The sequence below is a fragment of the Nannobrachium achirus genome (genome assembly GCF_963921795.1).
Source record: "Nannobrachium achirus genome assembly, chromosome: 20".
In the NCBI taxonomy this organism is placed as follows: Eukaryota; Metazoa; Chordata; class Actinopteri; order Myctophiformes; family Myctophidae; genus Nannobrachium; species Nannobrachium achirus.
In genome coordinates, this window is record NC_137827.1 from 18456985 (window position 1) to 18529073 (window position 72089).

Consider the following 72089-nt stretch of genomic DNA (forward strand, 5'->3'; position numbering starts at 1 on the left):
GAATGACATGTCTCACAATGATACGGTAGCCGTGATCGCCTCAGCAATCATGTTCACCTTATTTGTCAAATTGTAACACCATTTACCATTTTTGTCTACTTTTAGTTTTACTCTTGTAGCCTAAGCAGGATATAAACAAACATGTAGTGTCTGGTGTAACAATTTGACAATGCTAGCTCTTGAAACAAAGTCCAGGAATTTTAACTTGATCTAACCATGATCACTACACATAATCATCCATTACATGCACACTCAGATACAGCTACTGTATTATTAATACAGTATAATCCACAACAGTCCCATGAAATAAAAAGTGCAGACCACCATCATCACCAGCAAGTGAATGAGACACCAGAACTCTGACTTGAGCCCAGCCTCCCATGCAAGCCAATATAAAACAGTATAACAATAAAACACTACATTGTATTTTTAGTAGCAGCTTAAATATGTGCAGGTGTTGTGCAGAATATACAATCACTAATCAATAGCAGCAGTGCTCAAGCAAATGCACATGAGGAGTGAAGCATATAGGCTATACATAGGAAGTAGAATAGGAGAAAAAATAAGCAGTATAGGACTATTCAGATTGGGTGAAGTATGAACATGATTAGCCTACATGCAAAAATGAGTCTGCATGCAATCAGAACTTTGGCTAGTTAGCTAAACTATGGAAAACAAGGGTTGGATATAATGATCTGAGAATACATCTACTGTATAACAGGCTAGATCATATAAGGCTATATGAGAATGGCATAACAGGACATTCTTGTGTGTAGGCCTACTGTGTCTGTGTGTATGCACATACATTGTTTTAACAGCAAAGTCAGTCAGTGTGTTTAATCTACAGCAAGATCCTGTGAACATTTTGGGAGTTCACAAAACAATAATAGCCTACTGTGACTGACTGAAACAAAAATATTGTGATGCCTAGATTGTTATTTTTGTATGACATAATCATATGACTACTAGATAGATGATGGGATATTATACAATTATTGTTATTACTAGGGACATCCAGCAGTTTGTCTTGTTTCTCCAGCAGAGTTTCTAGTGTCTCCATCTATCTCTCTGGAAGAGGTTGCACATGAACTCTGCAGCGGCCGCACTGAGGCGCTCAAACACAAACACTCTGACATTAATCCTCACACTACTTGACACTATTACCATACTTTAGATAACTAGTCATTGTTGCAACAAACCAAACCATTTTTCACTTTGATTTGGGAACCTACATACATTCATAACATGATGCGATTGTGATCAACTGATCATGTCACTAGTTTGGGAGTGCTTCCTTCCAGAACTTAACAAACAGGTGTTTCGTTCGAAACACTTGCGTTTGTGCTTAAAACGTTATCCATGCTTATTGCTTAATGGTGTTGGATAAAGAAGGAAGACGGAAGAGGGGAGAAGATTTTCTGTTGCATGCTTACCCACAGACATCAGCTGCTTCCTTGAGTGTAAACAGTCAAGCTCTCCTCTCAGTTTACAGTAATGAAACATGCTGCTCTATGTCACATTACGTCTTTTTTTCTCTCTCTCCCTGTCTCTGTTCAATGCGTGTTGTGTGTGGAAGAAGCCGGGGGAGGGTGGAGCGAACAGAACCTGAAAGTTGATCTTATGTTTGCAGTCTTTTTTTCTTTCTTTTCTTTTCCCTCTCCCTGTCTCTGTTCAATGCATGCTGTTGTGTGCTGAAGAAGCTGCTTTACAGTCAGGACCGGGGGAGGGTGGGGCGAACAGAACGTGAGAGTTGATCTTATGTTTGCAGGGCCAATGAAAAGACTTTTCCATTTACTTCAGATGATCATAATTATCCTGTAGAGCACTCCTAAGTTTCACAACCATAACATGATGCAAGCGGACGCACAAACCGCAAAGCTACTATAGGTCTCAAAACAAGTGAAAGCAGGAGAAACCATTTTAGCTTTGTAAGGGGTGAGTATATAATATAGGGACCCTCAATTATTTAAATTGTATCGCTCATTGGTTTTATTCCAGCAGTAATTTTAAGTTTTTAGACACAAATGATAAACATCATAATAATAATTATTATTATAGGGGGAAAAAGAGTTTTAATCCAGACTTTTCGAGGGCCTCTGGCACCTTGGGCCCCCTTACCTCAGTCTAACTTTCCTACCCCTAGCTACGCCACTGCTGATAGTACTAGTTACTGTTTGTTTGGTCCATATTTGTACTTAAGCCTTATCTCCTGTGAGGAGAAAAAAGCAGTTTCAGTTTTGGACCAAAACTGTTGGGTGACAACTTTTCCTCCAATCAGGATAGAGTGGGGCCTTCCTCCAATCATGGTCGAGTGGGGGCGGGCCTTACGCCCACCACGGCCTGCCCCCACTTGATCATGATTGGAGGAAGGCCCCTGCCTGTCACCTACATGAAAACTAAAACTGAAACTTAAATGAAATCACTTACCCTACCTTTAAACCGCTGTCAACTGAAAGAGCAGTGCATCACTGACTTCTGCTGCGCAAGGTTAAGCATGCAACGCATGCAACTGTAATCCATGCACTCCGGTTTCTATTTTTAGTCGCAATTTAAGCGTGCAATGCATGCCACTGTAATTGCACGCGCTTCTGCTTCTATTTTTAGTTGCAATTGAAGACCATGTACATGCTTACTAATTGGCCGGTTATTGTTAGAAGTGCCTCTTCCACAAAAAGGCACTTTTGGAAATAGAGATATTAAAAGGCCCGTTTCCCGTGTGTGACATTTACCTTGGATTGAGGAACAACATTGTGTGACTCACAGCTGTCACAAGTGTAGCATTGGGAGCTGATGTGGAGGGAGAGCGGCAGGGGCGTCAATTGGGTATGGCAGGGGTATGCAGCTGCCATACCCTGGGTCCAGGGGGGAAAATAAAAGTTACCTTTAAATATAAATCCATGAATGTCTCTTTGTTTATCTGTATTATGTTGTTAAATTACAGTAAAATAACTACAACATTTTACAAAATGGTCACTTTAACAAGGTATTGTGGCACGTTTACTAACATGCCAAGTTTAGCTGCACTTGAACAACCATTCCAGGCTGCCATATCCAGACCAAGAAACCATAAACGGGGGGAAATAGAATGTACTTATTTTTTCTTTTTTCAAATTTTTATCCCACAATTTTGTAACCCATTTTTCACCCAGTGCCAATTGCCTATGTAATCCTAGGCTCTGCTCTCCCTCTGCCGTGCCTGGGGAGACAACGTACTGACCTCATGCTTCCTTCTATGCATGAGGAGTCCAAGTTGCTTCTTTTCACCTGACAGTGGGGATTTCCCTGGTTTGGACGTATAGCGTGTGGAAGGAACACGTTATTCCAACCAGTTCCTTTCCCCTCCATCAGGCCCCCCGGCTGGCCAGGGGGAGGCATTATTGAGACCATGAAGGATTACTGCATGTTTTTGTGAGGGTATCAACCCTAGGAGACACAGGGAGAACATGCAAACTCCACACAGAAAGGACCTATTGCCAACCCCACCTAGGGTGTGGATAGAATGTACTTCTTAAGGTATGGCAACATGACTGGTGTCTTGCACACGCGCGAAGACACCAGTCATGTTGCCATACCTTAGCTTTTTCTGAACTGACGCCACTGGAGAGCAGATGTTGCCTTCCTGCCATGGGGAATAAACTCCCTATCACTCACACTCCAGGTGGTGGGGGTGGGGGGAGAACAAGAGAAGAGAATGAGAGATTGAGGAACAACAGGAAGCAGAGACCTTACTACACAATGCACACAGAATTTCCTGCAGGCTCAGACAGATAAGGAATATCGCCTTGTTTAAAGGCTGCGAGCTCCCACACCCGCAAATATTTTGAAAAAACAATTTTCCAGTTGTCCGACGACATCACATCTTCTCGGCCTTGTACAGTTGGACGCGGCGTAGGTGGAAAAGTACATCACCTTTTGTGCTTTTAGTTGTTATTTATGCCAGCAAAGTTTTGAATTAGCTCATTAACATGGCCATTGTAAAGCAACAATTCACAAAGGGTTTCTTGACTGTTCCATACCCAACACCATTATACTGGGTGGTTTTACAGATTTGAGCTCACTTTAGGCCTGAAAAGTGGAACTTACTAGTGAAATCATCTCATGACGGGACAGTAGAGGTTGGCTGGAATGAAGAATTGCATTCACTTGGCCCTCCATAGCCTATACTTGGACACCAATGACCTGTAATATCATATACATCCTCTATTAGTCTATATACATACTTGTATGAACCTAGTCACCCTGGAAAAGCCTGAAATGGAACTTGGCTCATGCGACAGTGGTGCTTCTGCTTCTTTCTGCTGCACCTGCAGCTGACATCTGAGCACAGAAAAACTCTCCAGCTGTTGACAGAGTAACAATGGCTGCTCAACAGTGTAACTGACGTGGGAGAGGAAGCCATATAGGAAGGTCTGAATGGACCGTTTGTCAATGGAATTGACAGAGGCATTTTGAGACACGATTTTGGTGCAACACCTCCCCCTATAGACCAAACTCGGTGCAACACCACCCTGAATTAGTTCATTCAGTGTGTTTACTTTAGTAGGCTAAACATAAGGTATGACAATTTTGAAAAGGAGCTCATACTATGGAAGGATAACACGTGTATCGGGTGTCTGTAGACTACTCTACATGAAACCTCCATTTCAGAATGAAAATTATTTTAAGTAAATTAAAGTAAAGTTCATGATTAGAACATGCTTAAACATTCGACAATAACAATTAATATTAAAAATATGTCTTGTCTTGTCTTGTCTTGTCTTGTCTTGTATTGTCTTGTCTTGTCATGTCATACATAGTGACATAGTGATGCCTACACAGATGCATTGATTAAATGTGCTATAATACAATTGAAGCTTTTTGTCATGTACAGTGGTGGAAAATAATAATAATAAAAAAATACTCACATTCGTTAAAAGTATCAATACTGCAACATAGAAATACTTTGTTATAAGGAAAAGACTGGAATTCAAAATGTACTTGAGTAAAAGTATTGTTGGCATCAGAATGTACTTCAAGTAACTAAAGTAATTTTTAAAATAGCAGATCTACAAGCTCACAAAGTGTTGCATGGCAGCACGCTGTGAGCTTGTAGATCCATTTTATGTGTCACCAAAAAGCAGCACTACAATAGACAGGTTTCTTGTTTACAAACATTGAGACTAAATGCACAGGTGACTGTATCATGTAATCAGTCCGTCCAATCCCCAAACCTGTTGTTTTGGGGAGCGCTGGTTAAGCCTGGTTTCATTGGCTAATTTTGGTACCGAATCAAACCTGACGTGGACCAGAAACCCGTCTATGCCTTCACCCGATGACAACTCCAAAAGAACTACATGGCCAAAATCCACATCCACTTCCTCCTCTAGTGGAACTGCCCACTTCCCACAAAGCATTGTGGGAAATGGATTATTTTTTGGAAGAGACTTTGATCCAACTTTGAAAGAGCACAGATCATGCACAGAGCAAATGTTCTTAATTATGTGAGTGCTGCCTCAGACAGCGGCCGGGGGTCACAGGAATAAAGCAAGGGTTAGAACGAAAGATTGCATTGTGTCTGATCACAACAAGTAGCATGTGAGGGCCTGAGGGGTCAAACTAGGGGTTCTTCATGATTCTGAATTCATTGCAAGCTTGTTTTACATGAAGAATTCCATGGGCTAAAACGGCCCCAGAAAACTGTGAAAAGTGATGAGTCCACACTTTTTTTTGATGAGTCATCAACTAAGTGGCCCTTTTGCTCCTGCTATATGGAAGCACTGAGTACTGAAGACACAATTATTGAAATCCTAAACATATTTACTTGGACCATGATGCCACATTAATGCCTGTCTCAGGACTATCCCCTAGCTGCCAGTATACAGAGGAGAGGATGGCTTCACAGTCTCCGGGTTTTCTAAAGTATACACTTTAACCCTGACATCCCAATTGTGGGCATTAGTATTAGAGGCTAAAATGAAAAGAGATTTGCTGCTACAAGCTGATGTGTTGTCAGCTTGTAGATATTCTTTTCTACCAAAATAATTTAGATTTGTAAAATAACAGTTATTTTTACACATATTTTGTTGTGACCACTGCAGGTCACAAAGTGTCTCGTTTTAAAAAGGGTAGCGCAGTGGAATAGTAGGCCTACACTATGGCACACCAAGAGTCCATTAGTACTGTATACATTTGGGGCTTGGCTTGTGTATTTCTGGTCATATTATTATCACTTGTTAGACCTATACATGTCCGTGCTCCGTGGCAAAAATAAAATGTTTAAATCACAAGCGATGTAGCCTGGCTGGCCATGCAGCCTCTTCCACACACCGCCAGGGGGTGGTGTTGTGCGGTCCGGTTTTTACCAGGCAAAAAAAAACATAGGCTTCTACATTTAGTTAGCCTCGCATCACCAGGCTTTCCGCTGGGGGAAAAACATTTAGTAGAGTGTTTCCACTCAAGTAAATAATTTCAGTACTTTTTTCCACCACTGGTATACCGGTATCTCCAAAATCTAGTCTCGAGAGCAGACTTCTATGCTCTCAACTCAGCATGACACCGTGCACGGCAGTCCCCAAGTCTAAAGAACTACAAATCCCATGACTACAAAACTAACTTCCTCCTGCCCTCCCCTGACCCTGTGACTGAAAACAATCTGATCAGCTGATCTGACTGGCAACCAAAATAACGTAGCTTAGCTTTGGAGAGAGAGAACGAGAGGGAGGGAGCTACTGAACAAAACAATGACACGGCTCGGACCGACATTGATGCAATAACACTTTTTAAAGACCCCTCCAAACTCAATCTGTGCCAATTTCCCTTCCGTTTACCACCTTCTATTGAAGAAGAACCCGCGGATACGCGAGCGTTTTGTCAAGCGTTGTTGTTGTTGTTCTTGTTGATGTTCGTTAGCTGGGTAGCTCTTGTCTGGAACTGTTGTTGGTGCTTAAATTGTCGGCCTGCTAATAATATTTAAAATGTGGATTCGTGTGTCCATTGATACTTCATGTGAGTAGCTACTTTATCAAGGGTGCCTAAAAGGTCCATCAAGCTGGATATGTACCGAGAATAAGCTTGTTATTGCCGGCTGTAGCTGTTTTAGCAGAACGTTTTGCACATTCATCTTTCTTCAGGGACAGTTCATTGTTTTGATGGTGGTGTAACTGACAGGGTTGCACACGTATTTGTGCATTGGTTTTTTTTAATAACACATTTTTACACGATCACTTTGTAATTGTATGGTTATATCTGTTTTTTTTTAAACATTTCTAGCGTTGTGTGGCAGCTGCTGAGGGCATTAATGGTGTTTTTGTTTTGTTTGACGAAAGTACGTGACGATCTACCTTGCCGAACGATTAGGTTGGCTTTGGGTTAGCAGCCTAATTATTTGTATTCGCATAATAGTACAGCGAAGATACGTTTTTAATTTAAGCTGCTGAGATAAATTGCAACTAGCTCAATTGCTATCACTTGCTGTACCTTTATAGGTCAAAGGGAGCGCTGTAACCATGCCAAGGTTATGTTATTTCTGGCCAAATCAGTTTTCTTATTGATTACAGTATTTATTTTGTAGAGCACAAAGTTTGACAGCATTTGTGTGTGGTTGGTTAGCATGTTAATGAATTGCTATTGGACATTATTGACGTTGTAGTCAAAAAAAGCTGTTCCACTTGGCATTGCACTGTGTGTGTGTTAAAAACTTTGCCTGTAAGAAAGAAACGATGAGTGGACATGGCTCGTCCTCAGAAAAAGGAGTCAACACGAATCTAACATGTCAAGAGAGCTATGTGTGCGGTGGCTCCGAGGAGGCTGCGTTTGAATGCGACGAGTGCAAGACCCTGCAGTGCGTCCGCTGCGAGGTCGAGCTCCACAACCAGGAGCGCCTGAAGGGCCACCAGAGGGTCCAGGTGGGGCCCGGCCATGTCCCCTACTGCGACCACTGCAGAGGAGGCAACGGAGGTGCGGACAATGGCAACAAGAGGCAAAGATCTGTGGTCCGCTGCCACAACTGTAAGGTGAACATGTGCCAAGACTGTCAGAAACGCACCCACAGCGGAGGTAAACAAAAGAAACACCAGCTCACCCCTTACCCTCCTCTGCCGCTGGCGCCGGCGCCGAAACCGGCTGCCGAGGTGAACCCGGTCCGGCCATCTTCCGCCCGAGCAGCCAACGAGACCAAAGCTCAGGAAGACAAACTGTTTGAGAACGTGTCCAGTTTTCTCCTGGTCAACGAGAAGGAGGAAATGCAGGTGAGCCGGGCAAGAAATGTCATTCATGACTTGGGTGGCAACAAGATTGTTCTCTTGAAATGGAATATTTGATAATGTATTACTTCACAGTCAAACGCATTTATTGACACAAGGCCTAGGCTTCCCAGTTTACTGTGAGAATCAATATTATGTTTGGTTACATAGCATCAGTGTACAACTGGAATAACTAGCACCTTTTGTTTTTAACTTGCAAACATTCACTCTTTCACAGATTAAGGACGAAGCAGCGTTCATGAAGAAACTGAACTGCGAACCCGACCGCTTATTGAAGGTGGTGTCCATCTTCGGCAACACGGGAGAGGGCAAGTCCCACACCCTGAACCACACGTTCTTCATGGGCAGGGAGGTGTTCAAGACGTCCCCGACACAGGAGTCCTGCACCGTGGGGGTCTGGGCAGCCTTCGACCCGGCCCACAAAGTGGTGGTCATCGACACGGAGGGCCTGCTGGGGAACAGCTCCAAACATTGCCAGAGGACCCGGCTCTTACTCAAGGTACTCGCCATCTCCGATCTCATCATCTACCGCACCCACACCGACCGCCTCCACGACGACCTCTTCAAGTTCCTGGGCGACGCGTCGGACGCCTACCTGAAGCACTTCACCAAGGAGCTGAAAGCCACCACGGCCCGATGTGGCCTCGACGTGCCCCTGTCCACCCTGGGACCCGCCGTGGTCATCTTCCATGAGACCGTCCACACCAAGCTGCTTGGATCAGGTGTGTGAAGGAGGAACGCGATACTAACGTGTCTGATTGTTCTGGAGTAGAGTTGTTCCGATACCAATACCAGTATCGTAAAAGCTTGCCGATACTGCCTAAAATTTTTGGTATATCGTTATCGGCGAGTATGTCACTCATGTAATTATCACTTGATGATGATTATGTCATTTACATTAATCAATTACTAACAAAACATTACAAACATTAATGGCATTTTTATTTATTCCTAGATCAGTGATTCTCAAACATTTTAATTTCAAGGAAAGGAAATAAAAAATAATATTGTTTTGGGTCCACACCACAACGATAAAGCATAATTGATGTGAACGCCGACATATGGTTATTGTTATCTTTATCGCGTCCGGTGGGAATTAGCCATAACTCGTGAGTGTTCCATTTGTTCCATACAGAGGTTTCCATTTGCACACTCTCAGAGTTACATACCTGCAAGGGTCCATTTGGAACCCCCTCCTCAAGGAACCCTGAGGGTCCCTGGACCCCACTTTGAGAACCACTGTCCTGGAATTATCTTTTAATTACACAGTGGTATCGGATCGGTAATCGGACCGATATGCAAGTTGAAGCTTTAATCCTATGTGTGGCAGAGTATAACACAAAATAACAACCACAATAGTGGTAGTTGTAAGTCGTCTCCCTGATCTTCTCTTGAGAAATTTAGACTGGTCTTTTACTGTAGTCGAGTAGGACCACTGCTGTTTGACAATTGTAGCGTGGAACTGCCCCGTCTGGCCAAAATTCAATTTCTCCTCTAAGCAAGCATGTAGATTAGCATGGTGGTAGTGGACGTGAAAGTTACAGATTTAAGCTTTAAAGATATCATTATACATAAAATGGAAAATGGAAAAGTGGTTTGGAATAGCATTGAAATCACAATACCTTAGTTACAGACAAGGCACATTAAATGAATAATGTGGTATGCATAAAATGATGACATTTCTGTTATTCCCTCCATCTACAGCTTGCAGGTTTCCGTGTTGAGTTGAAATGCCTCAGGCGCACCAATAAGACCTCTGCAAAAGAATATACCGCATTCTATATGTACGCTCTCTCTCTCTCTCTCTCTCTCTCTCTCTCTCTCTCTGTGTGTGCTGCCATTCAAGCTGTTCATCTCTCTCTCCCCTTCAGATAAGCCATCTGAGTCGGTGGAGCGGCTACTGCTGGAGCGCTTTAAGAAGCTGGACCGTTTCCCAGAGGCCTTTAGCTCTGTCCAGTACCGGGGCACGCAAACCCTCAACCCTCCCACTGACTTCCGTGGCCTGCAGAACAACCTGGAGCAGCTTCTGGACAACAACGCAACCCGCTCCCCTCGAACCCCTGTTGTCATCTTCAAAGCCCTGCAGGTACAGTAGGGCTGTATGTATGGAGCTTTAAATAAAAACATATGGCTATGAACCTGTTCCAAAGAGACTAGATGTTGCGCAAAGCCAGCACTGTGGCTGTCTTGGATGGTTTCACCCCATTAATCCTGGTGTCCCTCCCTGTTTAGGCATTTTCTTTTGTTGTCAATTTTTGTATTGTGGAAAATTGCAGACCTACAAAAGCTCGCATTGTGAGCGTGTTTGTCATACAAGTATATAGGGCTTAAGAACCTTATTTACAGTTTTGTGTATCATTTAAACATTTTCTGGGATTGAGTATAGGTGGATTATGACAGGTTTCAAGTTTATTTATGAAAAGCAAGTGCAATTCATCCTTTGTCAAGTCCCGCCCGTTGTCCCACTCCTCTTCACACCCATTGGTTGCTGTGTCTGTCTTGGTGGGACGAAAGTCCTTTCTCTCCATCCACTACCATTGAAATTCAGTTGCTTCTTATTGTTATTTTGTGCATTCAATTCTCATTTTAAACTTGGTTTCAGTAAAAAAGGAGCCTCTCAGGTGCATTATAGTGACTGGGCATGTTTTTATTTCTCCAAAAGTTATGTTTTAACTAATTCAACATAAAAAAGACGGAACCAGGGCGGGACAAGGCAGAAATAGCCTGCTGGTTGGTCAGTCAGGGACCGATCAGAAGGCTGACAAAGGGTGATTTGTTTTGTAAATGATTAATTCGTCTTCTATTGTGATTGATTGTGATTTTGAAAGTCCATTAATGTGACTCTTATGTCTACTCATTTTGCTCCCCCCCCCCCCCCCCCCCCCTTATTCTTTCAGGCCCTGAGTGAGCGCTTCAACGGGGAGATCGCAGACGACCTCGTAGCCCACAGTTGCTTTTTCCCCGATGAGTATTTCACCTGTTCGAGCACCTGCCTCAGCTGTGGGTCGGTACAGCCCGCTTCTAAACTCTTGACTCTTAAGCATAGTTTCTCATCGTCTTCATCGTGTCATCTCCTGCGGGGTTCAGCTGAGTTTAACACATCTTATTGTCTTCCAGCTCTGGCTGCAAGAACAGCATGAACCACTTAGGGGAAGGAATGTGCCACGACGCCAAGCAGCGCTGTCGCTACACTGCACAGTATGACAATCGCATTTACACTTGCAAGGTAAACATGGTGGTGGCTCAGCCCCCTTTTAAACAGAGCGTGAGCCTACAGCAGACCATCCTGCTCCTGAGGTTGCTCCAGAGCAGCTGTTTCCCAAACAGTGGGTCGGAACCCGTGTTTGGGTCGCGGACCAATTTTTCTTTTCTTTTTTTTTTCCTACATAAAAAAAAACATACATTATTTCAGAAGATTAAAAAAAAACAAAAAACGTTTAAACAAAAAAAGTCACAACTTTTCATTAATTAAAAACAATTCAACATCTTTTCAAAATATTTAATATATAAAATAAAATAATTTCCATAAATAAATAAATACAAACACGTTCAAGAAGTTGTGAAAATAGCAGATCCACAAGCTTGCAACGCGACGCAAAGCAACGCTTTGTGACCTTGTAGATCTGCTATTTTCACTCGTTTTGGTCCCGGTCGAACGTCTAATTTCTCTTTTGGCTCTTGAGCTAAAAGGTTTGGGAAACACTGCTCCAGAGTGTACGCTGCCTGAGACATTTGGAATTGTGCAATTGTACAACCAACTATGCTCACATGGGAAAATAAGCATGATATTGATTGAACATTAGGCACTGTTCAGTTTCTGTTTTATTTCCTTTTACTATCCAGGATTCTTATAATATCATACAGATCATACAACCGCCCCCTGATATCTGATACTACACTATATCACTCGCTGGATCTCCTTGAGCCAATAGTAATAATAGTATGGTTGTACACTTTGTACACTACCCTGGCTCAATGGATTTGTATTCTGTTTGGCATCCACGCGTACATGTCCTGGTGTGATGTCAACTATTGTCGATTGAGTGATTGTTGCATCGCTGACCCCAGCATTTCTGTAATCATTCACTACATGACTGATATCCTCTCAATCTTTGTGTCTTCTCTTCTCTTCTGCCTCTTTAGGCTTGCTATGAAGGAGGGAAAGAAGTGATGGTGGTTCCCAAGACCTCTGCCTCCTCAGACTCTCCATGGTTGGGCCTCGCCAAGTACGCCTGGTCTGGGTGAGTACTGTAGTTGGTGGGCACGGGTGTTCAACGCATTCAGGCCAAGGACCCCTTAGCTTAGCTGAGAGAGATGGAGCAGGGACCCCCACAACCTGTTCATAGATTCCATATAGTTTTATTGTTTGACAGCACGATTGTCAGTGTATTTTGGATTCATGTCAATTTGTGTTTTCAGATACGTATTTAACCACTTGAACAGTCAATACTTAAAACCAAAAAAAAAAGGACATTTCACTCTGTACTTAGTCTGCTCTTTTTCCCCTCTACGAAAATAGCCGATCTACAAGCTCACAACGCCTCACAGCGAGCTTGTAGATCTGCTATTTTGGGCTTAAGTTCTCAGGATATGGACGCTAGGATTCAAGTGGTTAATATAAAAAAGGAGAAAAAAAAATCTATCACACAAAGATTTAGAGCACCCCCTGTAGAAACTCTGAGGACCACCTAGGGGTCCCGGGCCCCCTGTTGAAGACCCTTGTAGTAGGGGAAGGACTCCTAACGTTTGTGAAAAGCGGGGCAAAGTTCAGTGTTGTGTTGCCTTTTACTCAGTCTAATTTTAGCATTAGTGTTCAACACCCTGACCTAAAATCAACTTTTACACATCCACTATGTTACAGTTACGTCCTTAAGCTGTATAAATATACATGTTTTTACAATATTAACATTGCCTCTGTGCATGCAGGTATGTGATTGAATGTCCAAACTGTGGAGTGATCTATCGAAGCCGCCAGTTCTGGTACGGAAACCAAGACCCTGTGGACACAGTGGTCCGAACTGAGATCCAGCACATATGGCCAGGGGTGAGAACGAATCATTCTTTCTAATCTAGGTTATGTTTGCTGCATTGCCATCAGTTATGTTGCGGATTCAAATTAATAGTGGCCAAGAGATGAAGGTGAACTAAGATAATAAAGTACAAAACAATGGCAATAGTCAACAACAAGTTATCGGACCCCAAACAAACTTGAGATTGCATAGTAATGTACAGTATCTTAATCGCATACATTTTCTATTGTTCTCTTAACCCCTTTAAGAGTCTGTGTCATTTTAGATTTTAGCGTTGGCTATACATAAATAGCTTTTTAAGTTCTGGTGGTCCCTGGAACAAAATATTTTGAGATGGGCATTGTCGGCCAAATATGTTTTTTTAGGGGTCCTTGAGATGAAAAGGTTTGAGCACCACTGATATATAGCAACATAAATCTTTCAGAAAACGGTTAGGATTCAGAAGACAATATTGTAGAATCGGCCTCAGGACTTAATAGGTTAATTGTTTATTCATTTAATCGTGTCATCGCGCCTAAATCCAGTCTCCTCTTCCCCCTGCAGTCCAACGGCTTCCTGAAGGACAACAGCAACGCAGCGCAGCGTCTCTTGGACGGAGTCAACCTGGTGGCCCAGTCTGTGTCAGAGCTCAGCGTGAAGCCAGCCAGGGCCGTCACCTCCTGGCTGACGGATCAGATCGCCCCGGCCTACTGGAAACCCAACTCCCTCATCCTGGTGAGTGACACGCGCAGCCCTCTAACCCGCCAGCACACCAACAAGCCAAGTCGACACTATCCTGTCCAGGAACATCCAGTCTACTGTTTACTGTTTGTCCCCTGAGCTTATCCAGCAGCTATTACACAATCTGTGTTTGCAGGTCACGAGATAAAGTCTGGATAGTCTAACAGAGTGTTCGTGCTCCCTTCCAGAAATCCAGTCAATAACAACTTTCCTCTTGTTGTTGTTGTTATTTCCCACTCTTTTTTTACACAAGGCGTGTCACCAGTGTCACGCGGTCTTCCAAGACAACGACACCAAGCATCATTGCCGCGCGTGCGGCGAGGGCTTCTGTGACGGCTGCTCTTCCAAGACCATGCCCGTCCCCGAGAAAGGATGGGGCCTGGCTCCCGTTAGGATCTGCGACGTCTGCTTTGAGCAGAGAGCGTCGCAAGCAGGTACATCATGAATACACTGCCTTCTGCAGCCCACCCTTCATCTACCGTATCCATGTTCTGTTCTATTTGATAATAACCCTTTTTAAAGGAGTAGTACAGCTAAAACAATATTTATTTTCTATCAGTTACACATCACATGATTTCTTTAGTTTTTGTCACAATCCTGAACCAATAATTTGATAACTGGGTCATTGGTCAGTAGGAGACTCCAGGGGTCATCAAATCATTGGTTTAGGAATGTTACAAAAACAAAAGAAATCTCTGTGAATTCATGGCTTCATGGGGTGTGTAATTGTTAGAAAATAAGTAATTATTTGCGTGAACTACTCCTATGCCGATTCTATAAATGGCTTCTAAATCAGTCGTTCTCAAACTACTCAAACGCTTTCAAGATTTAAAACAAAATGTTCAAAGATAGCAGATGTACAAGCTCGCAGCATGGCATGAAGTGACGTGCTGTGAGCTTGTACATCTGCTATTTTAGAATAGCCAACACATAAAATCTCAGATACAGAGGCTTTCTCGGTTTTAACGGCTTAACCGGATGTTTCACTATGTTCTTTTGTTGTTTGTCTTTGTGAAGAACTGACCGAGGCGGAGCTAGATGAAGAGGAGGGTGGAACGCTGGCGAGGAAGGTTGGGGAAGCGGTGACCAACACGTTGGGGGCGGTGGCCACTGCTATTGACATCCCACTTGGTAAGTGCCCCAAACAAGACATGAAGTGAAGTGTTTATCAGGAGTCAATGGCAGAGAGAATAGAATGGCATGGGCATATTGCCCTCTGGTGGCAAAGCAAGATTATACTTGTTTAGAGCAGTGGTTCTCAAACCTTTGTCTCAGGTCACCCATGTAAATAACTTTTTAATTCAAGGTACCCCTGAATTAAGCACCATTCCCACTGGGCACAATAACTATAAAGATAACTATAACTATATCTATCACCATTGTATTTTTTTTATAGTTTGTGTGAACACTGCCATCCACTTGGCTTAGAATGATTATAAAACTATATTTACTTATAATTAGTTATAGTGCACAGTGTGAATTGCCCTTACACTGTTACATTATAGAACCTTACATTTATGTCATAATGTTACGTAAAGATGTCATTCTTACACGCCAAGATACATAGGCTATTTTTGGAAAGGAGGTTTATACATTTATTTAAGTGTTTAAACTGAAGTGATATATTTATATTTTGGACTTACGCCACGGCACCCACTTTAGGAAACCCTTATTTAGAGCAAAAGAAGTATCCATACAATGTGAATGCTGAAGGGAGGAATCGTATTTCTAGCTTGAAACCTAAAGACGTCATTGAGTCCTCATTGGAAGACGCTTAACAATCAAGTAAAGTCCTTTATGAAATGGATACAATTGATTGTAATTAGGGATTGGTCAGAATAATTGATTATTCGAATAATCGATTTTGAGGATAAAACTCAAATATTAATATATTTTACTTTTTATAGTCTTTTAATCATTTATTTCTGTTGCAAAGTCTGGCTATATTGTCATCCAAACCCTGCCCATAGTAACTACATTTTACAGGATACCTAGTATGGATGTAATATTTATTCTCTTCTGCATTAGCGTTGTCATTGTCAGGAGGACCATAGGCATAAAGGAACTATTGGTCAGGAGTGGACTCAGTAGGACTATTTAAAATGAGGGGCCGGCCGAGTCCGTCAGTCTAACTAGTCCCCCCGGGCCCTGTGAAGCTAAGTCCTATGAGGTGGCCTCACCATGTACATATAGTACATGATGTAATATAGTAGTAATAACTGATATAATGTCATGTATTTCCTGCTGCGCCACTCTGCCGCCGGCACTCGTGACTGGATTCCTGGGGTGACTAACTAAACGTTCACTATTTTAAACACATCTAGGTCGTATTCACTCTAAGACAAATTTTCAAACATTGGTATACAATTTACATTCAAGCACATAAGGTTGATTTCACTCTGCTTAGTGACCCAGTTTGTTGATCGTTTTTAGAAGCCAAAATGATAATCGAAGCATTTGCTCAATTCACGAAGTAGGTGCTCCAATCCAATGTTCACACATTAGCTGTATAATATTGATTTGTTTGGCCAGTACAATTGTTTATATAAAATACAACTGTAATCCTTCCCAGGTATGCTAAGATTAAGTGTCAATGTGTTACACACAGGTATTTTGTTATCCACCTGTCTGTAGAGTATCGTTATCTCTTGCTTAGTGCAAGTGTGAGATCGGAGTGCAGACCAGGGTGATTTGAGCCTTCATTTATACTCTGTCACACCGCCGTGAAGTACAACCTCCTCCTCTTAAAGTTAACCCATTAAAACCTGAGGTTGATTCCACAAATGTCTTCTAAATCCTAACTGTTTTCTGAAAAATGTTTCTATATCAAGGACCCCCAAAATGATATATGTATTTGTCCGCCGACCCCCCCATCGCAAACTATTTTCTTCGAGTAAACCTTAGAAGCGAACATTTGAGTTATAAATGTTAATTTAAAATATATATATATATTCAAAGAGCTTGTAGCGGGACATGAAGTGATGCACTATGAGCTTTTATATCTGCTGTTTCTGAATATCTAAAATGTAAAATGACACGGATGCTTAACCGGTTTTTGATGGGTGTTTTTTGGCAAGGAGGTTTATACTTCTTTTTTTTTCAGAGCTTGTACAGTGCAATGTACAAGCAATGGAATCCAGTCACTTCCAAAATGAAAGTGTCTGCTAATTGTGCTGTGTGGCTGTGATTATCTGTGTCTTATGTACAATTTAGGCGTTTAGCAGACCTCTTATCCAGGACGGCTTGCCTTACAATAAGCAAGGTAAACACATACATCATTATATGTGTGCAAGGTCCGACTGACTCCCTCCCTACCCGCTTCCCTCAGGCCTGGTGAAGGATGCTGCCCGTCCCGCTTACTGGGTGCCTGACCAGGACATGCAGTGCTGCCACAACTGCCAGCGCGACTTCACTGCCAAGCTGTCCAAGCACCACTGTCGCGCCTGCGGGCAGGGCGTGTGCGACGACTGCTCCCCGGAACGCCGAGCGGTCCCCTCGCGGGGCTGGGACCACCCCGTACGGGTGTGCGCTAGCTGCAACCAGAAACCTGGAGACCTTTAACAGGGACAGCCTTCCTTCCTCAGAGCGCACCAGAAAGAACCACTCATTCACTCTCTCACTCACTCATTCAGCCCACGATCTGTTATAGTCGTTATAGTCGTTATAGTCGAGCTGAAATGGCATTTCGCAAGTGTCTAACTTCCGTATCGTGACGTTTTGCGAAGTGAGACAGGATCGGGAGGCCGGGACACACAGTATAGCCGGAGAGTTGCAACGCCAATCGTAGCGATGTGGGTGTGTTTTCTAGCTCAACTGGCTTGAAAAACAAATGTTTTCAGGAACACATTTTGGTCTATTGTTTTGCTGTAAAATGTGACTTTTTGTTGGATATGGTAGATAACTGCCATAACTGCATACAGCACCACCAACTGTTCTCTGTAGCATAATGAATATTGGCTCTGTGTGGAAGATTGATTGACGGGTGGATGTCATGATATTATCTTTATATTATTATTAATTGGAATTAGTTGGTAGGTGCTTTACAGCACTGGTTCTCAACCTGTGGGTCGGGACCCCCAGGGGGGTTGCCAACTTATTTTGGGGGGTCCCCAGATGATAAGCTTAATGTGCAACGTTATTTTCTCACTCAATGGTAAACAAACCAGCATTAAGTTTAAGTGTATATAGAGGGTATGTACACATTTCTAAAGTGACAATTTAAGGCCTTTTTAAAACCTCTAAAATGTCAAATTAAACATTGGTCAAATTGTCAAATATTAGAGTCAGAAATTGTGAAAATAGACTATCTACATGCTCACAACGCCTCGTGTTGCGAGGCGTTGTGAGCATGTTGATCTGCTATTTTCACAATAGAACCGTGTTATACAAAATGTAATGCCTCAACTCTTAGTGCTCATCAGGATGTGGGGGTCCCCAGTTAAAATATGATTATGTTGGGCGTTGCGGCCTGAAAAGGTTGAGAACCACTGCTTTACAGGAATAATTCATGAAGAGATGGCTTTTTGTTACAAATTACAGAGAATGTGATCTAAAAGGGTAACAAAAAACAAATTTGTTTAATTTCAGCTCGACTTTATAACTGCGATACCTCTGCTTCTCAAATGGTTCTGTCCTGTTTCTGCGGTGAGGAAGTTTTAGTAAATATGAGACATTAGCAGATTTAGGATTTCAGAGTTCCTGAGGCCTTGTTGAAGAGCAGGAACATTATACGTTACTTGACCGAGTGTGAAAACTGTATTTCCGCTCCGATTGTTGTTGTTGACAGAGTGAATATTTTGATTCTCACTGACACGAATCACTACTTTTATGTTGAAATATTTTTCTACTATGGGGGAGAAAAAGAGAGAGGAGAAAGAAAAAAAAAGTATCATTTAAACAATATTAGTTTAGTTACAAACCCTGTGGGGTTGATTAGTTCTAATTAAGTAATTCCTATTACCAAGTATTATGTCACTGATGTCATATGATGTGTAATGGTAAGAGGATATTTTGTATCCGTGCAGATGCGGCTGCAGGTTCCATTGCATGCTCTATTTGCAACCTTTTAGTTATTGCACTAAGCTTTTTTCAGCTGTAAAAAAGCTGTTGCTTACCATGGCCAAAACCAGATATCCGACTAATAAGTTGAGTCTGTTTGTCATCATGAATAGATTTGAATAGAATGCTGGATATCTGGTACGTACGCCACAAATCATTCAGGTCACTGTGTCTGTGCTGATATAACTTTCATATTTTTACCATGCGATTGTTGTATGAAAACATAGAACTATGTTAGTGTGTACATTTTAGATGTGGGAAAATTATTTATGTATTGATGAGAATGGAGAAGAAAAGAAAAAGTAGTGCAAAAAAAAAAAGTAGCGCTTGGGCATGCATGACAGTCTTGAGAGATCCATGGCCTTTCGTTGTTCAGAGCGTGTTCTCTGAAAAACAAATACTGAACCTCACTAGCTCTCGTGCTGGGTTGCATATTTGTTGTGTACATTTTTTACGTTTTCTATTTTTTTTAATGTTTGGTTGCTTGTTCTGTACTCCAAACTGCTTCCTTGTCACGCCATGAATTGCAATGTTTTTTTCCCCCTGTCAGGGGTGTCACACCAAATTCTGGGCCCTGGGTACAAGGATTCACTGCGGGCCCCCCATGAATGTTAACTATTGAAAAATAGCAGATATACAAGCTCACAAGCTCGCAGCGCGGCACTCGGTGCCGCGTTGTGAGCTTGTAGATCTGCTATTTTTCAATAGCTAAAGTTACTAGGGCCCCTCCTCCACCTTGGGCCCTGGTAACTCAGTCCCACTTTCCTACCCCTTGTTGTGACGCCCCTGCCCCCTGTACTGATGTGTGTCATCTGCTTCGGGCTATGGGAATTCTTTTGCGTGCCGTTGTTACTCCGAAGTATCCAAATTCGTCTCCAAACCAGTTTTACATATCGCGTGCACGCCTCTGGGTCTCTCTGTGAACACAAGATGACATGATAAGGAACAGGGACGTGCTGGGCCCCTGATTCAGCCCGGGAAAAAGAGTTTAGAGTAGAGGCCCTCGTTGCGTGCTATAGAGAGAGATCTCTCTATAGCGCTGCTGCTACTCAAAGATTTGCCATTTCAGATCATGACAAGTGACAAGCCAGTGGGCCGATTACATGAGTTAGGCCTATATTTCGTTGTTGTCAGGTGGAAACCTTGTTTTGTATTTATCATTTAAAAAATGAGCACACAACGCCTCGCGGTGCGAGACCGCGAGGCGTTGTGTGCTTGTAGATCGGCTGTTTTCACTACTTTTGTGCAAACAGTTTAATTTTTACTTTTGTGCGAACTGTTTAATTTTGTCCTAATGGCCCGGCCTGGACCGGCCGAGAATTAACCGGCCGTTCGGGAGTTGTCCCGCTTTTCCCAATGGCCAGCACGTCCCTGACGATAAGGAATTTTGAATAAGCTGAACACGTTTATGTTCCGTTGGCAGCCGTTTCGTTATGATGTTTTTTCGCGTTTTTCCTCATTCACTAATTGTAATCTACTTTTGTCGAGTTATGTTCTGCTGGTTCTCAAATTATTTGAGCCTGAGCTTATTTTTTTTTGTAGTTATTGTATGGGTATTTATATAGCTCATGTAGCAACCTCCAAATGAGTTTGTTTTGTCATTCATATCCTGTTGAAAGCCAACATCATTGCTAACCCCTGAATGATGAGGTATTGAACTGTTTGGTAAAATCAAAGCTTTATCCAACCTCTTTGACAACATTGCTGAGAAATGTCTTTTATTTTATCTGAATAAAGGAAGCATTACATTTATATATAATACAAAGCTCATGGAGATGCCTTTTCAATGTTGCTTGTTTAACAAAACGAAGGGAAATGTTTTTGATTAATTCATTTTTAAATTGTGTCTCTTTTGCTTCTCACCTGTGATGTTTGGAAAGATGGTGTATCTGCCTTGCCTCAAAATAGGTCGGTCTGTCTGTCTGATTGTTGCATCGCACAAACCCTTCTTTGAGATGCTAATATTGCACAGAATAGAATCTGAAATTGACGTGCTGAAGTTCATTCCCCTGTAGGTGTGTGAAGTATTGTTTGAAAAATATTTGTACTTGCTTAAGAGGTACACTTTGTGACTGATTTGCCCAGTATGATAAATTGGGTTTGGGTGCTATCGTGCTAATACTCCTATTGATTAAAGATCAAGATGAAATTGATACATTTAAAATAGTTGCCAATTAACTAACTGATAACTAACTAATGTCTGCAAACTGTCTGAACCGATGAAAGAACTACTTGAGATTAAAGTAATATCAGCTCTTGTCTGTCAAAAAAAAGAAAAAAGTCTGGATTCATCTTTCTATATGCGTATGAAGTGAATTCTATGTGCAATCTTCATGAGGAGATTATTGGCTTGTGTGTGTATATACTCCTCTCCAACAAAACTGCAGCCTCAGATAAAATTATAGAAACTGATTTGCTTGGTGCTTGATGATGCTGAATCATTTATAATAATTGTAATAAATAATGAAACACATTCCTCCTTGTTGATGGTTCATCATGACATTTTTACTCTGCCTGATCTCAGTACCAGAGAGAGGGGGGGGGGATGCACTGACTGAAGTCTCACACCGGCTGCCCCTTCAGGTCTCTTTAAAAGTCGTGGAATTCAGTTGTGTACAATATAAATACAAGGGAAAACCCTTTAAAATATTTTTGACAGTTTACCCCACAGGCCACGCCCTATGCGCGTATGCCGCAATGGCATTGGCCCACAATCTCAACCCGGCCTCCGATTGGCTGCTTTTCCCTAGGTTTCCCTCAGAACTGCAAGACGCTGATATTGCGTTACATTGTAGCAAAATGGCGGCTGTCATTCAGAATCCACTAAAAGCGTAAGTAATTTGGCACATTACAGAAATTCTGAACAATTACTTTGTTGCCAACTCGTAGATTAAAGCGTGCGCTACGTGCACGTCCGCGCGGACCACATGCATGCGGCGGAATTAACTGTCCTGGATGCATCTCGGGGATTTCTGGCGTTGCAAAGTAGCCTATAGCCTCAGTGTGCACTTCTTTTTAATTTCACGAGAGATTTTTTTTTGCATTTAAAGTGTCAAAACGAGTGCTCGAAGCGGCGTGACACCTCGCAACGCGGCGGAGGGGCCGTTTCTCCGTGCGCTCGCCCGTCCACACGGGACGGAATGTCGTGCTTTGCAAACGCTGTAAATCTATTAGGGGGTAGAAAAAAAGAAGTGTCGACAACGTGCCTTGGCGCTGCCGTCCGTCCGTGTAGCCACGAACCAACGTTCAGAAAAAAGCCTTCGTTTACTCCGTGCTGCTCGCATACACAACACACTAGTGACTAGGGCCAACGTTTTTGACATTCCGAAAGTCGCTGAGCAGTTGGTGTGAATTGTCGACATGTCAACTTATTGGCTGCTCCGTGGAGGAGCAGCAGACGACGTGGTGGTGGTGGTCCGTGGGGGGGACCCACCACACCACACCGGTGTGTGTACAACAGCACAGCCAGCCAGGGAGCTCACTGAGTCGGGGAGGAGGCATTTTGGATTTGCATGCTGTTCCCCCCCTCCTCCCCACCTCCCTCTTCCGAAACAAACCGACACAAAAAGTGACAGCAATTTGAGAGCCGCTCGCTGAACGCCGGGGGCTGTCACCCGTTGCTTGTTTAGTTGTGTTGTCCGTGCAATTAGCAAGTTATTATTGTACCTGCCTTTTCTTCAAAGCACTGCTCCACCTTTTTCCTCTCCATCTCTCCTTTGTTCTGCTTCTGTATACTGTTTCTACCCGGGCTGCACGATATGGACAGAATTTCATATCTCAGTATTATTTATGGCAAATATTTCGATATCTATACGATATTAGGCTACCGTGCACGTTTCATATTCAATATTTTAAGTGTTGCAACAGTGAAAACTAAGCAGTATTAAAAAAAACTGCATAATAACAAGTCAATATCACTCTTGATTTAAGTGCTATTGGGTTCCCACACTTGTTATTTGATATTCCAAGTGTAGCAAAAGGCAATGATATGGGCAACGATATGGGCGATATATCGCCCAGGGCGATATATTCGCCCATATCTTGCCTTTTGCGATACTGATATTGTGCATGTATACCTCGATAACGACATATTGTGCAGCACTAGTTTCTACCAGTTCCACCACCAGTAGACAGATTGCATTCAGACTGTATGCATTAGTATGCTGTGTTTGGCTGTGCTTGGTTTATTAATTTATTTCCATTTTAGTAATGATTTTAACATTCCTGACAGCGTCAGGTCAGGTGTGTGCATAGCAGTAGAGAGTGTGCATGGATGTAGGCTATTGGACTGTTGCTGTGGAGTGTAGTGTAGTGCAGGGCTTGGGGTGGAGAGTAGGCACTCGACTGTGCCTTTAAGTGGAGGAGATTAGCCTGGTCCAGGATCCTGGGTCCATCTGTCAAGAGATGCTCCGACAGGGAGGAAGTGTTGAGCACAAGCGGCAGATCCATCTGCTCCTCCACAGAGGTACCCTGGCACCCCCAGTAGCCTGCTATGGAAGTGGGACTGTCACTGAACACACCTTTTTATATTAGGAATTGGGAACACTTTTTAGATATTGTTTTTTTTTTGTCTTACCTTTGTATATTGTTACTGGACACAACAGTCAGCGGTTGGAATAATTGACATATAGACTATGCTTTTCTAAATCCTAATATTCAATCTAATAATGTTATATGGTTGTATTATAGCCTAATACTATTCCTGCCACTCAGCTGTTTGTGGAGTTGGAGCAGAATTATGCAGACACATGTATTTAAATATTATTGTTGAACAGCGTCCCCTTTTTCCCCCCCCTGTTGCATGCATGGTGCGATGTCTGTCGATCTGCAGTTTGATCTGTGAGAGGTTTTAGCATTCCAATCCAATGTGGCATGTCTGTCAGTCTGTCTGTCTCCTCGCTATAAGCCTTGCCTAATGAAGTGTTTCAATCTACTATAATTAGCCTCTGTCTCGGGTTTCTGACTTAATTTCACACGGTTTTGTCAGATTATAATTAGTCACACTTGACACTAATTGGATGTTGCTCCTGTGGACCAGTTTGACCCTTTTCTTCCTTTTTATATTAAAGACGATTCACTTCAGGGAATCGAATCAACTCGGTCGACTTTGTCGTAGAAGTGCGGGTGGATGAGGCGACAGTATGGTAGCCTGGCTGCGACTGTGCGTGAGGTCTGTCCCTCGTACAAAAGCATGATGGGTGGAAAATAATCTCTACAGCGGCTGATAAAATGGAGCCCAGAATATTTAATTAATAAAGAAGCTCATAAAGCCTCCCATTAAAGCCGCAGTCACAGTTGGGAGTTTTTGGGTCTGTTGTTGGTCTTAAAGGGAAAATCCACCCTGGGACACACGGCTGTGCTATCCACAGTGATCTAATCCCGGTGGACATGTCAGTTAATGTTTACATGCTTTGCATATTAGTCAACTGTCACCCTACACTGGAAATCATAACACTGTGACATGAACGTGTAGATTACATTCATACTTCCTCCTCATACGGATTTAACTTGCATGTTTTTTTTTTACCTGAGGTGGTGGATTACCTATGTGTAAATAACATGTGGTTTTTAGGGGAGGCTCTCTCCATTCCGACATGTCGCCACTCCGAAATTGACTTCTTATTGTCGGAGTGGCGACACTCCCATAGGGGTTAGGCTTAGGGTTAGGGTTAGAGATAGGGTTAGTGTCGGAATGGAGACATGTCGGAAAGGAGACATGTCGGAGTGGAGAGATGCACCCGGTTTTTAGTACCTTTCCAATTCCCTGTTGCACAAACAGCTTTATTGAACTGTACTTAGGGATGGGACAATACGCGATATTATTGTTTATCGTGATGAAAAACACTCACGGTAATCATATCGTGGAGATTTAGATTTATCGTGATATCGTCCTCCATTTTGCACTGGGATCAATTCACCTTTTATTTGCCGAGCTGCATATCCGGTACAACTTAAACCCTCTATAATTGGTAAAAAGTACTTAATATACGTACTACAGTCTTTTTTTCACTCCCTATCAAATGTCTTTGCCAAAAAATAGCCGATCTACAAGCTCGCGACACGTTGTGAGCTTGTAGATCTGCTATTTTTTGGCAAATGCTCCGCCCCAGGATAATGGATTTTGATTATCGCGATAATATCGTAAATCACGATTTCTTTTGTCACAATAATCGTGATATGAAATGTTCTTATCGTCCCATCCCTAACTGTACTAACACCGTACTACCTGCTGCTACTGTTTATTTTATTACTTTGTTTACCTCACCTCATGATGGCATACTGTAATACACACCTGCATAATATGATGCTAATGTTTCTAAAAGATGTTCACACCTCACCTGCATATGATGCTAGTTTTCTACTACATACACTATCTGTGTATGTATTAGATTATTTAACCTATTTCTATGCGTGTTTTTTCTTCCTTATTTCTCCTGCTCTGACTCTCCCTTCTCATGGAAACTACTACGTAATGGAATGAAAAAAATAATTTCACCCACTGCTTTACGCTGTAGTGTAAACCTGTGATGTGATAGGAGCGGATTCTGATGTTATGTCATCAGATGATGCTTTGGAGTTGGTCCGTTCACATTTATTATGCGACTGTGGGATCATTGACTTTTCATTTGTTACTACATCCAATTGAGCTTTATTTGGACGTAAGACTGCAGCTGTCCATCTGTACCTAACAGTATAATAACCCAGTCAAACCACCGTGGTTTCTGTCGTATCCCAGTAAAACCACTGTGGGTTTCTGCGGTGTTCCAGGAGTTATTCCCTTATTCACTGTATGGAGCAGCCCTAGGATTTATATCTAGATGACATCATCATCACTAATACATTTGTCGCTGTTCAGCTTAAAAGGAGTAGTTCCTCCACCCGCGTCATCAGCACCCACACCCTAGGTGGGGTTGGTGATGGGGCCTCTCTGTGGTGAGTTTGCATGTTCTCCCCGTGTCTCCTTGGGCATAGGCCCTCACACAAAAACATGCAGTAGTCCTGGTTTCTATACTACCTCCCCCTAGCCAGCTGGATGCTCCCCAAATTTGTCCCCTGGCGCGGCAGGGGGAGAGCGGAAACCAGGACTACAGGTTAGGTAGTCACCGGGTGAGAAAAATGGGTTGCAAAAAACGTGGGATAAAAAACATAATAAAAAAAAAAAAAAAAGGAGTAGTTCACCCCAAAAATGATTACTTTCCTATCAACTATACATCCCATGAAGCCTTGAATTCGTGGAGATTTTTCAGCTTTTGTCGCATTGAAGAGCTAATAATTTGTCATCGGCCTGTGGGAGACTGTGTAATTTGAGTGTGTAATTGATAGAAAATAAGTCATTTTTTGGGCGAGACTCGGTCAAACTCAACACTTACAGTAATTGCAGACCAAGCCGTAACGAACTATTTTGCGGTGGGTTCTTCACTTTCAGCACATAATAACACAATCCTGCCAGCCCAGGGCAGCATCCACATGAAGCGCAGGGCCAGGGCCATCCTGTCTGTCAACATCCACTGATTCGTCACTGACTGCTGTTTAGAGGACTTGAGTGAGTGAGTGAGTGAGTCATGTCTGGTGGTGTTTGTTGGTGCTGCAGTGTGTGGAGGTGTATGCTTGGGCTGGTGTTCCCGCTGCCCTCGTCGGCCTCACTGTGCTGTGCTGTGCTGATTGGTGTAATGAAGGAGGTTGTTGTCAGGATGCAGTCACTCTGTAGGCCCTCCAGGGGTGTCGCACCAAATCCTGGGCCCTGGGTGCAAGGATTCACTGCGGGCCCCCCATGAATGTTCTTCATAGGGGGAGTGGGTTTAACCCATTTAGACTGGGAACGCATTATTATTACGCATTATTTTGTGCTTTAACTGTTGAAAAATAGCAGATATATAAGCTCACAGTGCAGCACCGAGTGACACGCTGCAAGCTTGTAGATCTGCTATTTTTGGAACACAAGGTTTTTTGAAAAACCTATGTTTCTATGTCAGTGGTGCTCAAATTGTTTCAAGTCAAGGACCCCCAAAATAATATGCATTTGGCCACGGACCCCAACTCAAAATATTTAGTTCCAGTGACCCCCCAGAAGGAAAATTTGAGTTACAAATGTTTGCTTAAAAAATACATATATTCAAAGATTTGCACAAATTTTCACGACTTTTTAAAAAATGCTCGCACTGAGCTTGTAGTGAGCTTGTATATCTGCTCTTTTTCAATAGTTTTAAAGTATAAAATAATAAAGGCCCCCCCCCCCTCCTCCACCTTGGGCCCTAGTAACTCAGTCCCACTTTCCCCCCCCTTGTGACGCTCCTGCAGTCACTCTGTAGGCCCTCCTTCTCCTCCTCCTCCTCGTCGTCTTGTTATGTGACAACCCAGGCTTCCTGTGCAGCAGCGGTGCACCTGCCAACGCCAGAGGAAGACCTCAGGAGAGAGGAGCGGAACGGGCCACTCCAAGATGTGTGCTTGCAGCGCGAGATGATGTTTAGTTCAGTGGTTCTCAACCTTGTCTGTCAGGCCGCGACCCCCAAAATAATCATATTTTAACTGGGCACCCCCCTTACCCTGACAAGCACTAAGAGTTGAGGCGTTACATTTTGCATAACACGGTTCTATTGTGAAAATAGCAGATCTATATGCTCACAACACCACACCAATGGCTACGTTGTATCAGAGCAGCGCAGACTGCAGAGCCATCGAGTCGGGGGTGAGCATGTAGATCGGCTATTTTCACAATTTCTACCTCTAATATTTGACAATTTGGCTAATGTTTAGTTTGTCATTTTAGAGGAATTACAAAGTCCTTAAATTGTCACTTTAGAAATTTGCATTTACCCTCTATACACTTAAACCTTATGTCGGTTTGTTAACTGTTGAGTGAGAAAACAATGTTACACATTAAGCTGATCCTGGGGACCCTCTGTAATAATTTGGGGACCCCCCTGGGGGTCCCGACCCACAGGTTGAGAACCACTGGTTTAGTTTACGTTTGGAAACGCATCCTACGTCAGGTGTTTTCTGTTTTTTTAAGTTGGCAAGGCCTCACTGGAGAGTAGGTGAGGCGGGACAAATGAGTTGTGGTTTCTTCATGTGCACAACACATTCCACTTGGCTTCTCGTGTGCCTCTGGAAACTGGTATTTTCGTCAAATATGCAAAAAAAAAGTGCTTGTTGACACATGCTCGCATTACGGACGTGGCCATGTGACACAGCAAACCGTTGACAGGAACACGCTGATAGCGGAGGCCCCCACTGGCCACGAGATTCACTTTTGTTCCTCCCCCCTCATACAGTACTGTACAACATGCGCTCACCCACCCACTCTTCCCAACTGTAAGATAGTGTGTTGTAGTAGCACATACCTCGGCTCTGAGGTGGCTTCCAGCTCTGAGAAGCACGCCAAATCAGAGTGTCTTAATATTGTAGCTCACTCTCGTTTTCTCACTTAGGTTCGTGCACTCTCGAGGAACTGTACAGGGGTTGCGGTGTGAGAGCGTGTTGTTTCTTTTCTGTTCTTAGATGCGTGAGACTCATTATGACGAGTTTCAGAAAGATGTCATATTATACCCAGGCCAGTCCACCTGCTGCACAGGGGCAAATCCACTGTGATGGAGAACACAGCCGCTGCACTGGCAACGAGCGCTTGGCGGAAATTGAAAAACTCCACTTGTCTGTTTGACTCCAGAAATCTCGGGAGTGCTGCTTTCAGCGTCACACTGCATAACCTTTGAGTATGCACTCGTAGCTCTGAGCCTACTTCAGGGACCATTTAGGAGCAGCCTAGTTTTTTAGTAAACTGATATGTGACACCATATCAGAGGTGTATGTTGCCGTGAAGGAATGCACACATGAGTTGTATCAGACGGCACTCAATGGGGAAAGTTGTATAGAAGCTCCCCGAGGCTCACACACAAAATGTGTTTTGTCACTACATTATGCTCCGCTGTCAAATTTATTTTGTGTCTACATTCTGCAATATGTGTCCTTAAATTGCCTCCCTTGAAGACGTTGCAGGCGGATCCATCAAACCTCTGAGCATAAGCACAACTAACACGGCCAATCTGTTTTGAGTATAGAAGGCTAAGGCTGTGTGATAGCTTCTTCTTGTAAAAATTCCTGGTTTTAAAAGGCTAGTAAAGCACGGCAGAAAGGCTGCAGCTTGGCATTGGATACACCGAAGCCAATATGATATCTTTACAAGCCAAAGAGTCTTATCCACATGATTATTATCTACAAAGAATCTAGTAGCTTTGTAAGATCGTAATGTGAGCGAGGAAAACAATAGCTCGGTAGTTACCGGTCACTATCTGATGGTCAGGCTTTAACCTGTCTCTCTTTCTCTCTCTCTCATGTTCTTTCCGCTTTGCTACATCATCTCGTGTAGCTTTTTTGTGTTTCTTTTTGCCTAAGCTCTCCTCTTTTTCCCCTACCCACTCACTCCCCTCTTGTGCACACCTCTCCTCCTCTCCTTGACTTTTGTGTACCTGGGACTGTTTACTCTTCTCAGTCACACAGACACGCAGCCTCTCTTTTTCCCAGAAGCCTCAAACACTGTGGCTTTGTCTCACCCGTAGAGCAGCAGGCTTTGTGTGGGACAGCATTCCAAACACCACTGTTTATCTGCTGGAAGTTGCCTCATCACGGAGTGGGACAACGAGAGAGAGATACAGAGACAGAGTGTGGAAGGGTTGTATCTGGAGCGACAGAGAATAAACCTAGGTTCCCAACCTCTCGTGTGAGACCACAGACTCAGTCTATAGGCTGTCTGCTCATTAGTCTCTCTTCAAAATGGCCGCCTGCTAATATTGTAATTGAGAACACGTGGAGGAAAGTCATTATGCGGCTGTAGGGTTGGTGTGCTCACTAGACGAGACGACCCACCAGTGATTAGGGCCGAGGCGATGTGGACAAAATCAAATAACACAATATTTTGGACCAAATTCCTCTATATCAATATTGTGGCAATAACATCGCATTGTGACAATATTATTATTATTAGTTTTCAAAAATGTAAAAAGTAGATTTGTATTTTTGTCAAATTAATCAGATTAAGAAATGCCATATCACAATATTACGATATCCAAGATCCCAGACGATCACTGTATGTATATATCACATCACTGTATCGATACATCGCCCAGTTCTACCAGTGAGTAGTGTTTGTTATCCCGACATCACCACTGGTCAGGGTAGGTTTCCATATACTGAGGTAGAATATCCACGTGCATTAGTAGCGTCACACATGTATGGATCCAGCATTTACCCCCACCTTGGATACAGTCAAATTAGAACCTGCCCCCGTGCGAGGCACTCTGCTGAGATTAATTAAGTAGGCTAATTACCATACCAGGCGTGTGGCAGAGATTTGAGGGTTTGAATGTGAAATGTCCTCCCCCCAATTCACTGTGAATATTAACTCTGGAACCCCGAAGGACTGCCAGAAAAATCTCCCTGGCACCGAGAGAAGTGACACTAACTATGAGAGAGCGTGTCCCCAAGTCTTTCAATGGCTATATCCACGGAATCTGTCACACACCTTTTTTTTTTGGTCCATCGGGGGAGAGGGAGAGAGAGGGCTGTCAGGAATTTTACTTGGCGATTAATCGCGACAAGCGATTTAATTGCGTTTCTGTCGTTGAACATTATGAATAAAAATGATATTTCTGTTTGTGCTTTTAGGCTTCCCGATCGTAAACAGAAGGGTGCGCAGGGCAGATATGAAAAATAACTTGCATATTTAATAACTTCACTTTATAAAAAACATGAATTGTAGACATGGCAGATCTACAAGCTTAAAACGTGTCACGTAGTGATGTGTTTTAAGGTTGTAGATCTGCTATTTTACATTTTCGTTGGGAAAATGTTTGAAAACATGAACATTGGAATGAACGATTATGGACGATTTATGCAAAACAATTGCGATTATTAGGGCTGTCTGTCACAATTATTACATAATGTGTTAACAAATGTTCATATTTTCAAACATTTTCAAAAAGAGTGGAAATAGCAGATCTACAAGCTCACAGCGCGTCACATCGCGGCGCGTTGTGAGCTTGTAGATCGGCTATTTCCACTATCAAAGTTCTTTTTCAAGTATAAAGTTGACAAATATGTAAGTCATTTCTTTGTATATTTAGGTTATGTGTCATATCTGCCAATGTGCAACTTCAAAGCCTACAAGCCAAACAGGATTGTAATTATCAACGACAGAAACACAATTAAATCGTTAATCGCAGTTACTTATTTGAGTGACAATTAATCGTCATAATCGTGACAACCCTAGCGATTATGCAATAATTGTGACAGGCCTAAGAGAGAGCGACTTAAAACCTCTCCACTCATTCCGCATGGCGATACCCTCGCCCAATCATCCCCCTCATTGATTCAGTGGTGCTCTAAATAGCTACCATAGCACACAAACTGTTTAGAATCAGATCACGTGACCATGGCCACAGACCCAGAGGTCGTGACAAAACAAAAGTCATGCCACACCAATGGCTACGTTGTATCAGAGCAGCGCAGACTGCAGAGCCATCGAGTCGGGGGCAGTGCTGTATTCCTTTCTCTCTTCACGTTCAGAAGGCAGCGTGTGTATATTTTGAGCAACTGAAGATGATTGGCACGATAACAAGCAATCGATATAATACTGTAGGTAGGGCTGTCACAATTATTACATAATCGTCTAATCGTGATTATTTGGCATAATCGTCAAAATCGTTTCCATCTTGAAAAATTTTCATATATTTTTAAAAAAGTGAAAAATAGTGGAAATAGCAGATCTACAAGCTCACAACGCGTCTCATCGCGACGCGTTGTGAGCTTGTAGATCGGCTATTTCCACTTAAAATACTTGTTTTGCTCGTGGGCTTAAAAATTTTAATTTTTTAAGTATAAAGTTGTCAAATATGTCAGTAATTTCTTGTATATTTAGGTTATGTGTCATATCTGCCATGTAATTTCAACGACAAAAACACAATTAAATCGTTAATCGCAATTATTTGAGTGACAAATAATTGTCATGTAAAATTACATAATCGTGACAGCCCTAACTGTAGGTGAGAGTGTTTTTTGCAGGTCTTTCAGTCCGAGTGTATCAAAAAAGCAACTGGTTTTAAGCACTGTTGGTCCGACCAGTTTAACATTCACCAGGTTAGCATTCACCAGCGTCGGCAGGTTGGCATTTCACCAGGTTAGCATTCACCAGCGTCGGCAGGTTAGCATTTCACCCGGTTGGCATTCACCAGCGTTAGTTTTACTGAGGTTAGGGACGGGTTAAGGTGTATCTCCGTCCCCCAGACTTTCGTCACCTCCGCGCAGCCAATCACAAGCTTCTGCTGCCTTAACCCAGTTGCCTTTTTGATACACTCGGACTGAAAGACCTGCAAAAAACACTCTCCCGTTCACTGTAAGCCAGGGGACAGCCCTTCTTCCTGCATCCTTGATTGTAATATCAGTGTGATGGTGAGTAGGTGGGCATGCTTCCGCTGTCCCCTGGCCTATATATATCATAGGACGAATAGAGAAAATAGCTGATCTCTACAAGCTCACAATGCACACTATTTTTGAGATTTTGGAAAATGTGGATAAATGTTTTTATTTTTTTGTTCTTTGAACTGTTCTAACTTTTCTTTGGGGTGGGGGGCTCTTTCATATATAATGACATGTCCAACAACATAGGGAGGCCAGGCTTTAAATTGGTTCGACGGCCTGTGCTCATGTAGCATAATGGTCATTATTGTGTGCATCCGTTCCACATAATCTGCCATGCTCACTATGGGTTGAAATGTAGGCTAACTTGATGTCAATTGCTGGACATAAAATGGTCTATTGCCGGTTAAGCATCAGGCTGTAATCAAAGCGGTCATTCAGGCAGCCAGAGATGATCCTCCCTCTCTTGGATGTTGCATGCGTCGCCAACAATTCTGGTTAGCCACATATCTCTCTCTCTCTCTCTCTCTCTCTCTCTTTCCTTTATCAATTCTCCACGCCAGCCACTAGGGCATTCACGAATAGTGATTTTTATTATTTGAATTATTCGACCTCGAAGTAGGACTGGCCAAACTGTCAAATATTAAAGTAAGCAAGAGGCAAACATTGTGAAAATAGCCGATCACAACGCCTCGCAACGCGAGGTGTTGTGAGCATGTAGATCTGCTATTTTCACAATGTTTATCTGTGGAACAGAGTCACATTAAATGTAATACCTACAACCGAGTCACATTAACTCATTCTGTGCCAATGACTGCTTATGACGGTTTTTTCCAATAGCCCTGTGTGCCAATGACGGCTTATGACGGTTTTTGTGTTTTTTACATAGAAAAGAAGAAAAAAAATATATATATATATTTTTTTCTAAAGATGTCAAAATGACCTTAGATCAGAGAGATGCTTTTCTCTGTTTGTGTGTTCGCTCCCTCGTTTAGCTGATTGAGAAAATGTGTGTTCATGTGTGTCCATTCTAGTGGATGGACACTTTTTTTCATTCAAACAGCTCTATCTCTGGAACCATTTGTCCGATTGCCAAAATTCTTTTTGCCACTGAATCACAACAACTGTGTCTGTTTCTGTGGGGGAAAAAATTATTAAAAAAAAATCTTTTTTTTTCATTGCATAGTAAAGAAAAACATACAAAATCTCGGCACAGCTACCTTGGAGCCATTTTGGCATCTGGCACAGAATGAGTTAATACCTACAATTCCAAGTGCTTGTCAGGGTGGGGGTCCCCAGTTCAAATATGTTTATTTTGGGGGTAACTGCATAAAAAGGTTTGAGAAGCCCTGGTATAGAGCATGAACAAATTCATCCACCAGGGGCATTGACAACTCATTCTTATGACTTCCTATCTAGCCAATCTTTATAAACTATATATTTTTTAAAGAGAAAACAATAAAAAATAAGAATAAGCGAATATTCGACTTTGGTGAACAACGTCAAATAGTGACTTTGATATTCGAATATTCGTATATATTTGGTGAATGCCCTACCAGCCACCACATAACCATCCTTTGTCCCATGTGTTTAGCCACAGCATTCACTGTGTGTATGTATGTGTGTGTGACTGCTGCAGGTTGGGTGACCAGTTCTATAAGGAAGCCATTGAGCAGTGCCGCAGCTACAATGCCCGCCTGTGTGCCGAGCGCAGCGTGCGCCTGCCATTCCTGGACTCGCAAACCCGCGTGGCCCAGAACAACTGCTACATCTGGATGGAACGCCACCACCGTAGCCCCGGTACTTACGCGCACACACATGCACACACGCATGCACAACGCACGCACGCACACACGGACGCAAGCACATCATGTTTACCTGCATTGTCTATGGTTCATTAAGTTCCTGGCACATACCACTCTCAAAGCTGTGTGACCGAGTTAAGTGTCTGTGTCAAATCTAAGTTACTGCCATCTGTTAGATCCGTACTAAAGCAAGAAAATGGATAAAGAAAAAGTAATTGACTGTGTAATCACGACTACTTTCTTGCAGGTATGTCTGAAAATAGGTTGATGCATTTTATACCGAAAGGAAGAGTCTAGAAACACTTACAAATGATTTACAACTATTTACTCAAACTATACGAATAGATTTTGAATGATAAATAAATATAATATCACCCGTTGAAATGTACACAATGGGTAGTTGCATTAGCATACAGTGGCTCTGGAGGTAGACTGGCCGTCTTTGAATCCGAAGGTTCGAGGCTCGATTCCCGTCTCCTCCTGGCTAAGTGTCTAAGTGTCAGGGGGCACGGTGGCGCAGTGGTTAGCGCTTCGCCTCACAGCTAGAAGGTCCTGGGTTCAATTCCCTGGGTTAGGGTTAGGGTTAGGGTTAGGGGGCGTGTTCCTCCCTCCGCGTCAACAGCGCCCACACCCTAGGTGGGGTTGGCGATAGGGCCTTTCTGTGTGGAGTTTGCATTTTCTCCCTGTGTCTCCTAGGGTAGATGCCCTCACAAAAACATGCAGCAGTCCTGGTTTCTATACTATCTCCCCCTAGCCAGCCAGGTGCTCCCCAATTCCCCTGGCGTGGCAGGGGGAGAGCGGAAACCAGGACTACAGGTTAGGTAGTTGGCACTAGGTGAGAAAATGGGTTGCAAAACCGTGGGATAAAAATATATACAAAAAAAAAAAAGTGTCTAAGTGCCCTTTAGCAAGACACTGAAACCCTAATTGCTCCCGATAAGCAGGTTGGTGCCTTGCAAGCTTGCATGGTTTCCTCTGCAATCACTAAATGAATGGGTGAACGTGAAGTACATTGTAAAGCGCTTTTGGGAAAAGCACTATATAAATGCAGTCCATTTAAAGCTATACTGTGTAAGTTGCTCAACTTGTGGTCAGTAGCTATAGCAAACCTCGGTCGCGTCGGTTCTCACACCCCCGCATCTGCCTCCACCTCGCCGAGATCTATCTTTTGAGGGGTCCCTGGTTGCTGTGCGTTCAGCCATTCCGGAGATACACTCCTTCACCCATGCTTCACCGTGCACCCGAGTATAGAGACACACGGGAGACTACAAATATGGCCGCCCTAGCGACCCCACTCCAAGATGCGCTGTGATTGGCCGGCAGTGTATAACCCTCGCTGTGATTGGCCGGTAGTGTGATGACGCAATTTTTCCGCGAAAACCGGTCCCCGGTAGGGATCATAGAAAACATATAAAGAGAAGGCTTTAGAAGCTGAAAATAACGGAGTGGGGTTCTAAAACTTTAGCGATTTAACAGTTAGGACAATTTTAAGATTTGTTTTATAAAAAAAGTTACATGGTATAACTTTAACATTCTTACTTGTTGATTTACATATTGTGTAGGTTATTTTAATTGTTTAAGTTTGTATGATTATTGGTGTGATGTAGTTTGAGAAACTTTTTAAGAAGTTATACAAATTGCCTTTCTACAAGCTTGCAACGCGGTGCGAAGCAATGTGTTGTGAGCTTGTAGATCTGCTATTTTCACTAGTTTAGGTCCCGTGCAAATGTCTAACTTCTAATTTGGGTCTTGAGCTAAAAAGTTTGGGAACCACTGTCCTAGACCACCGATTACTGATGTTTGATTAAAGTTTCTCTTTCAGAACATTTGCCCAAAAGGCAAACATAAATGTAATTGTCAAACAAAATAATTGCGATTAGAGATTTATTTTGAATTGGTGTTGAACATTTTAAAAATTTCATCGCAATTATTTTGTTAGTCAATGAATCATCAACTTACATTTGGTAATCGTGACAGCCCTACGCACATCGGCTGCATAACTGCCGATACCAATGTCCTTAAAGGGATATTCCACAGGGAAACACCTTATGGGCTTTTCTCCACATACACACCCATTGTAAATTCAAACTTCATTTTAACCATGATAGATTCATTAAAAACACCCATTATTTTTTCTGGTGACTCATACTACCCTCCTAATACGCGAGCAGGCTGTGTTTTATCCATAACGTTTTTTCATTTATTTTTAATAATTATTTGGGAAAATGGAAAAAATGAAATACGAAATAAGAATAATTATTAAAAATAAATGAAGAAAGTTATCGAAAAAACACGGCCTGCTCACATATTAGGAGGGTAGTATGAGTCACCAGAAAATAATGGGTGTTTTTAATGAATCTATCATGGTTAAAATGAAGTCTGAAGTTACAATGGGTGTGTGTGGGGAGAGGCCCTGGGCCTGGAGGGCCTGGTAACATTTACATCAAATATCTAAATATTGAATCAAGCACATTAAAAACTGTTCAGGGTGTTCATAAAAGCCAGATTTTTTTTGTATCCCTTTAAGCGTCCTGCAAAGCTTGGCCAATAAGCCAAGTGTGGGATGGATAATAGCAAAGGTAGAAGATCTACAAGCTCAAAACGCTTTACGCCACGTTTTGTGCTCGTACATCTGCTACTTTTGATGTTTTTGTGTGTGACGCTGTAGTATGTTCAAGTTAGGCGTTAACCCATTACTATGTCAGCAATCTGGCCAGCCATCGTCAAAGAAAAGGTCCTTTTCACTTAACTGGAGCTCAGTTAGTCTGTTCTTAGCTACTATGTCAGTGTTTGTCAAACCTTTTCATGTGAAGGACCCCTGTAAAAAAAAATCATATCTCAAAATATTATAGTTCCAAGGACCACCCAGAAGCAAAATTTGAGTTACAAACGTTCGCTTTGAAAATACATATATTCAAAGATTTGCACACATTTTCACAAATGTTTCAAAAATAGCTATTTTTCAACAGCTAAAGCAGTCAATAATTCTAGGCCTAAATGGGTTAAATTACTGATTTGTGTGTGTGTGTGTGTGTGTGTGTAGGAGTGACTGCGGGACAGATGTACACGTACCCGGCCCGCTGCTGGAGGAAGAAGAGGCGACTACACACCGCCACAGACCCCCGCCTGGGACTGTACGGTCTGCAGCTAGGTAAGAACCCTGCCCCCACACAAACACCCACACCTGGAGCCTCCTCTTCCCTCGTACAACTAGACACCTGGACCTTAGCTCTCTCCACCGCTCTTCCTCTTCAGACGGTCTCTCCTCATCCTCTCCTTCCTCCTCATCACCTCAAGTTATTCCTGGCGCTTAGGGCTGCAGCAGTTAATGGAACTAATCGATTTAAAACAGTCAGTCACTTTTCTCCTCTGTTGCTTGAGCAGTTGATCTCAACTTGCACACAACTAGCACTCACACACAGATTGACACATGCAATGTTTGAATGAATGTTGTATTATTACTTAGCACACATAGCTTTGCTGAAACAGCGTAAACATGGACTTCTCATATCATAGTTGTGGTAACCATTCAACGCCGGGTCGAAAATGATCGGGTTGTCACACACATCAGTACATTTTTCTCTGATCCAAAATCTCCTTTCTGAAAGAGAGCTAGAGATGCGTTTTAAATACAGCATGTTTTGTTGTACTTCACTTGGCTGAAAGCTTTCGTTAGCAAGGATATAACACAAAACACATCTTCGTGGCCAGTCCAAGTAAATCCATATGCAAGGTATTTAGGACCATAACTTCTTTTACTCTGTTTATTATTTTAGTAGTGCTGGTGTCACTACTAGATTTTACCTTTCTTTTGCCAGCAATTGGAGTGCATGGCCAAAGCGCTTCTGACAACAAACCTATCTATTTTGAGTGTCCAGGTTAATAAAAAAAAAAAAAAGACAGACGGTCTCTGCGTTTATACATGCAGTAGGACAGGGGTCTTCAACAGGGGGTCCGGGACCCCTAGGGGGTCCTCAGAGTTACTACAGGGGGTCCTCCAAATCTTTGAGTGATAGATATATTAACCACTTGAACCATATTCTGAGAGTTGTGAGCTTGTAGATCGGCTATTTTTGGTGTTTGGTGTAGATCGGCTATTTTTGGTGTTTGGTGTAGAGGGGAAAAAGAGCAGACTAAGTACAGTGAAAGGTAAAGTTTATTGAGTATTGACGGTTCAAGTGGTTAAATATCTGAAAACACAAAAAATCTAAAATACACTGGAGTCTATGATACGGTTATGGGGGTCCCTGCTTCATCTCTCGCTCAACTAAGGGATCCTTGGCCTGAAAACATTGAAGACCCCTGCAGTAGGATGTAGTGAGATGTGTAGTACTGTCTGTCGGCCAGAGTTGATGAGGGAGCGAGACATGGCAAATGCTCAAGGCCGCCAGTTGGAAAACTCATGCTTGACTTCATCGCTGCCTTCCCGCGACCCCACTTTGGGTCACGAGACCTATACTTTGAGATGCTGAAATAGGGCTTAAGTGGTTAATCAGAATTATCGATTAGTTGATTTAACAAAATCTTCAAATGTATTTGTGTTAACTCTTTGAGTGCCACCCCGTTCACCACTAGAGGGCGCCCAGTGGCCATAGAAAATCCCATAGAGATATGCTGGTATATGCAGAAGCCCTGCAGCCATGACTTGCCTGAACACTTTCCTTTGTGCATGTACAGGAAGAGGATGAAGTTAGCTTGAAGTTAGCTATTGGCTACCAAGCATTTTAGAAGATCTATTTTCTGCAATTTACTGTAGTCAAGATTAAACCTTGCACACCTCATGCATGGGAAAAAAACAGAGAAGAATGAGCTCTAAAAAATCCAATGCAATCCTGGATTGCATTGGAGTGGATTTGTGCAGTTTGTTCACAGCTTTCAAACAAAAAAATCCGATTGGAAATCCGTTCAGGCATTCTTGAGATAATGGCCATTATGTTTTACATGTTATGTAAACAAAAATGGCTGCCCTGTATGTTAGATGGGGTTGTATGGGGTGGAACATGCAAAATCGCGATTGAAATCATGTTCACCAGATTTGATGGGGTCCAAAAAAAAAAAAAAAAAAAAAAAAAAAAATGTTTTCAAATTTTTTTTTTTTTTTTTTTAAGCCGAACTAGTTCAGGATCGGCACTCTGCGATACGCTAATAAAGCCGAACTAGTTCGGGATTGGCACTCAATGAGTTAATTAAAAACAAATCTAAAAGAAAAATATAGCAACAATCACTATAATCATATTAGTTGCAGATAGTTGCAGCCTTGATCTGGAAATAATCTCGCTAAAAGTATGTGCATCGCTGTGTTTCAGCATCGGGAGAGAACACACCACGACTGGGGGACGAAATGTGGCTGTGTTGGCCGGCCTGGTAAACTTGTTTTGTGAGAACATGTAATTAGATTTACTGCTGCCGGGTGCAGCGAGACAGGGCTCGGCCGCTCGCTGCAGACAGCATTTAATAAATGTTATGGAATGGAGTTTGGCCTTCTCTCGCTGCCACTTGAATTAGCTCACTTCTCACTCAACACTTGTAACTGCCTCCAATTTGTAGTCCCCTCTCTCTCTCTCTCTCTCTCTCTCTCTCTCTCTCTCTCTCTCTCATACCTTTTGTCACTTTCCCTCGCTGATTCTAGTTCTTGTTTCTGTCTTCACGATTCTTCGCATTTCTGTTTATATTTCTCCTTGCTTTGCCTTGGACTGATGACAAATTTAAGTTGACGATTAATTGACGCACAAATGATTTGCGGTTAACAATTTAATTGTGTTTTTGGCATTGAACATTGGAACATATGAATACAATTTAATTACGACCGTCAGGTCGCAGTTACTATCAAAACCTCCACCGGCTGTCAGTCTGTCCGCCATGTCACACTTTTGCCCTACTCATATCTCCGCCACCGTTGCCCCTATCCATGCCAAACTTTGCACCCACACTCGTTGGCCTCTTCTAGCCTCTTTCTCACATGGCCCTCTTCTAGCGCCACCATGAGGCCGATTCTTGCAAACACATTTCTCGACACTGCTCCTACAAATTTTGCCCTAAAATCACGCAAATTGGTACACAGTATGTCTAGACTCATGTCATCAACATGGATCTGTCACATTTAGCGCCACCATCAGGCCGATTTTTTAAACACTTTTGGACACTACTCCTACAGATTTTGCCCTAAAATCTCGCAAAGCGGTACACCGTATGTCTAGAGTCATGTCATCAACATGGATCTGTCACATTTAGCGCCACCTTCAGGCTGATTAAACACATTTTTGGACATGAACTTTTTTCAACACGGAAACAATTATATGACGATTATGAAAAAAGAATTGTGATGATCTCAACTAATTGCAATTAGACGATTATGTAATAATTGTGACTGGCCTACCTCTCTCTATCTCTCTCTCTCCCATACCCTTTTCCACTTTTCCTTGCCGATAGTTTTTTTGTCTTTACCATAGCGTTTCTGACCATCTTTCTCCTTTACTTTGCCATTGCTGGTGTTAACCTGGCAAGCGTTCCTGGGCTCGGGTTGCCCGGGTCCATTCTGTGGCCCAGGCCTGCAGACCCACTGGGATGTTACGTTATACTGGAGAAAGGAAGCAACGGAAGGAACCCTGTATTCTCCGCTGCGCCGCCATTATGTTAACATCTCCTTCTACCCAGCAGTCTCTTAAAACAAGGCTGTCCGGAACTCGCCATAGATTCGATCATGCCAGATAAGAAAGGAAAATCTATGCCGATTGATATCAGCAGTCATGCTTTTTGGGTGGAATTTGCATCCACTTTGTGCGGCCCGGCGCACGAATGGAAGAATGGGATGTTTAGGAAGTGGCAGAGTGGAGCGGGAGGTGGGGAGCCAGGCTAAGATAGTGAGCATGTGAGATGGTTGAGAGATAGCATAGCGTGAACCAAGCCTTTGTTTCCCCCCCAAACACATCCTAGTGTAGCCTATTGTTTTCAGTGAGCTCTCACTGCACTGCCTTCTACACACCCACCCCATCCCATCCACCCCACTTTCCCTTGCCTTAACAACAGTGAATTGTATGGTGTTTGTGTGTCGAGTGCAAATGCTCAGCAGAGGGTCAACATCAACTGATTTAACCTGGCGTCCCTTATATGGAGCATGTTGTGTTGCTGGCCAGAGGTGGACACCCAGCCAGCGCAGGGGCAGGGCAGCAGCCGAAGAGTCCACCTAGCTGTCCGTCTGGCTGGCTGGCTGGCTGGCTGGCTGTCTGGCTGGCTGGCTGGCTGGCTGGCTGTCTAACTGATGGTGTGTTAGAGAGACTGGGGCTGCATGCAGAATCAGCTCCCTGCTGCAGGCTGCTGCCGGGTCTATTTTTAGCCCCCCAGCTCCCATGGGTTGGGGAGGGGAGGGTGGGGTGGTGGAGGGGTGGGGGCTGTCTCGTCGCGGAGAGTTGAAAGTCAACGTGTGCAGACACAATGGTGAGGGGCTGCCGCCGCGTGGCAGAGAGAGAGAGAGAGAGAGAGAGAGAGAGAGGGGCCTATTGTTGGGAGAAGCGCATCGAGTCCCAACTCTCTTGCCTTGAGCCCCCTCTCACCTCCGCGGTCCGCTGCCTGTCGAGCACTCGCTTTTGTCTGTTCTTCCGTGGGCACAGCGGTGAGCCCAGCGCCTACGAAGAAGGGCCGATTTATTTTTTTATTTTCCACAAAGCTGTGGTTGAGAGTAGGGATGGGACGATATGGACATTTCATATCACGATTATTGTGACCAAAGAAAAATCACGATTTACGATATTATCGTGATAATCGAAAGCCATTATCCTGGGGCGGAACATTTGCCAAAAAATAGCAGATACAAGCTCAAAACGCGTCGCACCCCGGCGCGTTGTGAGCTTGTAGATCGGCTATTTTTGGCAAAGACATTTGATAGAGAGTGAAAAAAGGATGTACCAAGTACGTATATTATACATTTTACCAATTATAGAGGGTTTAAAAGTGGTACCGGATATGCAGCTTGGCAAATAAAAGATGAATTGATCCCAGACAGTGCACGACGGAGGACGATATCGCGATGAATTAAATCTCCACGATACGATTACCGCGAGTGTTTTTTTTATCGCGATAAACGACAATATCGCGTATCGTCCCATCCCTAGTTGAGAGTCTTTGAAGCGTGTCCTCCTTTCAACCATGCATCCACCCAACTCTACTGGCTGAACATGATGCTCTCTGCAGAGAAGTGTGTGTGTGTGTGTGCGCGCGCGTGTGTGTGTGCGTGTGCGTGCGTGCGTGCGTGCGTGTGCAAGGCGTCCGGATGTGACTTGACTGTCAAAGCTTTTTGTTTGTTCTTCGTTTCTTGTCTGCTCAACCTGCTTCCCTCCCACACTGTGTTTGTTTAGATGTTCTGCTCCAAATAGGAGGAGCTGCGTCCTGAACGCCGCGTTGTTGTTGGTGAAAACGTATATATACCCCTGCTACTGTATAGGGCAGGGGTTTTCAAAGTGGTTGACGGGGCACCCTGGGGTGCCGCGGCGGCAGTCCAGGGGTGCCGCGAGATCATTTTTTATAATACTTGGAATTTATTTGGACAAAAATATTTAGTATCATTTTAAACTTCAGTTCTAACCAAAGTGGCTATTATCTCAACGTTTTCCTTGCAACATAACCGCTAAAACATGCCATAAATATAAGGTGCTGGGAGTGAAAATGATGGATATAATAGTAGGGGTGCCTCGGATGAAAAGAATATTTATAGGGGTGCCCTGAGCCAAAAAGGTTTGGGAACCCCTGCTATAGGGCTCTGGCGATATGACTTAAATTCAATTATAACGTTTCCCTCGACTACTAATTGTGGATCTGCCATTTTCACTTTTTGTTTAACCCATCCAGTGCCCAGAATCACCACATGAGGGCGCCCAATGGCCAGAGAATCCACCATAGACATGTCATGAACAGAAACAGGATGAAGTTAGCTTGAAGTTAGCTATTGGCTACCAAGCATTTTAGAAGCCCTATTTTCGGCGATTTAGCCGTGATTAAACCTTGCGCACCTCATGGATATGCATTGAACAGAGAAAATGAGCTCTAAAGATCCTGGATTGCATTGGAGTGGACGGCAAATATCGGCGGCGCGACGCTCTCGCGGGCCGATGTAAACAGATGACGGCCGGCGGCCCGGCTCGAAAATTTAGCCCGGTGCTTCGGTAAGGCCTCTGGGTGTTTTTTAATTTTATATAAAAAGCCGAACTAGTTCGGGATCGGCACCCCGAACGTTAATAAGGTCCAAATAAAGCCGAACTAGTTTGGGATCGGCACAGTTAAATTATCTTTCATCAAACTCAACGTATCTTTCATCAAAATCAACGTCAGTTCACTTCAGCATCCTTGGGTGGTCATGGTCTCTTATAAAAGCAAGACATGGAGTCTAATAGCGACGTGGCTGCCCTGCGCAATATGTAGCTATGGATGATAGCAAGTTACTAGGTGTGCAGTTTGTGAACAAAGCACCAATAATGTGAGCTTTGCTGTATGAGATGAGCTGTTATTGCCATAGCAGCATCAGCTGTGCTGTGTGTGTGGTTCGCTGTGATTGGTCTATTGCTTTGGGGACTGCTTAATGCATGCATACACTACCAGGCTTGTGACGATTGGCGATCAGATCATACATCACTGATTGAAGGGATGATCATCAATTGGGCATTCCTCTGCCAATATTAAGGCGAACGTCTCTTCTTTCACGTGGAGAAGAAAAAATACAACCACGATGATTCGTTGGTACGTTATGGTCCATAGAAAACAGGCCGTTTTGACCTAACGGGCGATAAGAAAAGGAGCAGAGATCTATGCATTGGTTGAAAGAAACCTTTTAAGCATGTTCTAGTTTAGCCAGCCAGCCAGCCAGCCTGCCTGTGTGACTCCATGCTGTTGAATAGACAGTTGTTCATGGTCGGGAGACGCGAACGCGCATTCAAGAACCGTGTATTAGAGCCCCTGCAGGGCAACCACACGATTTCTTTCCATCTTGTCCAATAAATCCTGGTCTCTATACTGAAAAAAATGGGTTACAAAAAAATCTTGGTACCAAGTACTGTATCGATTCAAAGGTGAAAGGTTCTCACCCCTAGTTATACTCACGGTTGCGAGTCACTGGTGCAGAACAGAATGAGAGAATGGTTAAAGGAGCGAGAAACCCAGCCTCTTTATTTGTTTTATCAGAATTCAGAATATGAAAAGAAATCTAAAATGTAAGAGTGGTTTCTGAAATGTAGGAGTGGTTTCTAAAATGTAGCAGTGGTTATCTGCAGTTGTATAAAACAAACGTTAATATTAATTAGATAAGCCACCTCGCGCCAAACTAATGGTACGCCGAGAGCAAATATGTAATGAGTGGCGCCAAATATTTATTTTCTACACAGAAACTGGAAGAACACAGAAGTAGCTACAGAAACGGCAGAAAGCTCTGAATCCACAAGCCTATGGGCAAATTGAACCATATCATTGCTCCCTCTCACAAGTGAATCATTGATATAATATATATTTATTGAAAAAGTGATTTTGTGTTTCATGACTCTTTAAGCAACGCAGACTTCAGAGTGTCATTCTAGTTTTGTGTGTTCTTGTGGTGTGGGTACAGATGGCAGCCTCATGTCCAAGGACTCCCTGCCCACTCAGAGCACTACACTAGAGGCCCTGCTGCGTGGAGAGGGCCTGGACAAGAGGAACAACTCCAAGAACGATGAAGAAAGCCTGCTGGAGATCCAGGTGAGTTCTGCTCACACCTTCACTGTCCATGCTCGCTGGTATTTTTAGAATCAAGCAGATTAAAAGCTTGGTATTATTGTCAGGGGTGGAAGGAGTACTAAGTAAAAGTATAAACGTTGCACTTTTGAAAACCGCTACACAACAGTTACAGTTCCTACATAAGCACAGGGAACAATTTAACGCCTGCCAACCGCATAAGGCATGTACATAGATTTCCTAAGAGACTAGAGACTAACCAGCCAATAGAATGGTTGGTTGGAGACTTCCCTGTTTACATTATGTTCACTGTGAAAGGACCAATGTGGTTTCCTAACGGTAACCATTTTAGTATGATGTAGTAAATTTTGGTTGCTGGGATGCCAGTCATAAAATTAACTAACAAAATCCAATGCATCCTACCAACCAATCCCTCTCCAGTTTCTTATAGGAAAGCTTTCTCAAAGAAGAGGTTCAAAACAAACTTCATTTATTGTGCTATCGCAGGCTGTTTTCGTTTCCAAAAGTACCGTATTTTCCGGACTATAAGGCGCACTTAAAAGCCTTTAATTTTCTCTAAAAACTACAGTGCGCCTTATAGTCCAGTGCGCCTTATATATGGATCATTCATTGACATTGACATTCCCTTTAGCACAGCTCCATCTGTTGGATGCATAAGCGTCTATTATGTGCGCCTTGTAGTCAGGTGCGCCTTATATATGAAAACAGTTTGAAAATAGACCATTCATTGACAGTGCGCCTTATAGTCAGGTGCGCCTTATAGTCCAGAAAATACTGTAGTTAAAAAGAATGACTGAATGGAATGTTCGGATGTACTCATATACTTTACCGTACACAGACCTGAAAAAGCAACTCGGTTACAGTAACGATGAGAAATGTGCCAAAACCGTTCACTCTGTTTAGCCACATCCATTTTTTTGCCTGTGCAAATTGGAATCAGATTTGTTTTAAGTTTGAACAGCAATATAACACATTGAAACTGATATTTGTTAATCAGAAATGCGATTGAAACCTGATCTCAAAAGATGTGTCTCAGTCTGTACAGTCTCACTAAAGTCTGATTTCAGCTACGTTGTGCCAAAATGAGCTGATCTACAAGCTCAAAATAGCGGATCTACAAGCTAACAAGCTTGTGAGCCTGTGTCGCTATGTTGTTGCCACAGCAACCAGTGCAGATACTGTAGGTTGACGATGTATGAATACTGAACACAAATCCGATCCAATCACTTGCAAATAGCAGTCTAGACAGTCAGTACCAAAGATGGTATTTGAGAAACAAATGGTATATTTGCCTAACAGCCTTGTTGTGTTTTCAGAGAGTTCTGGAGGCCGACGCCGCAGAGGACGCCTTCAACGATGACGATGACTTTGAGGTGGACACTCCCAAACGGAGACACAGAGGCAAAGGAAGAGTAAGTCATCTGAACAAAATCTTATGTATTTATCAATGCTTTTTGAATACGGTACGTGTTTTATAATGTTAGGTCATCTTGCAGTCTCTTGCTTCCTGCCATGGAAAAGTGGCTACAATTTTACATTTAATAGCTCACCATTGTGTTAACTCTCAAATACCTGGAACGCGCCCGAGTTGTGTTAGACTTTAACCACTTTAACCATTATAGTATGCTTTAACTTTAGAAAAATTGCAGATATACAAGCTCACAGCCGTGCTGTGAGCTTGTAGATCTGCTATTTTTGAAAAATCTTGAAAATGTGTGCAAGTCTTTGAATATCTTTGACCCGATCTTTGACAAGACTTCTAAATCCTTCCTCTAAATCAGTGGTTCTCAAACTTTTTCATGTCAAGGACCCCCAAAATTACAGGTATTTAGCCACAGACCCCCCATCTCAAAATATGTTGTTCCAGGGACCCCCCAGAAGCAAATATTTGAGTTACAAATGTTTGCTTTTAAATAGATATATTCAAAGACTTGCAAAGAAAAATCATGGTTTTTCAAAAATAGCAGATCTACAAACTCGCAGATCTACAAGCTTGTATATCTGCTATTTTTCAATATTTAAAGCAGTCAATAATCCTAGGCCTAAATCATGGGGTAATATAAATTGTAGGCTTCCACAAGTTTGCTGCGTTGCCGTCCGCTAACAAGCCTGGCTCTTTTGTCGACTGTAACATTACCTGCCTTGTTAATATGCGGCCCAGGTTTTGGTTCACCTCCCGGTTAAAGATCGTACGTTACACTGCTACTGCAGTGGTCATACAGAAATATGTGACTGAATGAAATTAAAGTAATTTGCTAATCTCGTCTTCTTCTATCTTTGCAAATTAAATTGTCAAGAAAGGAAAATGTTATGAAGTAACTATTAAACGGCAACAGTGAATTGCTGTTCAACTTTTTCATTTCTTCAGCGATGTTAATTTTTCATAGTAGACCCAAAGTGAATCACGCACAGGCTGAAAATAATATACTTACTTATGCCCTTTAAGCCTGCTGGCATGTAGGGCAGCAACAAAGGACTTCCACTCCCTGTGTGTGTTCTGGGCCAGTGTCTTTATAGTACCCCAGGTGTGATGCAGGGAAGTAATATATGCAGCACTAAATACAGTTGGAGTTGTCTGGGATTTTGCATAGTATTACCTTCACCTTTTTTTATTTGCATAGGAAATGGATATAGTCATATGGTATGTTTGGATTAAGACGTTCACAGACATCTTGATGTGTTACCGTTGTAAACGATAGGCAGCACTCTACCGCGGGCGGGAGTGTTGAAAAGACACAGCGCGAATTCCGCGAAATAATGTTATCAGGATATCCTACCGTCCATCCACTTAATTCATCATGACTGCAGAAAAGTTGACATATCTCAGATTCTTTTCTCAGATTGCGCGTTGGTCAGAACGACTCGTTTTCTATGGACCATAACTTGCGCACGGATCATCGCGGTTGTATTTTCTTTCTTTTCCGCGTGAAAGAAAAGACGACTGTCTCCCGCGACCTCCCGTTTACATAATGGACACATGGTATGTTCATGGAGCCCTCAAAAATCAGGTAAAACACTACAAAAAGCCTTGGCAGTAATCTACGTTAGTTTGCTAAAAAATATATGGCAATACAAGTGTTAAGAAGAGAGAGAGTGGGAAAGAAAAAAAAAACATCGGCGTATGTACATGTGCATAATGATCTTTGTATTATAAACACAAACAGCATTTCTTCTGTAGCTGACACCTAACTTTATGTAAACAACTTCACAGTGTCTTCTTGGGTCCTTGGCTGATGGCTTGTGTTTCCACAGGGCCGGGGCTCAGGGCGCAGGAGGACGGATATGGATGACCACGACAAGCCCTACGTCTGTGACAGTAAGTGGAGATGGGCTCGGCTGCTACACCAGGGCATGTGTTGACATCATATTGTCATTGTCGGGTGGAAACCTTGTATGTCCAAAACCCTTCGTTTTGTATTTATCATTTAAAAGTGAACTAAACTAGTGAAAACAGCCGATCTACAAGCACACAACGCCTCGCACCACAAGGTGTTGTGTGCTTTTAGATCTGCTGTTTTCACTACTTTTGTGCGACAGCCTTGTATGATGATGCAGGGATTTAGTTTGTGATGAAACGTACAAATTTGAAACCTGGAGATACAAGGTTTCCGCCCGGCAGCGACGATATCCATGTATTATTTGGTTAGTTTGGAATGAAAAGCACGCCGATCAATATGGCTATGTGTGGAAATATGAGATAAGAATAACCCAATACTGCAAAAGGATACAAGTAATACGTACATATATTTAGTTTTCTTTTTGAAGTTCATTATCAATATTGAATTAAACAAATACATTTTTCATTGTCATTTAGATGGATACACAACTGATTCAAATGATGTAGATTAGATGACTAAGGGATGCTTATTTAAAACAAACGAATACTTATTATTTTTAAATAAAGTATCACAATAGGATACATACGTACATAGTGGATAATATAACACATTGTGTGGGATATGGCTTGGCATAGTATTATTGTGTGTTAACCCTTCTCATAGTTGCTTGTACCTGTATAGGGGAGTGACTATAAACCCTTCTTGATTTTGTTGTGTATCCAATATTATATATAATAAGGATGAGTTCAGGACATCTACATTCCTTTATGCATCTCCAGGCCTTATTTATCAAAGTGTTCTTCTATGTCCTAGCTTTCATTGTAACTAATTTCAAATAACCCCCATTAACAACATAATAAGAAAAGAGGTATAACTATATTATTATATTTTATATAAGAAAGAGGTTGTCTCACTCGACGTCTTGCTAAATTAGTATATGGCCTACCATGCAATTTGTTTTAACATCAAGATACATTTTTCATACACTACAGTGTGTCTCGAACTTTGTTTGTGTGAATGAAAGATATTCATTATTAATTGAGAGCTTTCCATAAGCGAGGCCCCTAGTCTTCCCTCGTCAATTTGCAACCTTATCTTCACGTAATTGGTCCTCAATAATGCCTGTGTCATTGGTAGGCAGGTTTCTGATCTGTCCACAGTGTACCTCTTAAGACGCAGAGCAAGTAGACCAACATGGTCTCCATCTTCTAATGAACAATAGCAAGGTGTGGACCAATTAACCCATTTAGAACTGAAGCCGATTCTAAAAACGCCTTAAATATGTTCTTCAAAAAATGTAAAATAAATGATGGTTATATTTATAGAAACAACTAATGAAACACAGAGGTGGCCCCCGAATTGAAAGGTATAACAACATAATGTATAGGTGGCAACCAATCTAAATGGGTTAAACAAAGATGAGGTTGAAAATGGGTGAAATCCTCCCTTTGAGCCCTATTTTAAAAATAATATGTAGGCCTACAGTATATATATCGCGATTTTTGGAGTTTGAACATTTTCTCCGATAATGACAATCCCCAAAAGAGGGGTACCAGGTTGAAATTGGTTAAGCCCACAAACTGATTTCTTATCCCAAAACATCATTGTCAGGGTTATTGCAGTTGCTGAAGAGATCATGACTCTATGATATTCTCTGAGCAACGTGATGTACCAACAGGACAAGTGTCACTGACTTCTCAAATGTTGCTACCGTGCAGACATGCAAGTTGCATGGCAAAAAAAAACCTAGGCAGGGGGTATTGGATTTTGCTCTTGTTGTGGTGACTTGTTGAGCGAACGCATACTCATGCTTTTTTCCTTTTCCTTTTTCCTTTTTGTTTTTTGCTTTGTGTTTTCTCTGTTTCAGACAGATACAAACAAAAGCATAACTCAAAATCTTCGGCCTCAGGTATCTGGACTTGTTGACTCTCTTTGATGGTAGTGCTTTAGGACATTTGGAGTGGTTTGATAGATTGTAGTCGAGTGGTTCTTCTGTTGCAAGTGCTGTGATTAACCCATTTAGGCCTAGAATTATTGACTGCTTTAACTATTGAAAAATAATAGATATACAAGCTCACAGCGCAGCACCAAGTGCCGCGCTGCGAGCTTGTAGATCTGCTATTTTTGAAAAATCGTGAAAATTAGAATTTTGACCCGATTCTATAAGTGTCTTTTGAATCCTTCTAAGGTTTTTTGAAAAACCTATGTTTCTATGTCAGGTCCTTTTCACTTAACTGGAGCTCAGTTAGTCTGTTCTTGAGAGACTACTATGTCAGTGGTTCTCAAACCTTTTCATGTGAAGGACCCCCAAAATTATATGTATTTGGCCACGGACCCCCATCTCAAAGTATTTAGTTCCAGGGACCACCCAGAAGCAAAATGTGAGCTACAAACGTTCGCTTTGAAAATACATATATTCAAAGATTTGCACACATTTTCACGACTTTTTCAAAAATAGCAGATCTACAAGCTCGCAGCGCGGCACTCGGTGCCGCGCTGTGAGCTTGTATATCTGCTATTTTTCACTGGTTAAAGCATTCAATAATTCTAGGCCTAAATGTGATTAACGACGTAGCTCCTAAACTCACTCTGTTGTCCCTTTCCAACTTGAAAGTGCCTTTGGTGTCATCACTCAATCATAGTCTTCTCCTCTCTAGCCCTGCCTCTGCAGGGTAGTCGTCTTCCTCATACATATTTGTTTGTAGGGCTGCAAACGGCCATTCCTTTTCGTGTCGATTATTCTATCGATTACTTTGTTGATTAATTGAATAATCGATTAGCATGTTTTTTTTTGCTTTGCTTTTGTTTTTACGACTACAAATCGTTGTGATGATTAGTCTGATTTAACCCCAAAATATCAAAAACAGACAGTCTACAAGCTCACAATGTGTTGCCATGCGATGAATTGCGAGCTTGTAGATGTAGTTTTTCTTTGTCAGCTGTACTGACGGGGGAAGAAATCTATAATTTCATTCAAATCGTTTATTATTATTTATTTAATAATAATGATTAGTTCAATTATCTGTTGCACCCCTATTTGCTTGTTCTGTATTTGACTAACCCAATGAAATCCTTGAATGATCATTCCTTTCCACTTGGAGTCTTTAAGGTATTTAAGCTAATGTCCATTGAGGATGTTATTGATCTTTATCTGCACCGTTTCCATTTACCATGGTATGAAAATAAATGTTACAAGCGGGTACAAGCAGGTGTAAAAAAAAGAATATATATATATATATTTTGCTGGTGCATTGTTTTCCTGGCTATAATCAACTTAAATGTCACATTGCAAAGTATTGAGTTATACTCATTTCTATCCTGAGTCTGACACAAGTGCTCAGGGGGGGAAAAACGAAAAAGAAAAGCATGCACAAAGTATCTTGTCTCTGATCCATCACTTAAAACTGATGTGTTAACTTTGGTTTCAATTCAACTTTACGAGAGTTGGTAGGACTGATCATGGTGCCCGCTGTGTCTTTGTGTTCTGTCTTGCAGTCTGTGGGAAGCGCTACAGAAACCGCACAGGGCTAAGCTACCACTACACCCATTCCCATCTGGCAGAGGAGGACCGAGCGTCCGCGACCTCCAGGTCCCCCTCCACACACAGACACAAACGTAAGCCATGGACTCCTGGTACACAGTACAGTACACACCAACATATTTAACGCTTTATATGCTTTATATATAATTAATTATTTAGATACCCTCTGCTGGGTAATGATTCGTGATTTATCATCCACTTGCCTGAGTGTGCACTTATTTGCAACAGGCACTTAAGTCAAATTCCAACCTTCCTTCATATGGAAGTCGTGGCAGGTTTTCTTCATGCAGCTTTAGTTAGTTTCAGTAAGTTTGGTGTAATTGAATTGTCTTTATCTCCCTCCATCATTACCTTGTAGGCCAGAAGGGTCCTGGTGAGACTGGCATTCCCAACAACTACTGTAATAAATGCCAGGGCTCCAACAAGAAAACGGGTAAATCTGGGCCTCCGTGTTCAACCTGCCAACACACAAGTAAGTGTAGCATGAGCTGTTCTTTGTCTCAATTCCATTCAATATACTAATACCATACAGTCATACTATATATGCTGTATATTGTTTTGGCAGTTCACACGCAAGAAATTAATTTTGTACCGTTTTGTACTAACAGGAAATAACATGGAGCATTGCGCAGACGATCGTCATCGAGCTGCAACCCATCAACTTCAGCCAATACCAAATTCAAAAGGTTAGTGCGAGATCCGAGAATTATAGAGGAATGCTAGACGGTGCCTGCAACCAATCAAATGGTGTTTGGTGTGGTTTGATTAATTAATTAGGAGTTGAATGTATAGGATGGGTATATATGGGTTTGGTTTGGTGTGGTTAAGGTTCTGGGCTGTGCATGGCGAGCCAGCGCTTCCTGGGATCTATCACTAAACATTTCAAAAGGCTCAGGAAAACAACTGCCATTAACTACATGAACCATATATACTTCATAGGGCAGGGTTTCTTGTGGTGCCAGTCCAGTCCAGGGGTGCCTCAGAATACTTTGATAATATTTTGAATATATCAAAGTTTAACCAATTACACTTAGTAAAACAGACGTGAGATCCACTGTACTTGGTGCCATCTTTTACAAGCTACTAGCTTGTAGATCTGCTATTGTTGGTGAAGGGTTCCCCCCAGAATAGGGATGCTGGGGTTTAAGTGGTTAAACAAAAAGTTATTTTCAATCTGTCCTAAATGGAAATTGATATTCTCTCACGTTTTCCTCGTGACATACTGTAGGGCAGGCTATCTTAGGTGGAAGTATTGACATATTTGACATAAATGTACGGTAGGACTACTGTAAAGTAACAGTGTAATTCAGGGGTACCTTTGATGAAAAGGTTATTTACAGGGTTGCCCTGAGTAAGAGAACCAATGTCTGACGTCAATGCCACTAGAGGCCGCTATCCTCAGTTACAGTTGTGCTCGAAATTATTCAACCCCCTTTGACAAATTTGTTAATTAGTGTAACCACTGTTCCTTCGACTTAGAACTTGTTTACAATGCTCAAAACTGTACTTTTTGGAACAGTCAGTGCCTTTGCAATTGTTTTATATCCTTTTAATTTTTTGTACAAAGCAATAATATCTTCTCTGAACCATTTCTGACCATTTCTTAGACTTAGCCATGTTTCTAACTGCTTTAATCACAGTCAACAAGTCATCACATCTGATGCAACTATTTAAGCCCTTGATTTGTCGATTGCAGTTGATTACAGAGGTTTCCAGGTGTAATTAAGAGTTGAATAATTGAAAGTGTCGTTGAAAGTGACATTTAGCATTGAATTTGGAAAAAAAAACACAACAAATGTTACTTTTGTTGAGCTATTTACAAGCTCACAACACACACGCTTGTGGCCTGCTATTTTAGCTGAACATTCGCCCCAGGCCAGAACATGGACACTAGGGTTATTGTGGGTAACTGTTATGTTTTTATCATTCTCCTTTTGAGACGGAAGATTACGAGGGTTAATGACCTTCTTCTGTGCATTGTGGGACTGTAAAGTGCTACAGTGATAACATATTTTTATAGGCCATGCATGCCAGAGGTTAGAACAGTACCATCTAACCTTTCCTTACTACTTCCATGAGTTTCCAGTGGAATCTTTGCATTGGGCTTGTGGATAAATTAAGATAAATCAACTCTGTAGCAAACAAAGGCTTATGACAACACTCTATCTATGACGTTTCCATTATATTTATATATTTAATATTTCAAAAAGTATAAAACATAGGTGTAGTCTGCTATGATATGGCCATATCATAGTGTAGTCTGCGGTGATGGTTTATCACCACGGTGTAGTCTTCTAAAGTCAGAAAACTACAACATCGCGTCATTAGCCGCGGTGAAAAGCCATCACCGCGGACCTAGACATCTCTCCTCTGTTTTTACTTTCAGACATCTCCCCATCACTAGATCTAGACCAATCAGTGTGCCCCCTGGTTTTAGAGGCACTGAGGCGCAGTGATAGGACTTCACCGTGAGTCCGTGACTATGATGGCCATCACATTTTTAGGTGACAGCTTATCACCTAAAAGTTGAGGTGATAGCTCTTCACCTCACACTCTGATAAAGCCTTAAGATAAGTTAAAAAGCCTAATTCTGCAACTTCTTCAACTGGTTGGTTGTATGGCTACCCAAAACATTGTAAGTTTACACATTGTGCTAAATCTTGTTTATGAAACACAGAGCTTGTGTGGGAGGGTGGGTGGGGGGTCTCCTTTCACAGTGTTTCATAAATCACAGAGTAGGACATGGCCTAGGTAACAAGATTTTGATATTTTATTTGGTTTTAAAAGCCATTCTTCTTGTAAATCAGTGGTTCTCAAAATGTTTTATGTCAAGGACCCCCAAAATTACATGTATTTGGCCGCGGACCCCCATCTCAAAATATGTTGTTCCAGGGACCACCCAGAAGCAAATATTTGAGTTGCAAATGTTCAAATGCCCTAACCCTAACCCTGTTAAAAAGATATATTCTTTAAAAATACATTTTTTTTCTTCAAAAATAGCAGATATACAAGCTCGCAGCGTGGCTATTTTTCATGTTAAAGCATTAAATAATTTTAGGCCTAAACTGGTTAATCCATGCTTTGTCATTGCAGCTAGCCGCGTAGAAGAAAAGGAAGACGGGGCAGCGTTGGCTGGGGCGGAGGAGCTGTTCGGCACCACTTCAGAGAGTGACACCTCCACCTTCCATGGCTTCGAGGAGGACGAGCTGGAAGAGCCCTCCGTCAAACGCAACGGCATCTCCACCACCCGACACAGATAGAGAAGAACCTTCTACATGAAATTAGTTTTTTTTCCCCTTTTTTTGTGGATAACCTCTGGCAAAAATCTGCTGCTTCTTTTTCCAATGTGTTTTTTTTTCTTTTTTTTTCTCGTTTGTTTGTTTGCAGAAAGCACAAAGCGATGATTTCATGACAGAAATGCAAGTGTTATTTTATCTACTGAACATTGAATAATTTATGAACATTTTTTTTATATATTAACTTTGAAGGCAACGAGTGACTGTCGGCGTTTCTCGACAAATGTCTTTGCTCTCCGTGTGAAACAAAAGAAATCGTTTCTTTCTTTCTTTTTTTCCGTTTGTGTTTTTCGCCCACTGGAGCCGATAGAGCAAATATACGTTATGAACAAAAAGAAAACAACAACTGAAAAGAAAAAAAATCTACAAAAAAGAAAAACACTGGAACATATACGTCGTGGAAAGCAATTTTCCATTTCCCGGTTTTTGGATCAATTGCCGGCGAAAATGAAATTTTGAATAATTTATCTGAAATGGAAAGACATGAGCGATGATGAGCTTGGAAGATGATTGAAGGTCATTACAGACGCCTCCAGGCTCACGTGTGTGTCTCTGAATCATTAGTCATAATGTGACTAAGGAAGGATTCCTCCTCTGCTCTAGCTGTGGATTACTGCTCGTCATGAAAATGAAGGAACCCAATGTCTGGACTTCCACAGGCCACCCCAAAAACCTTTTCCTTTTTTTTTTGGGAATTGAAGAAGACTATGAACCTTAAAACATGTATGGAAACACTGGTTAGGTCGGTGAAAGGTAAACGGCAGCGGTACACTTCCTACAGTAGCTCTGTAACAGTTTCATTTCCTGTTGAAATAGTTTTTATTTTTCGTCTTTTGATTGTTTTTTTTTTTGCTGTTGTAGTCGTCACTACTACAGTTAAGTACTTCAAAAAGTGCTGATAGTTTTGAGTGGTGATGTGGCTGTTTCTCCCCCCAAGTGGATCACTGGTGCACAGTTGTCCGGTGATCCCAACAGATAGGGCATACTTTGGCTTTGCAAAACCAAAATGATCTCAACTCCTCTCTCTTTTTTCGAGACGTGCGAGTCCAATTGAGAAATTCAAGAATAAACGAAAAAGAACTCTGCCCATTATTTCTCTCCTATTTAAATCAAAAATGTATTATTTTTAATTTATTTTGTTATTTCTATTTTGTAGGTGTGTGTGTGTGTGTGAGGGGGGTGGGTCATAACCTAGATTTGCAGCCCTCAACAAGTGTAAACGCCTGTCAGTCTAAGCCATATTGTCTGTGCTCCACTAGGAGCACCCAGCACCATGCCATGTGGGCCCAAAAGGCGGGAGTTGCCCCTGGAGACTAGGGTTAGAAACCCCAGAACTGATGAGCCTTCTTGCTCTCCCTCAACTGGGCCCCCAAAAATACCTGACTGAAAATGGATGGTTACTACCATCCACCACCCCTCATCTAAGCCCTTTGGATCACTGACGCAACTGGCACCCTTTTCAGAAACCTGGTATATATCGATCACCTCGGAAATATTTGAAATGCGAGTGTGGATCTGTCTTCATTTCTCCTTTCCCCCCGCACTGTGCTGGAGCTCTCCTGAATGGTGGGAACACTAGAGGACACACATTGTTTGGAGTGCGTGAGTGAGTGTGTGTGTGTGTGTGTGTGTGCGTGCGTGCGTGAGTGCTCATGGGGGTCCGTTGTAACCCTGTTGGCCTGGACCAGCCATCCGCCCACTCTGTCACAGTGTCTGCTGAGTGATCTAATGTTGACACTAATAACAAGTCATCGTCACTGTGCTAGCCTGCCATCCTGCACTGGAAAACCAGCCCTTGACAGCCGTGGACCCTTCAACACAGTGAACACACTGAGCTCCTGACGCCTAATTTATACTTGGACGCATGCTGGAGGTGTCGCACACACCGAAAATAGCGCTGCAACGTGTTTTGAGCTTGTAGATCTGCTGTTTTTGTTTGGGGCATGACATGGTGCTGCAGCCAAGTATAAATCAGGCTCGACTCTCAAGCCATAGAGATGGTGCTCAGTTCCTCCAGCGATCCGAGCAGACCTCTGGACTACTGTTAACCACTTAAGCCCTATGTACTTCGTCATGCGACGAATGGCTAAAATAGCCGAGCCACAAGCTCTGCTATTTGTGCTACTTTTGAAAAGGTAAATACTAATAATAATAATACTTTTTACAGTTTTAGAAAGTTTTAGACATGCCCGGGTTAATGTGGTTAAAAAGATACTCTCCTCTTTTCCTTTTTAATTCTCTCACTCACTCTCCATTTTCCCTGTCCCCATCGGGTCACAATAATTTAGCTTGCATTCACGTCTTCTCGCCACTGTACGATATTTGTTTTGTTTTCAAAAGTGTTGGAAAAGACTGGGTCGCTTGATAATATTTGTATGATTCTGACATCTTTTTTGTTTTGTTCAGTCTGTATGGATAGTACCTCTGTCCTGATCAGGTGCATGATAGCCACAACTACTCAGGTGTCTTTCGGTCACACAAACTGCTGTTTGATTGTTCAGCCACTCAGCCCTAAATTCATGTGATTGTACTGGGTTGGCGAGGAGAGCCAATAACACCTCACACAAGGATGACAGGATCCCGTAGTCAGCTCCCTTGAGGGAATCGGGATGCTGCAGTTTCATCATCACCGTAACCGATATCCCTTGCTGTAGGACAAAAAAAAACTAAAAAAGAAACATTGCAATAACAAGCTTGTACTGCCTGTGTTCTATGTGAAATTTGTATCTGGCATTATACTTTTTTTCATTCCAAACATCTGCTATTGCTTTTTGGAGATATCATTTTCACTGCTTCGTATTTTTTTTTTTGTTTGTTTGTTTTTTTCCTCAGAAGAAATTGGACGTGTGTGTAATGTTGGGGAATGTTTTTTTATCTCTCTCTCTCTCTCTCTCTCTCAAAAAGCGTCAATCTTGCCATGTTGCATACTTTGTGCACATACAGTACAGGAGCGAATCTATAAATAATCTGTGACATTTCATTGTGTGCTTTTAGAAGGCCTAATTGCTTTTATGAAGTTTAGGGGTGCTTGAAGTACTGTATCAAAAAGACTTATTTAGGTTCATTTATAAGTTGCACTTAACTCGTAGAGTTGTAAGTCCTTCCATGTGATTTATTTGTTAAGGGTGTGTAACGGAATCGTCGCTCCATTTAGGAAGAGAACCTTAGAATCCAGTGGGAGAGGGGGGGGATCTTATACCATTACCAGTGGTTCTCAAAGATGTTCATTTCAAGGACCCCCACGACTCGAGGAAGTCTTGAGTCCCACTTTGAGAACCACTGCCATTACATTATCATCTCTGTCTGGTGGAAACCTCGCATGTCAAACTGTTACTTTTCAGGATTCAAATTCATAACTAGCAAAAGTAGCAGATCTACAAGCTCAAAACGCGTCTCGTTTCGAGCTTGTGGATCTGCTACTTTTGATACTTTAGTGCAGGGGTCTTCAACGTTTTCAGGCCAAGGACCCCTTAGCTGGGACGCCCACTACATATTGTATAAAATTGTGTTGGAGATTAAAAATGTTCATAGATTTCTTAGACAGAGTAGACTTGTTTGACAGCACTGTCATCAGTGTAGGTTGTTGGTCTAATGTGTATTTTAGACATTTAACAACTTGAACCATCAATAGTTAGTCTGACTGCTCTTATTTCCCTCTACACCAAACCTCTTTGCCAAGAATAGCAGATCTACAAGTTGCGAGGCGTTGTGAGCTTGTAGATCGGCTATTCTGGTAGATTGGTTATTCTTGGCTAATGTTGAAGACCCCTGCTTTAGTGTGACTAGCAGGGCACTAATCTTTGAAAATAGTTAAAATATGGAGATAAGAGGTTTCTGCCCGACAGCGACTGTATGAATGGTAACTTGCATAAATGCTCCTGCATTCATTATTAGCATCTTTCTTAAACCCCAGTTCCCTCAGGGAACATCAACCGTTTATATTCTCTCGAAAGAACAACAACAAGGCTCTAAGACTTTAGAGCCCGATTTACGTACGTACGACTGTGTCCTGGCTGATCTACAAGCTCACTAACACGTCACGTGTACTGTAGGTCGGGATATTTCTCGTCTTCTCTGTATCAATTCAATCTGGGTCTTGGCAACATGGGCCATTAACATCCGTACGTCCCAAAGTCACGCCATTAAGGTGAAAGCATGTGTCATGTATCATAGTCTTCTAAATGTTAACTTTTATGAACAGGTCTAGTCGGGTACAATTCTGAACAAAAGATACAAACTAAAAAAAACACTGCTCCTCATGCAAAGTCAAGTGATGTTGTGCTTTGAGACAAACGTCACCAATCATGTTATATAGCCTGTATACCTCGTTGAAGACACAGCAATAGACCCTGCTACTCTCTGTCACATCTCCCAGAGACAGAGGGGGAGAACCGGGGTGGGAATGGAGCCAGGAGGAGATGAAATGGACGTGAGAGGGTGTTGGTTTCACCTTCCTTCCGCTGTACATACATACGAGTCCAAATGGAGAGAATGAAGTCTTTGTTTGTTAAACTATTTTTATTGTTCTGAAAAAAATAAAGAATGAATCTTTGACCTGTTAATGATGATGATTATTATTGTTGGTGGGAAAGCACCTGGGCTGTGGAAAGTGGAGATGGTGACAAAAGAAAAGAAATTACAAACTAAACTGAACAAATCAGAAAGCACATTCCTTTGTTAGTTTATTTCTGATTATACGAAAATAAGAAACAGGCTTATGATTGTCTTAACCACATAACATAGGCTGGCTTATTTTCTGCTAAAACCAAACCCTAATAAAAACTTGGCATTTGAGATAATAACCCAAATTGGATTTTATTTGCCAATAACAATATTTTAAGTTAAATAAATTCATGTGATTTATATGAAATGAATACATTTTCTTGGAGCAAAGGAAATACAAATGTCGAATGGGTTCCCAGAGGTTTTCGCCAAACTGAAATATGGAACGGATTTATCTTGAGCATTAAGTCAATAAACATTTTTTATGAGTGCAAACAGACTTTTATCATGAGCTGAAGACTATTAAATCTGGTGGTGCAATGCATTAATTCGGCCACAAGGTGGTAATCTTGAGCTTCATTAAGTCAGACAAGTACTGGGCCCTACGGAATTAAAAATGTAGAGTAAAAGTAGGCTACAAAAGCCTATTGGTATCAAAATAGCCCATTTAAAGTAGCCTAAATAGAAAGTAATCATTGCATTACATGCAGAATATCCTGTTTCACAAGTTTTAAAATGTATAATATCTTTTGAAAATAGCAGATCTAATAGCTCACAATGCCTGCATCCCAACCCATTGTGAGCTTGCAGATCGGCTATTTCCAAATGGCCAAAACATATGGGCTGATGTGATAGTGTAGTAGCAAATACAAATCTAGATCAACAAATTAACTATAACCAAAGTTTACAAATGTAGTGGTGTAGAAGTAGCCTACAAAACTTGGATCCGAGATCAAGTAAAGTAGGCTAGGCCTTCAAATACCTACCTCAAAATTGTAAGTAGCTACATACAGTAGCCTACTTGGTTAGGCTTTTTTTTTGATTGATTGATTGATTGAAGAATTTATTAGCAGTTTGCAATAGAAAAAAGTACAGTTTCATGACAGTACAGATCACTGGTACAAGGTCAACTAAAAGGAGATCCTAGAAAGCCGAGGCCTATTTCCACAGGAACCACACTTTAAGGCTAGGCTACATGTTACAAGTTGGAGACATCAAAGGGAGGCACCTGGCCCTCGCAAACAACCTGTTTACAATAAACAAGTGTCATGATTGGCTGACTTCTCCAATTTGTTTCATGGCAACGGGACGCTGATTGGCGCACGCGGGGTCACCTCTCAGGTCATCCAGGTCTCATGCTCTGACTTTTTTCCAAATAGTGATCACTTTGGAAAAGGCTTGGCTACACTTTTCTCCGGAGATTTTATTAATTTCTCATTATTCGGTGAATTCATTCGACATTCAAGATGTTTTATTACCAGGCCGTTCTGAATCGACAGACCGGTTGTTTCGCTACGATCTGGTGAGTCCTGTTGTTACAAAGTATCCTGCTTTTAGACTGAGAATAAAGAAGAATAAAGTTTGATTTGCCTGAGGTGAAAACGTGATTTAAATGCCCTCGACCCGTCTGTGTAGCTGCTTTTAATGTCTCATCTAGACTGCATTTCGATCAATTTAAGTTAAAGTGATTGAAATGCATAGCTCATCTATGCATTTCAATCACTTTAACAAAGTCTTTAACCCTGGTGTCTCTATTTTATTTTCTATCAATTTAAAAAAGATCCGAGATTTGTCCTCACAATCTCAATGTAATGTGGTGTTGTGAGCTATAGATAGGCCTATAGGCCTACTATTTTTTTTAATCAAGTAGGCTATAGGCCTAAATGAGGATTTAATTATTATTAGGCCTATTTTACATTTATCTGCTGTTATAAAACAATTAATAGATTATTACAGAAGAGTATCCTAATATTCAGATATTGCAACATTTTGTCTATGCAAACAAAGTCTAGATTAGTTCCCATATGATATCGGCAACATTAAACAAGTGAAACCCAAAAGAGAATTATTAATAATAATTATTATTATTATTTTTCTACTTTTATAATTTCTTTAAGGCCGCTATTAGACCAGTGGTTTTCAACCGTTTTCATATCAAGGTCCATTATTTATTTGGCACTTGAGCCACGGACCATTTGATCACATTAGCCTCTCAGACTCAAAACCTAGATTATTTTGCTGTCATTGGATTTGGATTCTTTTACACTCTCAAGTTAAAGATCTATAAGGGTCCATTTGGTTACCAACTCCATAATTTAGCAGGGGACCACCTGGAACCCCCTCAAGGACCGCTGGTGGTCCTCGGACCACAGGTTGAAAACCACTGCGCACCTGTCAAAACAGCGGAGCCTTTGAAGGTGTTATAGCAGAACTGGTGACCTATCAAATCCTGTAACTTTTAATGTTCCTTGTGAAAATGACGATAATGGTGGAGCCTAGGTAGCTTCAGTAGTGTAGGCCTAATATATGAATATTGTAGCCTATTTTTATTTTGGTATAGGCTCATATGTGGCGGGACATTAAGCCTACGATTGATTTCTTAATTTTTAATCAAATCAATTTTGCACAATCTAACAATACTGACGAAGTTGAAGCACTGTCAGCTTGTGTAGATCTGCGATTTCAAGCGACACTGTTCAGACTGTTGATCGTCTTGAACGTGCTATTTCTCTGACGTCATGTGTCAATCAGTGTGGGGAACTGCCTACTAAGGATGTCTGCTGAATGTGTTTGCTGCTACAGTCAATAGCTCGTGGAATGAAGGAGATAAGTCACATTTTTATGATGAAACTTTTTTTTCTTTCAAAATTTGAGTAACTTCTCCAAACGTCAACACAATTGCTCTCCCTCTAAGCGTTTAGAGCTGACATGAAGTTGATTTAGGCTAAACGCTAAACGTCTGGCATAATGATGAAGATGTAGCTTCATTTTATAGATTGTAGCCTAGACCAGAGGTCTTCAACGTTTTCAGGCCAGGGACCCCTTAGTTTAGAGAGAGATGAAGCAGGGACCCCCACAACCTGTTCATAGATTCCACAGTTTCATTGTTTGACAGCACAACATTCAGTGTATTTTGGATGTTCATGTTAATTTGTGCTTTCAGATATTTAACCACTTGAACCTTCAATACTTAATAAACTTTTCCCCTTTACACCAAACCAATCTACAAGCTCAATGCGTTGTGAGCTTGTAGATCTGCTATTTTTGTCTAAAGTTCTCTAAATATGGACGCTAGGATTCAAGTGGTTAATATAAAAAAGGGAAAAAACAATTTCTAAAGATTTGGAGGACCCCATGTAGGCCTAGTAAATCTGAGGACCCCCTAGGGGTCCCCGACCCCCTGTTGAAGACCCTTGTTGTAGACTACAGCTCTTCATCATCCTCTCCTCTCCTCTCAGGTTGGTGGCTACAAAGGGTAAAAAAGTCAACAAACGTGAATACCTGAAGGTCAATGTTCCAAAAACCTGGTAAGAACTTAACATCCAATATAACGTGCATATTTTTTAATGTATTAAGATAATGAGAGAAGTCTCTGCGTGTGCCAATTTGACACTTAGCCTACTAGCCCACGGACCCCCATTTGAAAATATATGCCAGGGACCCCCATAACGGCCATAAGACAAGATCTTTACGCCTCAGGCAGTGATTCTCAACCATTTTAATTTCAAGGACCCCCAGTTTGACAGGCATTAGGCTACGCCTATGGACCTATCTCTGGGACCCCAATTTTTAGATCTCGCTATTTTCACCTTGGGCAAACAGCAAACAACAAAGTTTGGGGGAACCAATGGTCTACACCAGTGGTTCTAGAACCTGTGGGTCAGGACCCCCAGGGGGGTACCTAAATTATTTTGGGGGGTCCCCAGACGATTAACTTAATGTGCAACACTGTTTTCTCACTCAACAGTAAACACACCAACGTAAGGTTTAAGTGTACACTACAGCACATTTCTAAAGTCACAATATGGGGACTTTTTAATACCTCTGAAAGGACAATTTAAACATTGGCCAAACTGTCAAAATATTAGAGGCAGAAATTGAGAAAATTGCATATCTACATGCTCACAACACCTCTCAGCAATAGAATCGTGTTAAACAAAATGTAATGCCTCAACTCCTCCAACTCCAGGTAGTGCTCGTCAGGGTGGGGGGATCCCTAGCTAGGGGGTCCCAAGTTCAAATATAATTATTTTGGGGGTCGCGGCCTGAAAAGGTTGAGAACCACACTTCTCTACACTACACTGTCTATTACAGACATGATGTTTTGTTGATCATAACAATAATGGCGATTATTGTCATTATTACAGTGATGACCTCATGGACTACATCCTGGTGCGAGTCCCGCCCCCCCAGTCAGGGCTGCCCAGGCCCCGCCTCTCCCTCTACCTGTCCTCAGTGCTGCAGTACGGAGTCATCAAGGTGTACCATCACCAGTGTGAGCTGCTGCACAGTAAGTAGTGATCAAGGTGTACCATCACCAGTGTGAGCTGCTGCACAGTAAGTAGTGATCAAGGTGTACCATCACCAGTGTGAGCTGCTGCACAGTAATTTGTGATCAAGGTGTACCATCACCAGTGTGAGGCGCTGTTCAGTAAGTTGTTGCGACCGTAGGTCGCATTTACTATCAAAACCACCACAAAGTGTAAGTAACTCCGTCTGTCTGTCCCTCCGTCTGTCTGTCACACCTCACACGTCACACTTTTTCCCTGCTTATATCTCCGCAACCGTTGCCCCGATCCATGCCAAATTTTGCACACACGTTCCTTGGCTGCCAAACTACAACCTCCAAGGACCCCCGGAGCTCCAGGGACCCCCAGGTCCCTGGGGGACCCCCAGATGTAAAAAATGACCAAATGCGCAAACATGACCAAATGACCACCCCAACGGGGCTGCTCACGGGGAATTCCCGGGGACCGCCGACTCCTGGTGCTCCAGAACGGATGCAAAAGTGGTGGCGCCCCCAGTGGAGGACCCCCTACACTGCAGCTCACATAAAATGCCGTAACTCCCGGCTAGGAGCGACCGGGACAGCCGGGGCCGGTACCTATTCGTCCGCCTTGCCGGCGCGGAGACCCCACCCCTCATTTCTCACATGGCCCTCTTCTAGCGCCACCATGAGGCCGATTCTTGCAAAACACATTTTTGGACACTGCTCCTACAATTTTCGCCCTAAAATCACGCAAATCGGTACACAGTATGTCTACACTCATCCCATCAACATGAATCTGTCCCATATAGCGCCACCTCCAGGCCGATTTTTAAAAACACATTTTTGGACACTGCTCCTACAGATTTTGCCCTAAAATCACGAAAATCACTACACAGTATGTCTACACTCATGTCATCAACATGGATCAGGAAGATTTTGGCAAAACACATTTTTGCCCTATTTGTGGAGACAAGTGACCTACGGTCGCTTATCTCCCGATTAGGGAGCCTTACTGGTGATAAAGGTGTACCATCACCAGTGTGAGCTGCTGCACAGTAAGTAGTGATCAAGGTGTACCATCACCAGTGTGAGGCGCTGTTCAGTAAGTTGTTGCGACCATAGGTCGCAACAACTTACTTATCAACTTACTTATCAAAACCTGCACAAACTGTGAGTGAGTCCGTCAGTCCGTCCGTCAGTCAGTCTGTCTGTCACACCTCACACGTCACACTTTTTCCCTGCTTATATCTCCGCAACCGTTGCCCCGATCCATGCCAAATTTTGCACACACGTTCCTTGGCTGCCAAACTACAACCTCCAAGGACCCCCGGAGCTCCAGGGACCCCCAGGTCCCTGGGGGACCCCCAGATGTAAAAAATGACCAAATGCGCAAACATGACCAAATGACCACCCCAACGGGGCTGCTCACGGGGAATTCCCGGGGACCACCGACTCCTGGTGCTCCAGAACGGATGCAAAAGTGGTGGCGCCCCCAGTGGAGGACCCCCTACACTGCAGCTCACATAAAATGCCGTAACTCCGGCTAGGAGCGACCGGGACAGCCGGGGCCGGTACCTATTCGTCCGCCTTGCCGGCGCGGAGACCCCACCCCTCATTTCTCACATGGCCCTCTTCTAGCGCCACCATGAGGCCGATTCTTGCAAAACACATTTTTGGACACTGCTCCTACAATTTTCGCCCTAAAATCACGCAAATCGGTACACAGTATGTCTACACTCATCCCATCAACATGAATCTGTCCCATATAGCGCCACCTCCAGGCCGATTTTTAAAAACACATTTTTGGACACTGCTCCTACAGAGTTTGCCCTAAAATCACGAAAATCACTACACAGTATGTCTACACTCATGTCATCAACATGGATCAGGAAGATTTTGGCAAAACACATTTTTGCCCTATTTGTGGAGACAAGTGACCTACGGTCGCTTATCTCCCGATTAGGGAGCCTTACTGGTGATAAAGGTGTACCATCACCAGTGTGAGCTGCTGCACAGTAAGTAGTGATCAAGGTGTACCATCACCAGTGTGAGGCGCTGTTCAGTAAGTTGTTGCGACCATAGGTCGCAACAACTTACTTATCAACTTACTTATCAAAACCTGCACAAACTGTGAGTGAGTCCGTCAGTCCGTCCGTCAGTCAGTCTGTCTGTCACACCTCACACGTCACACTTTTTCCCTGCTTATATCTCCGCAACCGTTGCCCCGATCCATGCCAAATTTTGCACACACGTTCCTTGGCTGCCAAACTACAACCTCCAAGGACCCCCGGAGCTCCAGGGACCCCCAGGTCCCTGGGGGACCCCCAGATGTAAAAAATGACCAAATGCGCAAACATGACCAAATGACCACCCCAACGGGGCTGCTCACGGGGAATTCCCGGGGACCACCGACTCCTGGTGCTCCAGAACGGATGCAAAAGTGGTGGCGCCCCCAGTGGAGGACCCCCTACACTGCAGCTCACATAAAATGCCGTAACTCCGGCTAGGAGCGACCGGGACAGCCGGGGCCGGTACCTATTCGTCCGCCTTGCCGGCGCGGAGACCCCACCCCTCATTTCTCACATGGCCCTCTTCTAGCGCCACCATGAGGCCGATTCTTGCAAAACACATTTTTGGACACTGCTCCTACAATTTTCGCCCTAAAATCACGCAAATCGGTACACAGTATGTCTACACTCATCCCATCAACATGAATCTGTCCCATATAGCGCCACCTCCAGGCCGATTTTTAAAAACACATTTTTGGACACTGCTCCTACAGAGTTTGCCCTAAAATCACGAAAATCACTACACAGTATGTCTACACTCATGTCATCAACATGGATCAGGAAGATTTTGGCAAAACACATTTTTGCCCTATTTGTGGAGATAAGTGACCTACGGTCGCTTATCTCCCGATTAGGGAGCCTTACTGGTGATAAAGGTGTACCATCACCAGTGTGAGCTGCTGCACAGTAAGTAGTGATCAAGGTGTACCATCACCAGTGTAGTCTCGCGTGGCAAGACTGTTGACTCCCGCAATTTGTTTTGTTAGATTTTCTAATATATGTACGGTTTTGGACCATCAGCGATGTGAAATATAATTCTATGAAGTCATTTAGAAGTCTTGAGTCAATTTTGTCAGGCGGAGTTGGACACTTTTTTTTCCAAATCCTTTTCACCAACCCAAACATAATTTGGTTTAAATGTATATTTGCAATGATTTACTGCAATCGGTCTGTCCCCATGGTTTTGTCACATCAAAGGACATTGCTAGCCAATCAAGCATAACCATTCACGTCCTATTGTTTAATTGTTGTACACGTATTTTAATGTTTGTGAACTGGAACAGTTATTCTCATAACCCGCTGGACAGAAACACGTCTATACCAGGGGTTCCCAAACCTTGCATGTCCAAAACCGTTCGTTTTGTATTTATCATCTATAAAATATACTAAACTAGTGAAAACGGCAGATCTACAAGCACACAACTCCTCGCATCGCGAGGCGTTGTGTGCTTGTAGATGCTTGTAGATCGGCTGTTTTCACTAGTTTTGTGCGACAGTCTTGTATGCTGAAGCAGGGCTTTGCTTTACCAAAAGACGTAGACATTTGAAACTTGGAGATACGAGGTTTCTGCCCGACAGTGACGATATTTCAGTGATAATGTTGTGAGGAAAACGTTGAGATAATAGCCATTTTGGTTAGAACTGACTGAAAATAACTTTGTACTTCAAGTTTAAAATGATACTAAATATTTTTTCAAGTGTCAAATTATCTCGCGGCATCCCTGGACGTCACCCACTTTGAAAACCCCTGGTCTATACTGTTATTTGACCTTTGACTTTTGTGTCCCCCTCCAGAGGACATCCAGGATGTCATCAAGCGTCTGGAGAAGTACCAAGATAGAGCCAAGATCGATCTGGGACACACACCTGGGTATGTCTGTCTGTCTGTCTGTCTGTCTGTCTGTCTGTCTGTCTGATCGACCTGGGACACACACCTGGGTATGTCTGTCTGTCTGTCTGTCTGTCTGTCTGTCTGTCTGTCTGTCTGTCTGTCTGTCTGTCTGTCTGTCGGTCTGTCTGTCCTACAGAGACAGAGCACTCCTATTGTTCAGAAGCAGATACTGCTTATTATTTAGCAGTGATTCTCAACCTTTGGGTTGGGACCCCCAGGTGTGTCCCCAAATTATTTTGGGGGGTCCTCAGATGATAAATGGAACGTGCAACATTGTTTTCTCTCTCAGTAGTAAACAAACCAACTTGAAGTTTAAGTGTATAGATAAAGTGCATTTAGTGCCAGCATCGTTTCCAATTTGGGTGGGTATATTATGTGCCAGCCTTTTTTGACCATTTTGCCACAACTCTGCAGAACCACAGCGAATCCAAAAAGAGTAAGATATGAGCTAATTTCATTCTGAATGAAGATTAGAATGCCTACTTTTACCTGGAAACATTATGCAATAAAAGGCAAAACCCGGTGATTTTCGGGATAGGCACCACAGACATGAAAATAACCACCCGGAAATCTTTGGGATAGGCACCATTAAGGACTTTTTTAATACCTCTAAAATGAAAGATTAAACATTGACCAAATTGTCAAATATTAGAGGCGGAAATTGTGAAAATAGCCGATCCAAAACGGGAGGCGTTGTGAGCATACAGATCTGCTATTTTCACGATAGAACTGTTGTTATGAACAATGTTATGCCTTAACTCTTAGTTGAGAACCACTGATTTACTGTAGTAGCATTTTAGTGCTGTTTATTATGATGAATGCTAGACACTTAAATGACACGTATTTGTGTATGCGTGTGCGTGTGTGTGTCCCTCTTTAGGGGTGATCTTTGTCTCCCAGATGTCCTGGCTCTCCTTGAAGACAACGAATGGGCAGAGGATCCTATGTTTGGACAGATGACTGAGGCTGACGTCTCTTTCCTCAGTCCCTCTACGCTGGGCCGGGTAGGTCACAATCAGTGTTGATTTTGTCGACTAAAACCATGACGAAAATGTTTTGTCGACTACGTTTTTTTCACTGACAAAAACGAAATAAAAATTAAGCTTTGATGACTAAAACTAAGATTAGATATATTGACAATTTCGTCAACAAAATAAAAACTAGACTAAAACGTTAGGGAGGGACTAGTCGAGAAGAGAGTCATTTTATGTTTGGTTGCTCTCAGGTTTTGCTGCTGAAAATAGCAGATCTACAACTCCAAAAGTAGTAGTTGTAGATCGGCTATTTTCTGTGCGCAACCAAGTGTAAAATCAGCCATTACAGTGTCATCAAGGCCTGCCAAAATACATTTGAGTTGACTAAATCAACTGTAGATTTAGTCGACTAAAAAAAATTCAGGTGACTAAATTATGACTAAAACTAAATTACATTTCATTCAAAAGACTATGACTAAAACTAAATCAAAATGTGCTGTCTAAAACAACACTGGTCACAATGCCATTGTGTTCCCTGCATCTCAACCTTGTTGAGCTCCAGACCAGGGGTCTTCAACAGGGGGTCCAGGGCCCCTAGGGGGTCCTCAGAGTTACTACAGGGGGTCCTCCAAATCTTCCCATCCTTTTTATATTAACAACTTGAACCCTAGTGTCCATATTCTGAGAACTGTAGTCAAAAATAGCAGATCTACAAGCTCACAACGCCTTGCGCTGCGAGGCGTTGTGAGCTTGTAGATCGGCTATTTTCGGCAAAGAGGTTTGGTGTAGAGGGGAAAAAGAACAGACTAAGTACAAAAAGGTCAAGTTTATTAGGTAATGACGGCTCAAGTGGTTAAATATCTGAAAACACAAATTGACATGAATCCAAAATACAATGATGATTGTGCTGTCAAACAATGTAACTATATGGAATCTATGGACACGTTGTGGGGGCCCCTGCTTGATCTCTCTCTCAACTAAGGGGTCCTTGGCCTGAAAACGTTGAAGACCCCTGCTCTAGACCACTGGTTCTCAATGTGTGTGTCGGGACCCCCAGGGGGGTTCCCCAGATGATTAACTTTAATGTGCAACATTGGTTTCTCACTCAACAGTAAAGGGTATCTGCACAATTCTAAAGTGACAATTTAAGGATTTTTTAATACCTCTAAAATTACAAATTAAACATTGGCCAAATTGTTAAATATTAGAGGCAGACATTGTGAAAATAGCAGAGATACATCTACAATCCATCTGTTATTTTCACAATAGAACCGTGTTATACAAAATGTAATGCCTCAACCCTTAGTGCTCGTAGGTTGGGAGGGTTCCCAAGTTTAAAAAATTATTATTTGGGGATTGCGGCCTGAAAAGAACCACTGGTCTCTGGGGACCATCAGTGGTCCTTGAGGAGGTTCCAGGTGGTCCCCAGCTAAATGATGGAGAGCTGGTAACCAAATGGACCCTTATGGATCTTTAACTCTTCAGCGTGTAAAATGAAACCACATGGACCCTTACGGGCCACTTGGTTTTATGCTCTCAAGAGTTCAATTATTGTTAAACACCAGTATTACTTAATTTACAAGAAGTCTACACAATTAGAGAATGTAGAATAATTGTCATTTTGATCAACGTTGGCCTGTTATCTCTCCTATGGTACCACATCAATGCAGCATGGAAATTGTGGACAAAATCCTATCCAACGACAACACAGATATTCTACCTTTTGGGTCTGAGAGGCTAAATCTCATCAAATTGTTGTCCGTGAAATGCCGAATAATTAATTAATGACCGTGATCCGAAGAAGGTTGAAAACCACTGCTCTAGACCACTGGTTCCCAAACTATTCAGGCAGTGACCCCCAAAAGAATCATATTTGAACTGGGGACCCCCCACCCCGACAAGCACTTGGAACTGTAGGCATTACATGTTTGTTTGACTCGGTTCCACAGATAAATATTGTGAAAATAGCAGATCTACGTTGTGAGGTGTTGGAAATACTCGCATAAAGTAAAGAAAATACCTAAAAATTGTTCGTAACGACGGTACAGTGTAAATGTACTTAGTTACTTTACACTGTGCAGTATCCAACATCAGCTGGTTATCACCTACTGTAATTCCTCTGTCTGTCTGTCTGTCTGTCTGTCTGTCTGTCTGTCTGTCTGTCTGTCTGTCTGTCTGTCAGATGGAAGGACAGTTCCATTCCTCTTGGTCTTCAACAACATCCAGCCCTGAAGCACTGGACAGTAAGTACACGCACACTCGCGCACGCACGCACGCACGCACGCACATGCACATACCACATATTTACAGTATATTTGTCAAACTCTAGATAATCAGGTGTGTGTGTGTGTGTGTGTGTGTGTGTGTGTGTGTGTGTGTGTGTGTGTGTGTGTGTGTGTGTGTGTGTGTGTGTGTGTGTGTGTGTGTGTGTGTGTGTGTGTGTGTGTGTGTGTGTGTGTGTGTGTGTGTGTGTGTGTGTGTGTGTGTTTGCATGCATGCATGTGTGTGCGCGTGTGCGTGTATTCTCAGCTCATACAGCCCTTCCAGAGGACATCACAATGAAAGAAACACCGCCTGTCTTCATGCCGCCAATCACAGAGGTAGGCCCACACACACACACACAAATTCTCTGTCCGTCTGTTTTTATTTAGAATTTACTATTTACAATTTTGCCATTTGGCAGACGCTCTTAATCCAGAGCGATTTACAATAGTGCCGTTTCCGTGAAATGGGAAAGAAAGGAAAGGAGTGATACCAGTCTGTAGTTCTTGACATCTGAGGAGTTGTTTTTCTTGAGGAGTGGCGATACACTGGCTGCCTCAACGACAGATGGAACACAGCCTGAGTGAAGTCACAGATGTGTTAAATGGTAAATGGTGCATTTATATAGCGCTTTTATCCAAGGCGCTTTACATAGATTGTGCATTACATTCACCCATTCACGCACACATTCATACACCGGTGGCGGAGGAAACCATACAAGGCACCAACCTACTCACCGGGAGCAATTATGTGTTG

General features: G+C 42.5%; 2 protein-coding genes across 3 annotated transcripts; both read left to right on the forward strand.

The window, feature by feature from the left end:
- The first annotated feature begins 6695 nt into the window (after positions 1–6695).
- Positions 6696–21411, forward strand: LOC308305300 (zinc finger FYVE domain-containing protein 1-like). The gene is made up of 11 exons (XM_080750069.1): positions 6696–8225; positions 8458–8962; positions 10112–10326; positions 11138–11244; positions 11358–11466; positions 12384–12481; positions 13167–13284; positions 13814–13984; positions 14244–14424; positions 15008–15121; positions 17319–21411. Exons 1-11 carry the CDS (start codon positions 7698–7700, stop codon positions 17549–17551), a joined length of 2379 nt encoding a protein of 792 aa, XP_080606195.1. The 5' UTR covers positions 6696–7697; the 3' UTR covers positions 17552–21411.
- A 436-nt stretch (positions 21412–21847) lies between these two features.
- LOC308305635 (zinc finger protein DPF3-like) lies at positions 21848–55249 on the forward strand (the record flags this gene model as incomplete). 2 transcript variants are annotated; one of them, XM_080750462.1, is made up of 11 exons in its annotated part: positions 21848–21879; positions 34095–34255; positions 37304–37411; positions 44846–44973; positions 46287–46382; positions 48223–48286; positions 50176–50217; positions 51804–51923; positions 52208–52321; positions 52458–52535; positions 54943–55249. In XM_080750462.1, the coding sequence occupies 11 exons, from the start codon at positions 21848–21850 to the stop codon at positions 55107–55109; spliced, it is 1110 nt and encodes a 369-aa protein (XP_080606588.1). In that variant the 3' UTR covers positions 55110–55249. The 2 variants fall into 2 exon arrangements, with proteins under 2 accessions (XP_080606588.1, XP_080606589.1); XM_080750463.1 differs by lacking the exon at positions 50176–50217.
- Positions 55250–72089: the final 16840 nt, after the last annotated feature.

Coding starts and splice junctions, on each gene's coding strand:
- LOC308305300 (XM_080750069.1), top strand. CDS start 7,698: ATGAGTGGACATGGCTCGTCCTCAGAAAAAGGAGTCAACACGAATCTA. Junction 8,963..10,111: donor CACCAAGCTGCTTGGATCAG/GTGTGTGAAGGA, acceptor TCTCCCCTTCAG/ATAAGCCATCTGAGTCGGTG. Junction 10,327..11,137: donor TCATCTTCAAAGCCCTGCAG/GTACAGTAGGGC, acceptor TTATTCTTTCAG/GCCCTGAGTGAGCGCTTCAA.